Consider the following 72,089-nt stretch of genomic DNA (forward strand, 5'->3'; position numbering starts at 1 on the left):
CAGCCTGGTCTAGGTCCACCCTGCCTCAGCAAGTAGACAAATAATTTGCACAGTAATCCCCAAAATAAAAGGTAGTAATTTTAAAAAACTTCACTAGATGGCGCCAAACTGAAAGAAACCATGTAGAGAGCCTCGCGGGGAAGCCTAGATTAATTTGCCTTCATTAATAGTCTTTTGAGACAAAACCAAACAAACAAAAAACAAGCAAACAAATGAAAACCTGCTATAATTGAGCTAATTTCACAGTTTTAGTTTCAGTGCTGGAGAGCAAACCCAAGTCATTGCACATGCTAGTCACAGGCTCTGCCCCAAAGCTGCATCAATAGCCCCTGAGTTTTTGAACCAGAGTCTCGATGTGCTGCTTAAGCCGGCCGTGAACTCACTATTCTGTCTCAGCCTCCTGAGTGCTGGGACTACAGATTGGACCACCGAGCCCACACACAATTTTTAAATAAAGTGCTGGTTGTGTTTTATTGCTTTGTAGGTATTTGCACTTACTTCCCGTTTGAATCTGTTGCAAAAGGTACCCTGGGATACTGGAAATAAAAAATCTTAAGGTCCCAAGATCAAAGGGAAGGTATTGATGAGTGGTAAGGGCACCACAACTTCTGGATGGAGCGTATATGAGCCTCCTTACTACAGAGCCCTCACCTATGAAACTCATGCCTGGATGGAGTCCCTTCCTGGTGCAAGACACAGCCAATTGGCAAATGTCACCCTGATAGCCCGGTGAGGTAGGTACATATGGTCACTATTCTACAGATGCGAGAGGCTGGGTTTCTCCCAATAACTCCCCTTGTACCTTATGTATCACCATGCCCAGGGGCATGGTCTGTACTCCTCATCCCTTCTGGGAACAGATGTTCTCACAGCCTGGCTGAAGGGTCAAATCTACACAGATGAAGATGTGTTAAAAACTGTTAGATTTTATGTTTTCTAATGGTGTGGCAGCTTCCAAGTGTGTGCTATCACATGCATGTCCTTTTTGATCTGGTCTGCTGGATGAAGGCTTTGTTTGGTTTTTATTTTCTGAGGTCCAGCCTTGCCCTGTAGCCCAAGCCGGTCAGAACTTGTGGCAATTCTCCTGTCTTAGCTTCCCAAATGTTGGAATTACAAGCGTGCCGCCGCCACACCCACTTGAAGGAGATCTTTGTGAGTTCAGTTGTGATTTCTTAATGAGGCAATCTAAGTCATTTAGCAGGACTGACAGTCATTTTTAAAGAAGCAATTATGTTAGGCAGTAATCCTTTTTAATACATAAATAAAGGAGCTCAGGGATTAGTAAATGTTACAGAATGTTCTTTTGCTCTTTGAATCATGCTGGTTTTATTCCAGGGAACACACACACACACACACACACACACACACACACACACACCTAGCGCTTTCCTCTGTTGTTCTCTGAAGTACACTCCCCAGGTCCTAGCCTCCTGCACCTCCACCCAGGGCTCATGGCATTGCTCTCCTCAAATGAAGTGGAGGTCTCAGAGACCAAAGAGGAAGACAGCTCTGAAGCGGGTTCCTTTATCTTCATGAAGAATTAAGCTGAAGCTGTGTAGCTGTCCATTTGGATAGGGACGCAATGGCTGGAGAAAAGCCACACCCTAGGGATGAAAGGGCAGTGAAGGAACCTGGATCTTTCATGACAGGAAAATCTGTATCAACGCCTCCACAACCTATTCCCTGACCTTTTAGAAACATAAGGCAAGCCCGGCTGTGGAGGGCTTTGATCCCAGCACTCCGGAAGTAGAGGTAGGTGGATCTCTGTGAGTTCGAGGCCAGGCTGGGCTACAGAGTGAGTTCCAGGAAAGGCTCTAACAGAGAAACCCTGTCTCAAAAAATGAAAAAATTTAAAAAAAAAAATTAAAAACCTAAAGCAAGAGCCTGATTTTAGAAGCCTTTTATGTACATCTTCTTGACATGCACACATGTCTGTGTGCTTCCCAGTCTAACTAATGCAAATTCCATTATTTACAAAATAAACATAACTTGACAGGTCCGCGATTTCCCCCTCCACTCACTCCCCTGCAACTGCGACAATATATGTGCATATGTATATACATTAAAAATATTATTCTTTTCTCATATATTACAGCCCAACTGCAGCTTCCCCTCCCTCCACTCCTCCCAGTCCCCCTAGCCCCCTCCGGCCCCCCCACTCCTGGCCAGATCCACTCCTCCTCTGTTTCCCTTCAGAAAAGAGCAGCTCTCCCAGGAATATCCACTGAACCCGGCACAGCAAGTTACAGTAAGATTAGGCACAAACCCTCATATCAAGGCTGTCTGCGGCAGCTCAGTGGAGGAAGAGGGTCCCCAAACAGGCAAACAAGTCAGAAACAGTCCCCACTCCCCCTGGTAGGAGTCCTACAAGAAGACTAAGCTACACAACCGCAATATATACATAGAGGGCCTAGCCCAGACCCACTCAGGCTCCACGATTGTTGCTTCAGTCTCTGTGAGTTCCTATGAGCCCTGGTTAGTTGATTCTGTGAGCCATGTTCTCGTGATGTGCTCGACCCTTCTGACTCCTACAATCCTTCCCCTGCTTCTTCCCTGGGGTTCCCCTGGCTCTGCCTAATGTTCGGCTGTGGGTCTCTGCATCTGCTCCCATCAGTTGCTGAATGAAGCCTCTCTGATGATGATTGCATTAGGCTCTGATCTGTGAGGATAGCAGAATATTGTTCGAAGTCATTTCATTGACTTTTTCTTGGGGGGGGGGGGGGGGGCTGGTCATGTTTGGTTCTATCCTAGTCTCTGAGCTATCCAGGCAGTGTCAGGCGCAGACTCCCTCTTGTGGCGTGGGCCTCAAGTTGGACCAGTCACAGCTTGGCCTCTCCCACAAGTCCTGCACCACCCTTTTGATGTTGTTTGTTTGAATGTTTGTTTCCCAAGACAGGATTTCCTCTGTGCAGCCCTGGCTGCTTTCATGGAACTCGCTCTGTAGACCAGGCTGGCCTTGAACTCGGAGATCTGCCTGCCTCTGCCTCCAACGTGCTGGGATTAAAGACCCGTGCCACCACTCCCTGGCAATTAGTAAGATTTAAAAAGGATGGTCAGCCCCAAAACTTAGTGGGCAACATCTTTTTTTATGTAAAGGAAACTCTGAGTCTTCCATGAGCTCCTATAGGAAGGACAGTTGGATTTTTAAGATTTTGTTCTTTGTGTATGGAGGTGTGCAATGACGGTGCGGTCTTGGGCCTCTATGTGTGTGTCGGGGGATCAAAGGACAACTGTGTGGACTCACTTCTCTCTCTCCTTGCACCTGCGTCACCGTCAGTGACACCTTGCATGAGCCGCAGGTGTCGTTACCCATTGAGCCACCTCTCCAGCCCCAGAGCAAGGGTGTCTGAGGAGCAGCTGTGAACTTCCAGCGGGCGTCTTCTGCTGTGCTTTTCAAACATGTCCGGGATCGCGTCTGACATCCTGCGGAAGATGTTGCTGACTCTTCCAATGAGAAGTGTCATCGTTGGCTCCGGTGGCGGGGGAAACACCTCGAGTCCCTTTCCTGGTCAACAGATGTTAAAGGAAGCTTCGGATGACTTCAATACGGGCATGAGGTGTGGGTAAACCATTCAGCTGCCCCTTAAATAGTTGGTGACCTAACTTCTTTCTTTGTAAAACTCAATCCTTGTCTAGAATGTCTGAAAGTGCTTACGGCAATGACACACATTTTATTGCGTTTATCATCACGGTTGGGATGGTTATGTTCATATGTCCGTTTTCTCATTTAAGACATAGCATGAAGGGGCCTCTGTCCAGCAGCTTCTCCCCCCACTAGCAGTTATAAAAGGACAGCTGCCAAGTAAGAAGCCACCTGCATTTCAAGAACTGGGCACATCCTGTCAGCTTTGCAGAGGGGAAAACTGGATGCTTCTTCAACCTTCCAGTTTCGTGAATAACTCCACAGCCGTCGTCCAAAAGCCTTTACCCATTTACAGAGGTGTTTTTTTTTTTTCTTTTTTTAAAAATCCAGACCATAGTCAGTCAGTTCTCTGACTCGCCCGGACAAGAAAGAAGTCCCCATGGAACAGTCCGAGGCACACAGAGGGCTCAGTGTTCTCTCTGCGCTCCCGCTCCTCAGTCTCCTCCAGCACACAAAGATGAATGCGGGATGGCACTTCTGTCTTGGGTGGCGAACAGCGTGGTCAGAAGCCACGGTGGAGGTTTCGATGAACTACTGTGTGGCTTTCTCTCAATTCACGTATTACAGACAAGGAATCCGTCTGTTCCCTGCGGCGTCCAGTCCTCCCAGCTGTGTTTCTGGGGAGTTATTAATTAAGTGTCACAAGCACTCACTGAGCTCAAACTGTCCCTCTGAGAAACAGCTGACCTGAGGAGCTTGGGTCACGTTCCTGAGAGAGGAAAATGGAACCAGCACATGGCACCCCACACCTTTCAAGAGAGGAGAGCACACTGTTTCCCTGGAAATCGACTCTGTTCTTTGAAAGTGTAGAGCCAGGCTGTCCACGAAAACCTGAGCTATAAGCTCACAGCATCTGTATTAAGAAAAAGAAAGAGCCGGGGCGGTGGTGGCACATGCCTTTAATCTCAGCACTTGGGAGGCAGAGGCAGGTGGATCTCTGTGAGTTCGAGACCAGCCTGGGCTACAGAGCAAGTTCCAGGACAGGCTCCAAAGCTACACAGAGAAACCCTGTCTCAAAAAATCAAACCAAAACAAAAACAAAAGAAAGAAAAAAAAAAAAGAAAAAAAGAGAGCAGTCCACTCTAAAACATGATTTAACCCAGTAGATCAGAAACATCATCTCAATGCATGATCAACGTGCATTTCTTCTCCTCTGTCGCTCTTGTTGCGTGTGAGATAAAAACCAGATCAGTGACATGGGTTCTCAATGTGTGTAGCCAACCTTAAGACAACTGGAGTCCAACAGCAGGGCCGGGGCAGAATTCCAGTTGCCAGGGTCCCTCTGACTCACGCGTCTTGGTCTGCTTCTTACTCCTCTGTCCAGGCTTTGGCTGGCCTTGGCTGTTGGAGATCTGTCTGTGATGTAAAGCTACTTGGGATATCATGAAGTTAGAGCCCACCATGATTCTATAATAACCAGATCTCAGATACCTGGCTGGGCTCAAGTTAATGTTAAGTTCAGAATCATTCCACACCCACACCAGGCATGGTGACCCATGCCTGTACAGTTGGGACCTTGAGGCACGAGGATCAGAGTTCTAGGTTGAAGCCAGCCTGGGCTGTCTGAGACTCTCCATTTCCTTTTACTCTCAGTTTAAATCCCGTGCTGTCCCTGTAACTAATCCAAAAGCCTTGTATCAAAACATACACCAGCGACAAGTGACAAATTTGTACCACAGTGAAGACAAAAGCATAGAGAGAATTATGGGACCTCTATCCAGTATTGAGGAGCCTCAAGCCACAGAATGATTCTTCTACACTGCCATCAGGAAAATGGCGGGAAACGCCTGTTTAAAGTACTGCAGCCAGGCATGGGGCACACAGCTCCAATCCCAGCTGGATAGGCAGAGGCAGGAGGGGTTGAAGTTTGAAGTCAACCAGAGCTACAGAGTGGGTTAGAAGCTTGTCTGGGCTACAGAGGGAGACCTAGTCTCAAAAAAGCAGACGAATAAACAAACAATCACATCCTGTTTCTGTGCCCTACAGCAAACCCATCTTTCCTCTCTTGTTCTCTCTTTGCTGGATGCTATTTCTGGGTGGCAAGCCTGGGAATGCACGAAGGTGCTAAATGAGATGCAACCATTTACAGGGACACCAGCACTTCCCTCGTTCCATAGAAAGCTCCCGCTGGCAGCCAGACTCGAAGGTATCGTCCTCCAGCCCTTAGGGCTCCTTCCTCATTAGTTCCTGCAATTCTATCTATTAAAGCACCATTTGAATGTGCTATGAATTCTACCTTAATGCTTGACCGTACTCTTTGTGAGACTGGATTTCATTAGCCTCCTCTCTTCCCATTTTCCTAAACTGTTTAAATCTTTAGTGATCCGGCCGGTTCCTGGAATGTGGCAACTGATACGCTTTCATCACAGCTCCATCTGTAAACGTAGCTTCCTCCCGAGGACACAATGGGCCGATTCTCTCTTTGTGTGAAAGGTGCTAATATGGGACAGAAGAGAGGCACAGAGAGGACACCCGGGCTTCTCTGAGGGGTCGCTATGACCTGAGGGTAGGGGTGGGGCCTGGCCCCGCCCGGCTCTTCCTGGCTCTGGCTACTCTTGGAGTTGTGAGGAGGGAGGGACTTTTCAGATTCATAGATAGTTTTCTCCGAAGTCCAGCCTCTCCCCTGCTGTATATGGGCATCGGCCCTGGCTGGAGTTTCGTTTCTGTTCCCAGTACTAGGAAAGAGGAAGGTTTTCACCGCAGATTGAAATGGGTGGTGATGCAGGGATTCTCTCCCTTCTCCTGTTCTCCGAGCTGTCCATGACCTGTTCTTCCTCAAGGAATTCTCCCGACTTCCATCACAGCTGATTTTGACCTGGCCACATGCTGGCAGTGGCCTGCTGCTGTGGGCTAATGCCTTGTAGATATGAAGGGGGTATTTTTCTGTTTCATCTCATGAGTTATTCAACATCATGGATTCTGCATTTATACATTCCTTTCAAATATTATAAACCCAGCTTCTCATCCAAACCTCTCTTTCTAAGAAAGGCCTCACTGCTTTGCTTTAAGCAGGCCTCCTGCTTCAGCCTCCTGCATAGCTGGGAGCACAGGACGGCCAGCCTTGCTTTTACTGACCATAAATTCATGATTTTCAAAAAGAAATTCAAGCCAGGCATGGTGTCTTACACCTGTAATGCCGGCACTCAAGAGACTGAGGCAGGAGGATCACTGCAAATTCAAGGCCTTCTTGGATTACACAGTGAATTTCAGGCCTTCTTTGGCTACAGAGTGAGACCTGGTTGAAAAAGAAAAAAAAAAGATGTACAATGTTATTTATAGTGTTTATTATGCTACTTCATACATCTTTCTTTCTTTCTTTCTTTTGGGTGGTGGTGGGGGGTGTTGAGACAGAATTTCTCTGTGTAGCCCTGGCAGTCCTAGAACTCTATAGACCAGGCTGGCCTTGAACTCAGAGATCCGACTGCCTCTGCTTCCTGAGTGCTGGGATTAAAGATATGCACCACCGCGGCTGGGCTTCATCGGTCCAACGCCTAAGTTTGTCTGTGTGTCTTATTTTATTCTAAGCCACGTTCTTTGTAAATACTTCTGAAGTATTCACTGGGAGCCGACACAGAAATAAAGCAGGCACACTGAGTCACAAAGCCCAAGTGTTTGGGCTCTGGTCCTAGCCCTCCTATAGGCCCTGGACACCCCCCCCCCCAGTTTTCTTTGGGGGAGAAGAAACCCTCCAGTCTACAGGTCTTGCTTCTAAAAAGTAAACGGTCCTGTCTTGGAGAAGAGAGAAGAAGAATGCTGTAGGCCCCGAGTAAGAAGCTTGGATCCTGTCCTATTAGAAGTCACCGCTGAGCACAGAGAAGTGCGTCCAAGGGGGAGTTAAAGTCCACAGAACCCTGGACCTGTCTTTGACCTCAGGCTCCCCGCCCCCTCCAGCTGAAGTCTGGGTCATGATGATTACCTGCTCAAACGACTCTTGCAAGGATGAAATGAGTCCAGTATGGGAAAGTGATTAGGATGCTTCCGATAGGCAGGGAAAGCTGGTGGTGGGTTTTTCACTGCTTCTGCTAAAGTGTAGAAGTCTGGTTTAATGTTTTTGTTCCTTAAAAAAAATTCACCAAAGGTGCTGGAGAGGTGGCTCAGCAGTTAAGAGCCTTTGCTGCTGCTCTTGCGGAGGATCGGGTTCAGTTCCAAGCACTCACCTGGTGGCTCACGACAGCCTGTCATCCCAGTTCCAGGGATCCAATGCCCTCTTCTGGACTCCATGGGCACTGTACCGTGTGCACATGTGTACATACATTCATACATGCAGTCAAAACCCTCATACATACATACATTCATACATGCAGTCAAAACCCTCATACATAGAAGATAAAAATAAAGTTTCATTAACTTGCTAAATAAACTTTAACGTCTAGAGGCCCTTTTCACTTACTGGAGACACAGTGCCTGTCATCTAGTTAGAAAGGAATCCCAAATCTATTATCGTAGAAGTAATTTAACCATCAGCTTTGCATCAGCCTTTAAATTGTGCAGCTAATAACCAGTCTATTTAAGAAAAGGCAATTAGCTTAGGCTCTTTGGGCCACTGCCGCCCCATTTGGATTGCACTGCTGTCGTCCCCCCCCCCCCCCCCCCCGTCTCTGCTAGTATTAAGAGTCGATCAGAAGCAACCCAGTCATCCTTCCACTCACATCGCCCTTGATTATCTCTTCACGACTCTCCCCGACTACACTACTTTTCAATTATTACGCCACCGCTTTCATCTTATTAAAAGCTTCGAGCGTGCCCATCTAAAACAACTGCTGGTTATTTCCATTATTAGGAATTTTATTAAGCCTACCGTTCTGTTTTCATAATTACCGATTTACACTTTGATGATTTGGAATGAAATTGTAATGAAATAGTATTTCCCCACCTCAGTGTGAACGTGACTCTGACATTGTTTTAACAGTTTGTAAAGCATTGTCTTTTTGTGAACGAGAATTCTGCTTCCCTCATACAATCAAAACACGATCAAACCATGATGCTCATGAAATCACGACGAACCTCCTTGTGTCCCTTATTGTCAAATGCCTGCCTTTTCCATGCACATCCACACCTGCCCGCAACCGCTGGGATTCCCCAGCATTCTGTGACTGCTCAGCAAGCCAGGCTGGGATGCAAATGTAAAAGGTGAAGAAGGTATCAGAACTATAACCCAGGGGCTCAGATCCTCCCGCCTGGGCCTCAGAGACTGTGACTATAGACAGGTATGCTCCACAGCGGTCATCCAGCCGTTAGATTTCTTAAGCACAGTGCTTGTTCTCAAGTTAAACTCAGAATGCATTGTTTAGAAACAGTCATATGCAAAGTGTTACACTTCCTTCCATCTGCTTACAGGGAGTCTCAGGCCAGGGAGGTCTGACTTCAGGGACCCCCCAACAAGCCAAACCTGGCCATTGGCCTCCAAAACCAAATGGCAATAGAGCTGGTGAAGAAAAGGGGAAATTGATTCATTACGGCCCTCTGTGGAAGTCACGGGGTCAACATGCCGGGCTGTCTCTAGGAGGTAACTGCCATGACTTTCAGACGAGGCAGGGAAGAACTGGAGCAGGGAGTGAAAGGCTGAGGTGTGGTGTCTGAGCTCTACCTCAGGCTGGGTCTGCCAGGCTCCGGGAACCCTTACCACTAAACAGGCAGTTCGGTCCCCATCATGAGACGACCTCTCCCTTCTCCGGGCACGCAGCTTGTTTCCTTCATGAGCTAACCTCTCCTGCGCAAGGGGCCAGTCTTATCATGGCTTGATCTGCCTGCAAGGCCCCACTATTCCTGGAACCCAAACTGCCTGCAGGAATGGCGTCATGTGGTGGCCTAGAACAGGATGTTGTAAAAGCCAGGACCATAATTAAGATGTCCCTGCAAGTCTTGAAAGTACCTTGGTTCTTCTTATCTTGGTGCCTCCATCCCTCAAGGTGAGGATTACCAGCTTCAGATGAACACTCCTTAAATGATTGGCGTGATTGGCGTGCCTACGTGCAGAGCTGAGGAACAATCTGACCCAGTTTTAAGGTAGGACAGGAGGCAGAAAACGAAGGCAGAGAAACCAAGCTCTATATTGCTTTAAATTACCCACTGGGCATCTGCAGGCCAAAGTGAAACAGCTTTTACTCTAAAAGGATTGAGAGAAAATTAAGTAACCATTTATCAATTAGCCAGCAAGAAATCTGTAGTGTTTTAAGACGACATCTTGAAGGCCTCCCAGCTCCCTCCTCCCTTAAGCTTGCCTTTCTTACTAGCCTCCCAAGAAGACTGCCTTTCAGGGAGAAGGGATGTTGAGACAGGTGTGGCTGTGTAGCCCTGACAGGCCTACAAATGCTTTGGCAACCACACTGACCTTGAACTTGAACATGCTACAATCCTCCTGCCTCAGCCTCCTGAGGGCTGGCATCACAGGCCAGAGCCTAGCCAAGCATACTTTATGAAAGACATTGTTTCCACTTAGGAATTTTCTGCATACAATATACTTGTGCATTAATGAAAATGATAAATGACTCCAATTATGTAAAATGTCTTAAGAATTGTAACTTTTATCCACCACCTAGTTTCCTTTCCCCTGCATGCTTTAATTAAGCGCAAGTGCTCCCAATTGCCCAACTCATGCATCACGGTGGCACCGTCAGTGGTAACATGCTCCTCCAGTTGGAGAACTGGCTCCGCTCCCAGTTCCTGACTCCCATCCAGCACTTCGGAGAACCTCTAATCCCAAGGTAAATATCCCCGGATTGGAAAGGGGAGAAGGGTGTGCAGCATTTCCTCTGTGGTTAAAGCTGCCCTTCTGTGAGCAGATTCCTCACTTCATCCATGACACATCAGTTCTCACTGCCAGCAGTTAATCAGTCCTGTTAGGCTCTCGGAAGTTCTGAGGAAGTTCTGCCCGAGCCTTGAGCGGTGGCGCTCGGGACTGTTGGAGCATGCTCAGCCGTGGCAGATGGTTGGAGCCGGGGAGCAGTGGGCGGAAAGCTGGAGGAGGGTGGATGAAGGAGGCATTGGGACAGCAGCCAGAGGAGCTCAGACTGGATGCTGTCAACAGGGGGAGGCTGACGCTTTCTGAGCAAGGAGACACCAGAGAAGGAGTTAGAGCAACCCTCTGAACACGCTGTGCTGCTCTGGCTTAGAAAGATATCGGGAGTAGAGCGGCCGATTCACCACTGCCAGAATCGCTGAGTTGGGAGGCAGTGGGGCCCAGGGTCTCAGTGGCAATGTGAAAGTGGCCATTTTGAAGGCAAACCAGACAGACCTTGGTGTCTAAGCTGATATGGAGATTCAAGGGACGGTGAGTCAGTGATGACATCATGGGTTAGGCTTGTCTGAGGGAGTGGGAGCAGCACCAGCAATGTGGAAGTCAGGAAGGGAGTCAGACTGCACAGCACAGCAGGAAGATGCCACATGTGGCTTCGGGCATGCTGCAGTGAGCCCCAAAGCTGAGGTGATCAATTGAAGGTTTAGTCAGGGCACAAGTCAAAGGGTGGGACTGGAAATAGTGTCTAAAAGTGAGCAGCACCCCGGTCTGAAAACGCAAATTCCAAAGTACTCCCAAACTGTAAGTTGACAAGAGGCCACAGATTGAAAATCCTACACCTGACTTCACAAGATGAATCTCCGTCAAAACACAAGCACTCGAAATTGTATAAGGTCACCTTCAAGCTGAGAAAGGCATGCATGAAACATAAGTGAACCGGTATCTCAACTTGGGTCTCACTCTCCAGACAGCATGTATGTGCCAATATTCAAAATCGCAAACTATCTGAACCCCTTCAGGTAAGGGACACCCAAGCAGTATAAAAGTTTCAAAATGTTGAATGCACCCCCAAATCCAATGGCCACACTGAATGCCCCCCAAATCCAACGGCCTCTCTATCTACACCTACCACTGAGCACTAGAGAGGAGTCTTCTTGGTCAACATGTTTCATCTTTATTTTATACTCCAAGAATTCTGAAGTAAGGTTGAGATATGGAATCAGGAAAGGAAGTATGAGCCACAGAAAATGGAGTTCTGAAAAGAAGAACCATAAAGCAAGCCTCATTTTATAGACAAGGAAAGCTAAAGACTGGGATAGTAATTAATTTACATTAATTGAAAAAAATTGACAAAGTTCTATAATTGGAAGCTAAGTATTCACAAGCGGTTTTACCAAGTTTCTTTTTTCTAAGATGCAAAGGGAAAAATAAAGGTAGGCGAAGTTGTCATAAACTCAAAATTCATTTTAAAGGTTGCTTTTGTCTCACGTCTTACTTGTCATCTGGTCCAATAACAGCACAAATACTGCATATTATAAAAGAACTCCTGGCACCAACACCTGAATAAGAGAAGTGTGTTTACTTCATTCTCATTGGCTGGTTTTCACACCGCGGACCTTGGGCCTCCGGGGTCCCTGTAGGTACGGCTGGGAGACAGCAGAAGAGTGCTATCTGTGAGGAGTCAGTTTACCTCAAGCTGCCAGGAAAGTCACCTCGGATGACTTGTCACCTCTGGCAGCATACCTATGCAAACGGAGGAAACTCTGTGCTGCCTGTGGAAAATAGAAAGGAGGGTATAAGGAATGCTAATAGGAATCCAGAGCGGAGCACAACCTGGCAGTCAGTGTTCGCCCACCACCAGAGACAGCAAGGCCTCCTCAGGACACGAGTTAGTAAGTTGAGCTTAATGTATTACATTCCGTTGATAGTGTGGGCTGTAGGTGAAACGTGGCAATGTTTTCTGTAAGATGGCATGAAACCACACATTAGAAACACCCTTTGACTGTCTGAAAAAATTTTGATTATAGAATGCACTTGGTATTAGAAACACCAAAAGAATGACAGGAAAAGTATCTTATAAACTAGCACTTGAGTAATTCAAAGTCTAAAAGCCAGTTATAACTAAGATGTTCGGGTTGGGGATTTAGCTCAGTGATAGAGCGTTTACCTAGCAAGCGCAAGGCCCTGGGTTCGATCCTCAGCTCAAAAAAAAAAAAAAAAAAAACTAAGATGTTTATGATGGAAAAGCTGTTTGCTCCAATTCTGCTGTTAACAACCAAGAAATCAATTCAGCTCCTTTGCCATATAATGACTAGAAAAGAAATGGTATATCTATTAGTTATTTCAGCTAATTCATATTTTGAACGGTGCAATGATTTTTACAAAACTATTAAAATGTTATAATATAGTACTTTCTTGCCACTTCTCAGGAAGATCTGTCTGTGTGTACTTTTCCTTCTTGTTTTGCTTGGCGTGTTCTTTCTTGCATGGAATAATGATAGTAGAGGGTAACTCTAAAAATATCTGCCCTACCCTTCCCTGGCTCCTGACGGATTCTGAAGAAGGGGGAGGAGGTCATCGTCTTCAGCTGCTCCCAATGCTGAGCTCACCAAGCTCCCGTGGGTAGTTTCAAACCCATGATCCCACAGATGGCCTGGTTAAACTCAGAGGGCCACAAAACAAAACTAAAGGGTGAGACTTTAGTGGGAAGGAGACTTGTAGGGAGGAGGGGGTGAGGGTGAGAGTAACCAGAAAGTGGTGTGTGTGTGTGTGTATGTGTGTGTGTGTGTGTGTGTGTGTGTGAAACTGTCACAGAACAGGTTTAACTAAAAACATATCTTCAATAGCAACGCTCTGACCAGTTTCATCTGTAAAGTTTAATGTTCTGGTCTATATGAGGAAGAATCTCAGCACCACCATCCCTCAAGACAATGGAGTAAAAACGGAGTAGGAGATGTGGAAAAATGGGCAGCAGAAGCCAAGACTGAAGAGCTTGAAGGTCTCACGTGAGAAGGACGTGAAGGGCCGTGCACCAACAGTGGGCTCCCTCTCTAGGGGACTCAAGCAGCTGACTGAGTTCTTGTCAAGGGCTGAGTGCTCTTCACACACACACACACACACACACACACACACACACACACACACCCCCGCTGTACACTCACCTACCTCCTGCAAGCCCCACACAGTGAAGTATGCAGCTTAAAGGCTGTCAGCAGAACAGGGTCCGAAGGGGTCAACAGGCAGCTGAAAGGTCATCTGAGTATGCAGCGGGACAGAAGCCAACTGCATTTCAATTACCAGTGAGGCCACATTACTGCTTTGCGGCATTTTTGTTTATTCAAAAATAGTTTTTCATCATTTGCTGTTGTTTGGTTTGGTTTTTGAGAAAGGGTCTTATTTTGTAGGCCACGCTGGCCTCAAACTAGCAGTGATCCCCCTGCCTCAGGCAGCTAAATCCTGGGATTACAGACATGAATGAGCCACTACATTTGACTCTCCTGGAAGGATTGATTCCAGAAGCCATCTTACGTTTTTGGCTACCCCATTTTCACTTATAAACAACAAACAAATAAACAAACGAACAAGCAACACAACTGTCTTGCTGTCCCATCAGCACCTAGTCCACATTCTGTGACAGGGCCTTGAGCTCAGCCTGGCAGTGCATCCTTGCTATAGCACTTGGAACTCTCAGCAGCTGGCTTTCCTGGCTCCCTTGAAATTGTGTGTGTGTGTGTGTGTGTGTGTGTGTGTGTGTGTGTGTATACAGACACAAAGTCCAAGGGATGTACACTGGACCGGGCACTCATTTGTGACAGCTTGGGGAAGATGCTTTAGCTCAGAAGCCATGTGTCAACATCTGTGTCAACATCTGTATGACTACTCCTAAATTTCCCCACACAGTGCTACTGGTTTTTAATGAAAAGAAAGGCAGCGTATAGCTTCCTTTCTGTTTGAATGACAATGGCCCCTGAGGCTCATAAATTTGAATGCTTGGTCTCCAGTTGGTAGAACTGTCTGGGAGGAAATCTGAAAAGCTGCTAAACAGGCCACAGGGAAAACAACTGGGAACAAAACTAGACACTTGGTTCTTCTTTTCAAAGCACTTTGAGCATCTTCCACAGATGCAATGGCTCACTTTCTTCCTAGCCGTCCAGCAACAACTCAAGCGTCTATGTGCTTCTGGTGCTGCTGGGGAAGGGCAGGAGTCCTTGCTGGGGACAGTCCTGGCCCTGACAGCAGTAGCTCTGGGAACCACCCATTGAAACAACAGGAAATGCTGGCCAGAGGAGAAAAACTGTGCTCTTAGCAACTCAACTTCTGATTTTGTTTTTAATATACAAGGAGTGTGAACTGAAATAAATACAACATTTATGTACAAATTTTATTAAATTTTAAAAGATCTTAAAGATTCTTCTGTTCCTTGTACATTTTTTTTTTTTTTTAAAGTTTTAGTTGTTCCCAAGACAGAATTTCTTTATGTAACAATCCTGGCTGTCCAGGAACTCACTTTGTAGACCAGGCTGGCCTCGACCTCACAGAGATCTCTCTACCTCCGACTCCCAAGTGTTAGGATTAAAGGCGTGTGCCACCACTGCCCGGCTCCTTGTACATTTTTATTTACTCAATCATACAGTAGTTATTAGAGATTTTACAGATAATACATAAATAAAAACCACCGGAAGCGGCACACCAGATCATTTTTGTGAATTGCTCTTTTCGTGTTTCCTAATAATGTCCATGAGGTTGGCCCCCGTGACCAGGTTGCTCTGTGTCTGTCTGTCTTTCTGCTGCTCCTTTCTCTTCTGCTCATGAAGGTACGGGGAATTCAGCAGCTGTGGGGGGAGAAGGGAGCCTGTGGGCTTCACTCTTTTGGCAACATCCCAGAAGAGCCGTTTAGAGTTGTTATTGATGAAGGTAATTGCCGTTCCGCTTTGACCCAGTCTCCCCACTCTGCCAACCTGAAACAAAATGCAAAGACATTTTCAAGTCTCACTCGATTCAAGGGAAATGAAGACTATCATTACAGGTATTTATACAGCTTAACACTCCTTCAGACAGGGGACTTGTGTGTGTGTGTGTGTGTGTGTGTGTGTGTGTGTGTGTGTGTGTGTGTGTGTGAATGTGTGTGCATGCTGGGTACTGAACCCAAGGCCTCAGGTGTGCCAAGCACTGAGCACTACCCCTGAGTTACAATCTAAAGGTGTTCTCCGGACTGTGTGTCTTGACATATTTATGAAATCGATTTAGAGGGCTGATGTCAACATAGGTATTTTCTTGCTATCTTAATTTTACTGAAACAGTACAACAACTGTTTGTTTGAACTTTTGTGCCTTGAAATGTTAGATTTAAGCTATTTGATTTTTACACAGTTCTGAGTTTGACAAAATGGACACAAATTTGTGATTCAAACACTGAAATCTATAGCTAACATAAAATCTGCTTTGGCAGGCAGTGGTGGCGCACGCTTTTAATCCCAGCACCAGGAGGCAGAGGCAGGCAGATCTCTGGGAATTGGAGGCCAGCCTGGTCTACAGAGGAGTTCCAGGACAGCCAGAGCTAGAGAGACCCTGTCATAAAAAACTAAAAAACAAAATACTGAAGTGAATTAATTGATGGTTCCTACCAATATATAAGGTAGTTTTTAGGTTGTAAAAACAAAACAAAACAAAAAACCTCTACAAAATTAAAAGGGCTGAAGACCTCTAGGGAAGGAGATAGGCAAAGTGAGGAAGCAATACTGTGGTTTGGTGTCAGCTTTTAGCTTTATCTGATTTGCTTAATTACATTGCTGGATTGTTCAAATAAAATACAAATTGATCTAAAAATAGCTACAACCTACAAAAGAGGAGAAACTATTCACAAATCACATATTTGATGAAAGTCTTCTAGAATATGCAGAAAAATATTTAAGGTTTAATAATAAAGAAATCTAATTTAAAAACTGGACAAAAAGGATGTGACGCTTACCAAAGAAGACATACAAATAGCCAGGAAGTATTGCAAGGATGTTCCTGCAGCTCCATTCACCACTGAGGAAACGCAAACCAAAGCCGTAACAAAATACCATTTCATGCTTACTAAGGGTGGCTATAATCAAGAAGATGGGTTAGAATGCAGCTTAGTTGATAGAGTGCTTGCCTGGCAAGGAGGAGGCCTGGGTTAGATCCCCTGCAGGCATAAAGGAGGTGCAGTAGTGTGTGCCTGTAATTCCAGCAAAAGGATCAGAAGTTCAAGGTTATCCTCAGCTACATTGAGATTTAAGGTCAGCATGGAATGTGAGAATTCATGAAACCTTGACTTCAAAATCAACCAGTCAAGGAATAACAAGAGTTGGCAGATGTAGAGAAACTCACATGTTGCTGAAGAATATGTAAAAGCTACTTTGGAAAACAGTCTGGCAGATCCTGAAAAATGTTAAAAACAAAGTCACCATATAATTGGACAATTCTGTCCTAGGTACTAGCCAACAGGCATAAAAACGTGTGGAAAGGGGAACCTGAACATGACTATTCACAGCAGGGCCGCTGATAGTAATAGTGGCCCAAAAATAAAGAGCAGTATTAGTGAATGGTGCCACAAAGGTGCTATACCATAAATGGAATATTTTCGGCAATAAAAAAATAAAACAAATTTTAAATATACATGCTTTAAAATGGTTAAATGTTGAAAACATGCTAAGCAAGAAAAAAAGTTATAGAAGACCACACATGGCGTGATTTCTTTGACATGAAATGACCACAAGAGTCAAATCTACAGAGGCAGAAAGCAGAGCACAAGTGGTTGCTCAGGGATGGGGGTGTCTGTGTTTGCTCTGGAATGGGGGATGATCGCTGATGATATGGGGCAATTTTTTAGGGTGGTAAACATTTTCTAGAACTGACTGTAGCTATGTGTGCACAACTGTATGAATCTATATCTATACATGTGATTGTCTGGACTCACTTTAAATGAGTTGTACAGTATCTGAACTGTACCCAAGGATAATTTACAATGAGATACGGAGTGTAGCAGGGACTGGGGGTGCATACCTGCAATCCCAGCTGCTTGGGAGGCTGAGGCAGGAGACCCAGAAGTTTGAGGTTAGCCTGATCAACTTGGAAAGACACAATCTCAAAATTTAAAAAAAAAAATGAGGGGTGGGGAGGCAGGGCTGGAGACGTGGCTTAGTGGTTGAGTGTTTACCCAACATTCACGTAGCCCTGGGTTTAAAGCCCAGCATAAAACAAAAACAACCTCTAATATTTTCTAAACTCTAAGGTAGCCGATGCTATCTAATATCAAATTACTTTTCCCAGAAACTTTCTACCATTAAAAATAAAAGCCAGCCACATGGGAATTTCTATTATACTTATCTTTGGCTTAGCAGTTCTACTCATTTTTTTTTCTTTTTTTAAAGATAGGGTCTTGATGCACTGCTCAGTCTATCCACAAATGTCTGGGTTCAAACAATCCTCTGACCCAGCCTCTCCCGTAGCTGTGACATCTGGTTTGACTATTATGTCCATGGCCAGAGGAACTTACTGTGTAGTAACACTCATAAAAAGATAAGTACATGACTGTTACTGCAGCATTCTGGAATAGTAAAACACTGGAAACATAACAATCAATAAAGGGTTTGTTAACTCATAGTACACTCATAAAGTCTATCATCTTGTAGCAGTTAGAACAGGACAAGCCGGTAAGTCATCGAAAACATTTAAAGAGCCTGGCCACAGAGCAAGTGCGCCCTACCTAGTAACATCTAAATGGTACCTATTATGTATGCTGATGAGAAAAGACACCTGAGATATATTTAATAAAGCAAGGGATAGAACAATAGGTATGACGTGGTCCCATTGACATGTACGTGATAAATATGTGCATCTATGTGCATGTATGTATGTTTATAATTTTTTAACTATTATCTGTCAAAACTCAAAGACAGAAAGAAATGGTAAAGAAGGCTTATCGGCAGATGTAATGGTACGCACTTTTAATCCCAGCACTCAGGAGGCAGAGGAAGGCAGATCTCTGTGTGGTCTGTGACAGGCACAGACCTTTTTTTGTGAACAAAAAAGGAAGACTTACTTCTCATTTTCTGCCTTTTGTTAGGTGTAATACTTGGTCCTGTGAATATGTACTTCAAGATCTGAAATAATCTAAGACGGAGACAGAACTGGAAAAGCAGCTAGCTCTGGACTCATCTGAACAGAGTTAAGAAACCTAACACACACAGAAGCCCAGAGGCTAAGACTGTATTGTATAGTGGGGCAATCCTGAAAGCCAGAGTCAGCCTTGGAATGTCACAAAAGGACAAATGACTATAATCAGCAGATTCTAAGAGGCAAAGAAGCATCTCAATATTGTAACATCTTAGAAAAGTTTCCATCTAAAATTATGAAATATTTGAAAGGAAACATTGCACTTGTTCTAACACAGTCTCCTGGAGGGTATTGGATTCCCGATTAAGGCTCAGTAAAGCCCAAAGCTGCAATGCAGTGTGGCATTGGGAGGTGAGTCCAGGAGCAGAGGAAGGCTGTGCAGGAGGGTTGTAAGTGATGCCGCAGAAGGAAGGCAGAGCCCTCGGCGAGATAACAGCACTAAGCGGAGGCTCTGTTTCTGCCAGAAAGAGGGGCCATTGTTACTTTCGGAAGCAAAGGAAACACATGAAACTTTAACAGTGAAAGACTAGGACAGGTAAGGATAGAGAGAAGACAAGGTTCCTAAAACAAGCGTTTTAAAGAATCACTTTTACTCTGGCCAGCACGGCAACTTAGAGCAATCTTTTAAACGGGTTTCTTTTCTAAATATAAATAAAAGCCACCAGTGAACTCACTGAAGAGAAAAACAAACGCAGCAAAAACAAAGCAGTAATTTAATGCCTAAGATGTTTTTAGAAGATTTAACTTATGCACAGGCATGTTCTGCCTCTTGTGTCTCTGTGCACCATGCCAAGGCCTAGTGCCAGCAGAGCCAGAGGAGGGTGCCTAGACCCCGGAACTGCTGGGGACTGAACCCGGTCCCCTGCAAGAGCAACAAGTACTCTTGGGCACAGAGCAATCTCTCCTACCCCCTAACATTAAAAAAAAGACCCAAAAGTTTAGGTTTCTCACTTCTAGTTTTTAACGTAGTTTAGGTATAAAGTTTTTAGAACCAAAATTTTGTTTCTAAGTGCATACACGCATACACACACTCGCATGCACCCATACATTTTTTAATTAATTTTTTTTTTTTTATGTATACAGTGTTCTGTCTGCATGTACACCTGCAGGCCAGAAGAGGGCACAAGATCTCAATACAGATGGTTGTGAGCCACCATGTGGTTGCTGGGAATTGAACTCAGGACCTCTGGAAGAATAGCCAGTGCTCTTAACCACTGGGAAGTGCTCTTAACCACTTCCAGCCCCCAATTTCAAAATTTTTTAAACATTATTTTATGTGTATGAATGAATGTTTTGTCTGCATGTATGTATGTACACTACATGCCTGCCTGGTCCTAAGGAGCTCAGAAGAGGGTGTCAGTTCCCCTGGGACTACAGTTACGGATGGCTGGGAGCCGCTGTGTGGGTTCTGGGAACTGAACCAGGGTCCTCTAGAGGAGCAGACAATGTTCTTAACCGCCGAGTCAATTCTCCAATCCTAAGCACATATAGATTTTGAAGACTAAAAATATGTAAAGTTTTATGTCCAGCTTTTTTTAAAAAAAAAAAAAAGTTTCCTCACCCTGACAATGCCTTATCCAATCACACTCATCCACAAGCCAGCAGGACAGGGAAGCCCCTTACCTGATGAACATACTCATCCATGCTGGAAGGCATATCGAAATTCACAACCAGCTTGACGTTGACCAAGTCCAGGCCTCGGCCCAGGACCCCTGTGCTCACCACCACCTCATAGTCTCCTTCCAGTAATCCCTTTTCAATAAAGCATAAGGTTCATTATTCAGGCCAGGAGTGGTAGCGCATACCTATAATTCCAGCACTCGGGAGACAGAGGCCAGCATGGTCTAGATAGAGTTCTAGGTCAGCTAGGGATACATACTGAAACCCTGTCTAAAAAACAAGAAGCAGTAAAAAATAAATCATTATCTAGAACTTATTTTATATGGCTTCGTATAATTCTGACTTTTTTTTAAATGCTCACCTCAGTATTTTGTTGCCAGAGCTTTTCAATAAAAAGAAGTCTTACACTTGAAAACTGATTGTATCTTAAACTCTCCCTAACCTCTGTGGAATTTATTTTATTAATTTACTCAAGTGAATCTCTTCCTAAGGTGAACTTCTGCTCTGCCCCTGACCAAACTGACCTGATTTCTGAAACGGTAGATTGTGAATTAGCTATCCATTTAGCACACGCCCTCTAGACAACAGGCTTGCTGCTCCCCATACACAGAGGCTTAAGCAAGAGGAATTACAGACTTCACAGTCACTGCTTGCCTTGTGTTCCCTGTCACTGAAAAGGTCTGACTTATAAGCAACTGGTAAGAGGCGGTCTCTTGAAAATGCAGCAGAACAGATCTGGAGGACAGAGAGCACAGAACGCTAGGCTCCGACCTTCAGGGTGTCCCTCCTTTCCACTTGGGACTTCTCCGAGTGGATGGACGTGCTGTTTAAACCTGTGACTTTCTGAACCGCTTCGCTCAACAGATCCGCGCCCAGTTTGCAGTCCACAAACACCAACACTGGAGGCTTGAAGAGCTTTTTATCCTGAGGAAACAAAACAAGAAATTAAATTATTCATAGAGCGAAATTTATGTGGAAAATGTCTCTGAGATCATTAGCATGAGCTATCGAAAGGTTTACAAATATTGCTAAAAGGAAATTATAATTATTTTACAATATAAAATAAAGGCATACTCTTCTAAAACTAATGTTCTCATTTAAGGATGCACAAACTGCTAGCTCACTTTTTTATCATCAATATTACAAATATATTTTAAAAATTTAAGGACCATTACATAGTTCTAAACCCTGCTCACTAGTCAATGCAAGTTGTCTTTAACTTAATACCATACTTGTAAAGTAATTTTTTCATATATCAGCTACAAGTTTGCTTAAATTAGTTCAAAGATTCTCAAAGACAGAACAGACAAGAAACACTTTGAAAAAATATATATAATTTTTGAAAGTTAAAATATTAAGGAATTGTGTGCGTGCGTGCGTGCGTGCGTGCGTGCGTGCGTGCGTGTGTGTGTGTGTGTGTGTGTGTGTGTGTGTGTGTGTTTGAGACAGGGTCATATTCTGTAGTCTAGGCTCACTGGAGCTCAATTTGTAGCCTTAGCTGGTTTCAAATACAAGGCTATTCTTCTGCCTCAGCCTTCCAAATCCTAGGATTATAGGCACGGACAGTCTTCATACTGAGCACCTTTGCACAGTAAGGGAAAGGAAAACGGACTCTGAGTCAGAGGCCAGCATCAACACTACACACTTAGTTTAGCACGTCACGACTGAAGGAGGAGGATGAGTTCAAGCCAGCGTGGCCTACAAAGTGAGACCTGAAACCAAAACAAAGCGAGACCCCAACAAAACCCCAAGTAGGCATCTAGACGACATAGTCTCAGAAATAAAGCTGTGAGTTGGGCATGGTAGCAAACGCCTTTAATCCCAATGCGAGGAGACAGAGGCAGGAGTGTCGTGAGCCTGGGCTATATGGTATCAGGCAAGCCAGGAATACATAGCAAAAGCCTGCCACAAACATTAGAAGCAAAATTCAATTTGATGCTTACAGAATTCTGATGTAAGGGGTTTACTATCAAATATCTGCACCCACATTCCTCCAAAGCTACCCTGCAGCATCGCTCTCTGGAGCTGAGGAGAGGCCAACACAGGCCATAAACATGGCTGACTGCTGGAATACTCACTCACATTTAGGATTTCAAACAGCTTCTTCTTTTTGCCTGGGTCTTCTACCCACAGGACGATCTGCCGCACGCTGGGGCAGGGCAGGTTCTTGTCCCCAGTGACAATCCTCACAGGGTTGTTCAGAAGCTGGTCTGCAAGCTGTTCTATGCTGCCCGGAATCGTGGCCGAAACCAAGATGGTCTGGCAGTCGCCAGGAACGTTCTCCAAAACGTCAAGCACTTGCTGTTGAAAGCCCATCTTTAACATGGTGTCAGCCTACAACGAAGGCATCCTAAGGTCAGGCCTACTCAACACTACAACCCAGAACCACTCAGGATAAGACTGAACAATTAAGAACAGAAAAAAAAAATTAAAAACGCAGAAAAATACATTACAGTGCCAAAAGACCATCAGGGAAATGTTTATGCAAAATTATAAACTATATAACTTAATGATACTGGTTATTATTAATAGCCACAAAAGAGACATGCTATATATTTATCAGTAAGGTACTTGTTAAATTATGGCAACATATAACACTGTGCCATTATGAAAAACAACCAGAACACTGTGCAACACAATACTATTTATATTACAAAACAATATAAATATACATAATCAAGAAATTAATTAAGCTGGGGCAGTGGTTTGCACTCAGGAGACTAAGGCAAGAGAACTACAAGGCCAGACTGAACTATAGAGTGAAACCCTGAAAAACTAAGTTGCTACCACGGAGAAGCCTAGAGAGCCGTTGTGTGTAAGGGGTGTGTGGGGGGGTGTTGCTCACTACACTTTGTTTTTCAGTGCTGAGAATTTAACCCAGGTCTGTGTGCATGCTCGTGTCCCACTATTGAACCACGTCTGTTGGCCCTGGATTTTGGAGACAGAGTCTTGGCACAAAGGCAGGGCTGACCTTGAACTCATGATCTTCCTGCGATAGCTCTCCAAGTGCTGAGTTTATAGGCACAAGCCACCATGGTTGTCAGGGTTCACTTTTTGTTTTTCATAGTTTTATTTCCTTCTAGCCATGGATAGGTGCTATATAATAAAATTATTTTAAATTAAGAAAATCGATGTTGGGACAGCTATGGTTTAAATGTTGGTTATGGTTCTAATGTTGCTTGTCTTCTGTCTCCATCTTTCCTCCAGAAGTATCTTCACTCAAATCTAAGCATACACATCACCTTCCAGAGAGCCTCTGGTTACCAATCTGAGGAAACCCATGGTTCGTCCCTGCCGTATTGCCGTAGATAGGTACACCTGCCACAGCTCCCCGGGGCAGCGCTCATCAGCATCCCTTTCCACTACATCCACTAAACCAACAGTATCTGGCATGTCAAAAGCCACAAAAAGAATATCTTTCATAAATATAGGGACATCCTTAATTTTAAGTACTAAATAAGATCTAATTTTGTAATGGGCTACATATCAGTGTCCAAAGTTTATAAATCCAGGAATTACCTGGGGTGAGTTTTTCAGGATCCCTGGGCTGCTGAATCATACTATCTCCATGAGAAAGCCAGTCTAGACTGCATTCACTGGGCACGTCAGGCAGTTCTATGTTTTCCTTTGTCTGTTTGTTGTTTCCTTTGATTTGGTAGCCCAGGCTGGCTTTGGAGGATTTATTTGTTCTATGTGTTTGAGTATTTTACCAGCATGCATGTCTGTGCTCCATGTGTGTGCCTGGTATTTGCAGCATGCATGTCTGTGCTCCATGTGTGTGCCTGGTATTTGCAGAGGTCAGAAAAGGGTGTTGGATCCCCTGGAACTGGGATTGGGGATGGCTGTGAGCCACCAGGTGAGTGCTGAGAACTGAGCCCAGGTCCTCTGTAAGAGTAGCAAGTGCTCTTAACTACTGAGCCAACCCTCCAGTGCCCTCAGACTGCCTTCTAAGTGCAGGAGTCTCAGGCCAGGACATACTCTCTGGAGCCCGGGGGACTTTTATCCTAGGCCAAGTTGGGCAGACCCGTGCTTGTTTACTACCATGCTTTCTAATAGAAACAAACAGTACAGTTTGTGCACAGTCCAACAGAGTGAAGGAAGAAGGCCTCGACCCTCATCCTGAGGGACAGGGGACAGTGTCAGAGTCCCTCATTCTGAAGCAGTGGGGACGGAGCAGGATGGGGGTGGGGGAGGATTCTGACAAGAGTCACGGTGACTGAGCAGAGGTGTCAACTGAAGGAATGCCCTGCGTCCTGGCCCTCCCTCTTGAGATCCATCACTCAGCTCCTCATCCTCAGCTCCTATCTCGGACTACTCCACCGACTCAGCAGCCAACTCCAACGTCAGGCCTCAGTGCTCTCCCTCGTCCCCTAGCCTTCTTTTGGAGACACCAGACAGTACAGACTCCAATGCACACTTCCTGCATGGAGAAAACCACTTCCCTTACTCTATTGGTCAGAGGAAGGCCCAACTCAGACAGCATTCCCAGGACCCAGCATTTACTCGCTCCCCCTTTCTAAAATTAACAGCCCAACTGTAATTTATGGAGTCACCTCTGCAGCTGCCCTCTTTCCCTGTGTGCAGTCATCAGAAGGCTCACAGATGATTACAGTGACTCAGATTTAACCCTTCGGGCCCAGTGCCTCCACCCTGCCCTTGACCGCGGCACTCCTTGGCTGCTTGCTGGCTGCTTGGTCTCTGAGCCGTCTTCTTTAAATTCTCTTGGACTGAGCAGGGGAATGGCCTCCCTAAACCACCACTTCTACCAAGCTACGCCCAACTCGTAATTTAGAAAGCCTCATTGTCTCCCACATCAAATCCAGAAGCTTCTGCCTCCCCTTCAGGGCCCTCTATAATTTGACTCCACCCTAGCTACCCAACTCTACTTCCTATTATTTCTCAGGAAGGATTCTTCGAGCTGCCTGGTCTCCTTCTTCCCCTCCACAAGACACTTGGGCTTTCTGACTCTGCTTATCTTCATCGGAATATCTGACCTGCTCTCCGGTTTTAATTTCCCCATCTTCTGAGGAGCAGTTCAAATCCCATCACTATTTTTTCACTACTGCCAAAGCATCTTACTCTCTTAATTCTACTCCTGGACAATTAGCACATTACTTACACAATACAGCATTTTATTTTATTTTGTTTTATTTTATTTTATTTTATTTTTTTATTTTATTTTATTTTATTTTTTTATTTTATTTTATAGCCGTTTCCCCAACTAGTTGAGAAACTATGGCTCAAGACAAATTCCAATCTTTCCCTGTTTTGTGGAACCCCATCCCACCCAATCATTTTCCTCTTCTTCTAATACATTTTTTAATGATGCAACAGATTGAATCCAACACCTTACAAATGCTAGGCAAGTACTTTACAATTCAATTATACTCATGATCCTTTTTTAAAAAGATTTGTTTTTAATTTTCGTGTATTGGGTTTGCCTGCTGTATGAATGTGTACCTGCTTGTGCCCGGTGCCCACAGACACCAGAAGGACACTGTGTGTCTGGGTGCTGGGCATCAAACCTGGGTCCTCTATAAGGCAGCAGGCCCTCTTACTCACTAGGCCACATCCTTCCCCCAATCCTTGGTGTTTTGCATTAGAGTATCTCTATTTAACTCAGGCTGCTCTTGAACTTGAGATCCTCCTGCCTCTACTTCTCTGGGTGAGTGCTGGGTTAACAGGCATGTGCCCCCATGCCTGTGTGTTTTTTTATTATTTTCTTTCTTCCTTTTTCTGTGTGTGTGTGTGTGTGTGTGTGTGTGTGTGTGTGTGTGTGTGTGTGGTGTTCATGTAGGTGTACATGTATATGTACAGACATTCACACCTGCGTAAAGGCCAGAGGTCAACCTTGGATGCCATTCTTCAGGTTCCACTCACCTTGTTTTTGGAGACAGGGTCTCCAGTGGCCTGCAGCTTGCCAAGAATGGCTGGCCATGGTTCTGCCTGTCTCCACTTCCCCAGTTCTAGGATGGCATTAGTGTGCCACCACACTCACTTTCATTTGTGTGGCTTCTAGTAACAAACTCAGTCCGCACTGACTATCTCGTCAGCCCCACGTCTGGGTTTTTGTTTATTTCTGTTTTACTGTTTTGGTTTTCTTCAAGCACAGTCTAGCTATGTAGCCTAGACTGGCCTTGAATTTATGATCCTCATGCCTTTGGCACTACAGCAAGTGGATTATAGGTGTGTGCCACCATACCATGCTGGTTATTTTCAATATTGCTATGGTTGTACAGGTTAGTTTCAAAAGATCATACTGGCCCCCAAAGCCTACAATAGTGACCATCTGTTCTTTTATTTAAACTTAAATTTTTTTATTTTATTTATGTGTATGAGTTTTTTGCCTGCATGTATGTCTGTATACCATGTGAGATGCTCACGGAGGCCAGAAGAGGTCATCAGATCCCTTGGAACTGGAGTTACAGGGTGTTGTGAGCAGCCATGTGGGTGCTGGGAATTGAACTTGTGTCCTCTAGGAGAATAGTCAGTGCTCTTAACCACTAAACCATCTCTCCATCTACTGTTCTAAAGAAAGTATTTGCCAATCATTGGCCTATACTGTTATCTAAGTATTTTTTTTAAGGTGAAAATGCTATTTATTTATTTATTTGTGCGTGTATGTTATGTCTGTAGGTTACAGAACAACTTGCTGGAGTTCTCTCCTTCCATCATGTAAGTTCTGGAGACTGAGCTCAGGTCGCCTGGCTTGGCAGCAAGCACCTTCACCTGCTGAGCTTTCCTGCCAGCCCCTATTTGAGTATTTCTATATCTCAACAGAGAGGATGCTTTGGCCTTTATTTCAAGTATATGTCTTTTTTTCTCAAAATTTCAGTATCTTGTAGGTCTGAATCATAATGAAAATGTTTCTGCAGTCCCACCCACACATCCAGGGTTGGTTAGTCTGTACTAGACAGCGCTTCTGTACTAACTTCTGCTGAAACAATCTGTAAGGTTGTTTGCCTGCTCCTTTCCCTTCTGAGCTACAAAGAAACCACACCCTTAAAAGCTGGGCACGTGGGCAGAAGCTTCACATAACAGACACTCCACACACGCTTGCTAAACAGATACCTCTTTTGCATGATGATGTGCCGTGATTTCTTACAGGCCCTAGGAGTCCTTATTTACTGCAAAAAATTAAAATGCTGTGAAACGATAAGAGAATGAGCACAACCTAAGTCCACCAAAGGCCATCCCGGACAACACTGACTTAGCAGACCTTTCAAAGGGCTCAACTGTATTGTTTTCCTTCCTTTGGACATCTCGGTCTATGAGACCTTTCTCAGCATTCCTCATCCTCACTCTACAGGATTACACAGCTTGCCCAAGTTCTCACAGGAACTGGTAAAAACAAGTTCTTGAGGGTTTTGGCTACATCTTTACATACCTGAGGGTATTCCCCTGCTGTTTACTGGGGCAAGGGTGACCAGGATGTCATCACTGGTCAGAGCCTGGAATGGCACCCAACCTCTGCTGTCACTGCTGATGGAAAACATGAAAAACACATGTTCCCTGGGTGCAGGGATGACATGTGTCCAGTTCTCACACTTGTCTGCATGATGTTATAAGATCTAATCAATGTAATAATAATGATAATGATAATAATATAGATATGGCAGAATGGCTCAGTAGGTAAAGGTACTTGCAACACAAGCCTGATGCCCTGGTTCAATCCCCAGAACCCATGATGGGAAGAAGGAACCAACTTCAAAAAGTTGTCACATGACTTCCACACAGATGTCATGGCATGAATGCTCCTATGCACATATTCATGCACATGGGCACACACAATAATAATAACAAATACAAATTAAATAAAATATATAGGGCTGACAAGATGGTTCAGTGGTCAAAGTACTTGCGGTCAACCCTCTAAACCTGAGTTTGATCCCTGGAACCCACATGTGGAGGAAGGAACCAACTTCCAGAAGCTGTCCTCTAACCTTCACACTGACATCACAGCAAGTGCATGTGTACATATACACATTACATATATATATATATATATACACACATATATGTATGTATATATATGCATATATACAATATCATGCACTCCATTTTATACTTCAGAAGTATAAAATGCCTGGTATGTTAACAATAACAAAAATTTCCCAACGATTAGACCAATGTCCATATAGAAAAAGACCCATTATTCAAATAACATCAAATAACCACTATCAGCTACTTCTACAGTTCTTTTTCTTTTTTTTTTTAAAGATTTATTTATTTATTATGTATACAGCATGTATGACTGCAGGCCAGAAGAGGGCACCAGATCTCATTACAGATGGTTGTGAGCCACCATGTGGTTGCTGGGAATTGAACTCAGGACCTCTGGAAGAGCAGTCAGTGCTCTTAACCTCTGAGCCATCTCTCCAGCCTTTTTTTTTTTTTTTTTTTTTTTTTGTCTTTTTGTTTTGTTTTTCGAGACAGGGTTTCTCTGTGTAACTTTGCACCTTTCCTGGAACTCGCTTTGTAGAACAGGCTGGCCTCGAACTCACAGAGATCCGCCTGCCTCTGCCTCCCTACAGTTCTTGTAAATAATTATTGCCCCTGATTTTTTTAAACATTGAGAAGCATAAAATGTTTTTTAAAATCTATCATTGTGAGACTGGAGAGGTAGCTCAGTGATTGAGTGGTTGCTTGGCATGCAGAAGGTCCCAGGGCCAATTCCCAGTACTGCAAAATAAAACACAAAAAAGCCCAAAACCTTATCATGGAGATTATAGTACCCCTGAGTCTGAGAGTTCTGCACTAGGAAATAATAGCTTTGCCTTGGTTTTGCTGCAGTGTACATAAGAGTCAGTGTAAGACCCAGTAGAATAAATTCTTACAAGTTCCTAAATTTTTCATTCAGAAAATGCTCTGAATATACAATGACATTGCATAGCTACAATAAACATTTAAATAAATTATATAAAATCAAGTGATTGTTTTTTAATGTGTATGTGTAGTCTATGTATGCCTGCAGGTGCACACACAAGCATGTCCATATATGCATGTGAAGGCTTAGAGGTCAACAACAACTATCTTTCTCGATCACTTTCTACCTCATTTTATACATGTGCGTGCACACACATGCACACACACACATGCACACATCCATTTATTTTTCTACATATGTGTATATGCATGATTGTGTGACAAAGTGCACATGTGGAGAACAGAGACCAACCTTGGTGCCAGGCCTCACCTTCCACCTTGTTTGAGGCAAGGTCTCTCTTACTGTTCACTGCTGCTAGTGGACCTGGTTTTTACAAGGGTTCCAGAGATCTGAACTCCTATCATCAGGCTGGAAGAGCAAATGCTCTTACCCACTGGGCCATCTTCCCAGACCCTCACCTTATTTTTTGAGAGAGTCTCTAACTGAACCTAGAGCCCACTGACTGGCTCTGTGGGTGGGCCAGTGAGCTCCAGGGATCCTCCTGTCTCTGCTCTCCCAGCAATGCTGTTTCCGACATGCACCTCCACGTCCAGACGTCATGTGAGTGCTGAGGACCTATCTCAGTCCGCACACGGGTGCGGCATACACTTTAATCACCCAGCCGTGAGTGCTGAGGACCAGACTCAGGTCCGCACATGGATGCGGCATACACTTTAATCACCCAGCCATCGCCCCGACCTGACAACAGTTTTTAAACATTACTACTTACTTCGTCTACCACCACAATTTTTATGCCACCGAGGGAAACAGCACTCTGTTTTATTATATCCAGAAGTCGTCCAGGGGTTGCTATGATAACCTGAATAAAACAGCAAAGGCAAATTTAAAATTAGATAATATTCATTTATCCACTCAATCTTTGTTGCTTTCTTTTGGGATAGGGTCTCATTATGTACCCAGGCTTGCCTTGAACTTGTAATCCCCTGCCTCCACTTTCTGAGTTACAGGTGTACACTACCACACCTGGCCTTTCATTCTATGTTTACTGAGTAGCAAGTATATACAAGATACTGTGTAAAGTACCACAATGAATAAGTCATAGACTGTTTCTGCTCCCAGAAAATATGCCATCTACAGGAAGGAACAAATAAAAAATGTTATTGTGATACATATGATACACAATAAATGAGAAGTCTGTCGTGTACATAAAACATAAAGATGGGTCTAAAGGATCAATGGGAGGAAGGTGAGTCGTTCAAACAACAACAACAAAAGTATACCTATGTCATCCCCGGAGTGAGGGTCTACAGAGGGCTCCTTGGAGAAAGGCAGGGCTCCAGCACGGCCAGGGGAAAATAAGGCAGACAGGGATCTCCTTAGGTAGACAGTAAGTATGCAGAGAAAATGGAGATATGACCTAAAGCCACAGAAACCAACTCAAGATACCTCACTGTTCAAATCAGGGTCAAACCAAATCACGATATGAAACTACACCTTTAAATAAAACAGGAAACCCTGATGCCATACTGATGAACATAAGACATCTGTGTATCTCAAAGTACTTCTCCCAAAATAATTACTAAATACAAAAGGAAAGAATAAACTTTACAGTTAAGAGACAAGTTAATATTCTGCAAGGTAGTGGTATAATTGAGTGGTAGAGTGTTTCCCTAGTGTGGTAGTTTGCAAGAAAATGGCTCCCAAAGGGAGTGGCACTATTAGAAGATAAGGCCTTGTTGAAGTAGGCGTGGTCTCATTGGAGGACATAGTGTGTTTCATTGGAGGACATAGTGTGTCACTATGGAGGTGGGCTTTGAGGTCTCATATATGCTCAAGATACCACCCAGTGTCTCAGTTCACTTCCTGCTGCCTGCAAGATATAGGACTCTCAGCTCCTTCTTCAGCACCATGTCTGCCTGCATGCCACCATGTCCCACCATGACGACAATGGACTAAACCTCTGAAAATGTAAACCACCCCATTAAATTCTTTTATAAGTGTTGCTGTGGTCATGGTGTCTCTTCACAGCAACAGAAACCCTAACTAAGACACTTAGGATGCCTGAGACCTGGAGTTCTACCCCAGTACCTCAAGGAAGAAAAAAAGTCAAAGCTGCCCCAAAGGATGCAAGGAAAGAACAAAGTGTACTTCTCTTCAGAGTGGTTTGTAAGCTGGCCATGGCAGAGCACTCCGTAACTGTAGCACTTCTGATGCAGGATTGCCATCAGTGTGAGACCAACAGATAGAGGGAGGGGTGAGGGGCTGGCTCAGCAGACAAGAGCACTCACTGTACAAGCACAAGGCCGTGAGGTGCTGGGGATATCGCTCTGTATAAATAAAATGCTGACTGGCCAGTAGCCAGGCAGGAAGTATAGGCAGGACAAGCAGAGAAGAGAATTCTGGGAACAGGAAGGCTGAGTCGGAGAGACGTGCCAGCTGCCACCATGACAAGCAAGATGTAAGGTACCTGTAAGCCACGAGCCATGTGACAACTTATAGATTAATAGAAATGGGTTAATTTAAGATAGAAGAAGTAGATAATAAGAAGCCTGCCACAGCCATACAGTTTATAAGTAATATAAGCGTCTGTGTGTTTATTTTATAAATGGGCTGTCAGACTGCCAGGGCTTGGCGGGACCTGGGGAGAAAACTCTCCAGCTACAGTGAGGTCAAGGCCTCAGCACCCACAGAGGTTGGCTGTGGCTGCACGTGGCCTGGGATCCCAGCACTACGGAACTCCAGCTTCAGTAAGGGAGCCCGTCTCAAGGGAACAACTCAGAGTGTGATAGAACACAACACCCAGTGTCCTCCTCTGGCCTCTACAAGTGCACAGGAGCACACACCTGTGCACACATGTGCACATCCATTGCACATACACACCATATACATATAAAAATTTAAGAAGAACAGACCGAAAGGACGGCTCAGTGCCTGGAAGCACTCGCTGTCCCCAGCACCCACCTGGTGGCTCACAACCATGTGTAACTCCAGCTCCTCTACACCAAGCACACACGGTTGCAAATACACACATGCAGGCAAAACACTCATACACACACACACACACACACACACACACACACACACACACACATACACACACACAAATCTGAAAGTACAATATGAAAAATCACAACATCACCAAAAAGAAGTGACATGTAAATCCTGGAAGTGTCAAGATCATGGAAAAAAAAACCGTAAAGACTAAAGAACCCCAGCAAACTGACACGGCAGGGAGGCGCTGTCTTGGTTTCTTTCCCGGGGCTGTGATAAAGTATCCTACCAAAACAACTTAAGGGTGAAGGGTTTGCTCTGGTCACAACTCAAGGGGACAGGCAGCTGTGGCAGGGGCGTGCACAGTCGGACAGCAGAGAACAGAAGCTGTGTGGTAACGCTTAGCTTGACTTTCCAATTGTATACCGTCCGGGATCCCTGCCCAGGGAACGCTGAACTACAATCAGGATGGGTCTTCGAACATTAGTTACTGTCATCAAGATAACCCCCCAGGGGCATGCCCATCTCTCAGGTGACCCAAGATTCTGTCAAGTTGACAACACTAGCCATCACACACCATCCAAATACAACATATGATCCTGGTGTACCTATTTGGTTTTTGTTTTGTTTTGTTTTGTTTTGTTTGTCCCTCGGAGCGGAGGACTGAACCCAGGGCCTTCAAGCACTCTACCATTGAGCTAAATCCCCAACCCTCCTATTTGCTTTTTTAATGCTTATTTTTTGAGATGGGCACTCTGTAGCCCAGGCTGGCCTTGAACTTTAAATCATCTTGCCTCTAAAGCCATAGTGCTAGAATTAGAGGTATGACCACTACATCCAGCTTAAACTGGATTCTTATGCTAGGGGAGCAGGTATAGGGTAGGGTAGGGTAGGGTAGGGTAGGGTAGGGTAGGGTAGGGTAGGGTGTGTGTGTGTGTGTGTGTGTGTGTGTGTGTGTGTGTGTGTGTAGGTGGGAGAATTATTAGTAGGCCCCAAAGTGTAGCTGACATACTAATTTCTGATCTATTATGTCAGTGTTAACTTCCTGATCTGGAATTGCATGATGAACATGCAGAGTAATGTCCTTAGTTGTAGGAATCACATCCTGAAATATATGAGAATGACAGAGCATCAAGTCAGACACTTCCTTCCAAGAAACCTGGGAGAAAGAAGTCTTTTATAGTGTACTGGTTTCTTTCTTTCTTTCTTTTCTTTTTTCTTTCTTTTTTTGATGTTTTTGAAACAGGGTTTCATTACGTAGCTTTGGAGGCTGTCCTGGAACTCGCACAGTAGACCAGGCTGGTCTCAAAGTCACAGAGATCCACCTGCCTCTGCCTCCTGAGTGCTGGGATTAAAGGCATTGCCTGGCTTTGTACTGGTTTCTTTGGTTCAAGTTGAAGATTTTGTTTTGTTTTTCAAGGCAGGGTTTCTCTATGTTTGTGCCTTTCCTGGAACTGACTCTATAGCCCAGGCTACCTTGAACTCACAAAGATCCACCTGGCTCTGCCTCCCAAGTGCTGGTATTAAAGGCATGCACCACTACCGCCCGGCCTCAAGTTGAAGATTTTTTTTAAAAAAAAATGTATGAAAACGTTGTATCCAGTCATCTAAATGACTAACTAAATATTGCAAACTGGAGTTTACCCCCAATGTATTAACTATTTTTTTCTAAGACTGAAATGCAGTCAGCGTGATGGAGCAAGCTCAGCACTCAGAAGGCTGGGGTGGATGAACTTCAGCTGGAGGCCATCAAGCATCCAAGAACTGAATCTATTGTGAAAACACCACAAATGAGATGAAGCGGCACTAGGCTGAACGCATTAATATGGATGAGACTCTAGCAAGTTCTACTAAGCCAATTCAGTGTCCATAAAATATTTTAATGGTTTACCTTATAAACATATACTGTTGAACTTAAAATTTTTCCACTAGTAAAATATCATCTCCTCTGTTTTATATAGTGGAGGTCTACAATGAAAATCAATGAACCAATTTCCCACTAATTACCAACCAGCAATGTCTTACAAGTGTATTTGACATGTTTTAAATCTCTCAGACATATCTGATGAGACGTCTGATGAGCAAGATAAGTATTAATACAGCTTTTTAATATTGCAGTAGTTTCATACCTGTTGGTAAGTACCCATTGTCCCTTTTCCACACAGTGCTCTCTGGCATCTCAGTTTCTCCCCTGGGACTTCAGAACCTCACTGCCATCTCAGAAACTAAAAAGGTAACACCCAGAATAGCAGGGGACCCCCAGGACCAACGGCAGCACCTAGGCTACAGTCTACTTTTACTGGTCAGCTTCGATGCCAAACTTCCCTTAAGCTGACTCAACAAGGATGTACAACCATTCTAATTCAAGAAAACTGGAGCCCACTCAAGCGAAGTCAGTTATCTATGATACTGTCACCAAGTTCCAAAGCTACTAGGTCACATTGCTTCCATGTATCAGAGAACACAGCCGACACACAGTAGCACCGTGAAGGGGGTAGCAGAGTCAGATATATTAAGGTTCCAGTTTGGGCAATTATTATTTATTAGCTATGAATATTTGAATGAGTCCCACTTTCTGAGACCTGCCTTCTCAATCATGAAGGATGAGTTGGACAAACCTCCCTCCAGGCAATGGTCACATGTGATGAAGTACATGAAGACACCCAACAGAGTTGAGTCCACAGCAAGCACTCAGGAAGTTGTATTCCATTCCTTTCCTACATAAAATGAACCTTTTGTTTCCTTTGTTTCTTTCTTCCTTCCTTCCTTCCTTCCTTCCTTTTTTTTTTTTTTTTTTTTTTACAAAGTCTCACTCTGTAGCTGTGTACTGGCCTAGAACTCACTATGTAGCTCAGGCTGACCACAAACTCTCAGCAATCCTCCTGCTTCAGCCTCCAATGCTGGGATTCTAGACATGAATCACTACACTTACACTTGGCTATAAAATTAACTTTGGAAAAAAAAGACTTAGTTGGCAAAAACCTAAAAACTACCTAAAATCACATCCTCGAGAGAATCATGCATGGAGAATCATGCATGCATACACACACGCCACACACACACACACACACACACACACACACACTCCTCTATTGCTTACAAAACTTTGAAAGGCCTTCTCCCAAGCAGGTGCTTACCTTCACATGCTGTCGTAAGCGATGGAGCTGTGGGGGTAGAGGTAAGCCCCCCACGAGAAGCACCGTCTTCATGCGCGGCAGACCACTCATTAATTCCTTGGCTTGCTTCTCTATCTGGATGGCTAGTTCTCTCGTTGGGGTAAGAATGAGTGCTGATGGAGTTTTATCCTGCAAAGAGGAGAGAAACAACTCAGAACACCTCAACAATGAACTCCTGCTGACATGAACTACGCCCTCTACAGTGACACCATCAGCCCGAGATAGGAGCCCTTCGTTCACCCCATACAGTTTTCCTCCAAAAAATGATCAGAAATTGAACCCATTTCTTACACAACTTAGATAAACAACTAAAGATCAAAAGTGAATAAGGTGAGAAAGGCCTCCTCTCTCGAGGAGGAATCCCATGGTCGTCAGGAAAACTCACCAAAGCTTCGCACTGTATCTTCATTCTCCACGTTCACACATTTACATCTTTATTATTTTTTCTTTCTTTCTTTTCTTTTCTTTCTTTTGGCCAAAGAACTTGAGTTTATGTATGGATGCGTGAGAGGCACCCACATCCTATCTTCTCCCTTAGCTCTATTAATCACTGCATGTTTGAGCTGTACTCTAGACATCTGGTACTTTTCCCTCACACCATCCTCTATTGCTTTCTTCTCTTTCCTCCCCATCTACCCTTTCTCTCTCTTCTTGCCACGAGCCTGGGCCACATGCCCACCAGGACAGGCTGGGCATCCTCAACCCACCAAAATGCACTTTAAATACCAAGACTTCTGAGCACCAACACCGTGTTCAAAAGTCTCAGATCCTGGGGGCTGTGGGGATGGCTCAGTGGTTAACAGCAGTGGCTTCTCTTGCGGAGGACCCAGGTTTGGTGCCCAGCACTCCCGGGGCAGCTTACTACCTCCTGCAACTCCTGTATGTGAGCTCCAACACCTTCTTCTGGCTTCCAAGGACACAAGGCACATATGTGGTCCACTGATACATGTACAGGAAAGCACCCGAATACTTAAATAAAATTATAATAAAAAAAAAGTTTCAGACTCCGGAGCACTTTGTATTTTGGATTTCTGAATTAGGGATGCTCAACCAGTAAAGACTATGCAAATACTCTAAAATTGGAAAAGCTCCCAAACCTTAAATACCTCTGGTTCCGAACCATTTCAGATGCCACTTGGCACAAACTAGGGAAACAAATATGCCAAGTTCGTGAAATTGTGTGTGAAAATGCTTTATGCACTACAAACTAACAAAGAAGCTAATATTTCTTGTTTTGTTTTGCTTGAGACATGGTCTTACTAGGCAGCCTAGGCTGTCTAGAACCCAGTTCTCCTGCCTCGGTGCCGGGATACAGGCTTGGGCCACTGGGCCCAGCAGTACTATTTAGATGAACCAGGGGTCACACTTAAGAGCATACTTTGAGCCGGGTGGTGGTGATGCACGCCTTTGATCCCAGCATTCAGGCAGGAAGCAGTGGCAGGCGGATCTCTGTGGGTTCGAGGCTAGCCTGGCCTACAGAGTGAGTTCCAGGACAGCCAGGGCTACACAGAGAAAACCCTGTCTTGAAATACCAAAGAGTATACTTTGATATGGTGCAACAGCGTTATTACTTTAATATACAATGTCAGTTTCTCCCAAACCCAAGAGGCTTAGCTGACATAAACTGCAGCTCATCCATCTGGTAAACAGGATTTTTCCTTCCAGAACAAAACTTTGTTCTTTTATTGAAAATCTGCTAAAAATAAAAATGTTTTGTAAGGAAATTAATTTTTAGACCTTCCAGGAAAAGATCTCTGGTTCAATACAATAAAAAGAATATTCTTTGATATTATGTTTCACATACAAAACAGAAGCAAAATCACCAGGCGTCTCAGTGACTTAATATCCAAACGCTGAGCTGAAGCTTGCACATTTATTAGTTATGATGAAACTTGGTAAATAGTGCATCTGTTTCTGAGAAGACTACGTGTCAGATCTGTAAATTACCTCAAATAAAGCTCGGATGATAACAGGAAGGAGAAAGGCAGCTGTTTTTCCTGAGCCGGTGTCTGCACTGGCCAGGATGTCTCTTCCCAGGAGTCCCACAGGAATCATCTGCATCTGGATGGGAGTCGGCACTTCGTAGCCAGATTTCTTCAAGTTCTGGTTTAAGGTCTCAGGGAAGCCACAGTGCTCAAAGTCAATAATGGGTCTGGCAACGTCCTGTCCCTGAACGGAGATCCCTAGCTGCTGCTTAAGGGTTTCAATCTGGTCCTCCCTCAGGGTCACAATAAAGGGGTGCTCTTTGTAGACATAAAAGGCATCCAGTGGGGACTCTGGGTGGGAAGCAGCCCTCTGCGGGCTGCTGGCCTTTAACGACTCTTCCTCTTCCTTGACTTGCAGCAGATGTTTGGCTTTGCACTCCAAGCTACACACATCTTCATCGGTCTTATCACAGATATACTCTCCGTAGCGGCCACAGACAACGCAGACAGGCTCCCCAGGCTCTGGCCACCGCTGGGTTTTGGAAAATGACTTCACAGGCTCTTCGGGAGGAAAGCTGTCCTTCACACCCTGTTCAGGCCCTACCAAACAAGCCTCGGCCAACTGGCCAGAAGGACTGGGTAAGGGGCGTGATGCACTGCCAGGTCTGTCTACCGAGACAGTTTCTTTGGTAACTGAAGCATGGGCTGGAATATCTCCGCCTCTGTCCAGTTGCAGGTCTTCTGCTTCTGGCTTACTCTTCTTACCTACACCGCTTTGGAGGTCATCATTAGAATTCCTCTTGATTTTCAATGATCTCGGAACAAACATCCTTCAATATTCTGTTGAGGAAATTGCACCAAGAGATATATTTTACCCTCAATTAAGCTCACACATTAGTACCACATGGGGTACAGTCAGAGAGTTTTACTCAAAGCCAATAGTGAAGAAAGACATCACGTCACTTTGCATGCCAAACTTTTCTTCCACTTAGCAACTTCCTCTGGGGGAGGGGTTACAGTCCTTTTACACACACACACACACACACACACACACACACACACACACACACACAGTTCCTCGGAACCCTGCTGTGCACACCACACCACCTACTGTTTACACATCATCTGTACTTTCAAGGATCAGACATTATCAAATTCTACAGTCAATCCTTCAACTGCATTTTCACAAAAGAAAAGTGGATATCTCACAATTAGAATCTTAAAAATGAAAACTACAGACCAAACAGGAAAAAAAAAAATGCTATTATGTTTCTATACGTAACAGAGTGCTCATTCTGTGTATTGCTGCCTTTCCTAACCTTTACTACCAGGGAAAGTCAGTCACTGCAACCTTCTATTACATATATCAGCATAACAAATACATGTATGTATGTATGTGTGTATATATATACACGTGTGTGTGTGTGTGTGTGTGTGTGTGTGTGTATACACGATGGAGATGTAGTTCAGTGGAAGAGTGCTTTGCTAGCACATGAGGGCCTGAGTTCTACATTAAAAGAAAAACACTGATATTTACACACACACACACACACACACACACATAACAGACGATGAAGAATCCCAGCCACCTAAGGATTGAGTATATTTATTTAAAATACAATTTCTAAGTGTTAGAAACCAGGTATTCTTGCTCTGAAGAGCATTAAAAATGTTTTCACAAATCAGTGAGTGGGGAAAAGAACGTCTAACCCTTACTTTGGGACTAAGAAATATATTGACAATTCTCTCAAAAAATTAAAAAAAAAATCAACTTAAGAAATCGCTAGATCCCATTTTCTATTAAAAAAAAAAAAAGAGAAACGAAAACCAAAAACATGGCACCGGAACCGCCCGGACGAGAGGCTGCGGCAGGGCCATCAGCAAGGGGTGGGGCCGTTGCCGGGGGCAGCGGAGAGCCCGCCACCCACTCCTCCCGCGCGCGGCAACGCCCGCACCCCGCGCGTTCCCGCCCTCCCCGCCCGCGGGCCCGCACCCCAGGCGCGCGCACGTTCGAGGACCCCCGGCGGGCGGGCGGGCGGCGCGCTTCCGCCGGCTGCCGCCTCGCGCCGCGGTCACGGAGCACAGGAGCGGGAGCCGGAGGCCCGGGCTGCCGGAGGCCAGGGCGGCGCACGCTCACCCGCGCGGACCCGGCCGCGTCCGTTCTCGCTCGGGCCGCTCCTTCCCAGGCGCCGGGCCGAACTTCCGGCCGACGACCCGGCCCCGGGTCTGAAGGCCCCACGCCTGCGCGCGGCGGGAGGCGGGGCTCCGGGTGGCCACGCCCTCGCGGTGACGCAGCTGCGGGTGGGCGGGCGCGCAGGAAGGAGGAGGGGAGGGGTGGGAATCCTTTTGGAAGCGGGTACCGCAGGGAGGAGGCTGGTGAGAAAGCAGAATTGCCAGGAAGGGCGGGGGCCGCCGTGCTCAGAAAGTGGGAAGTTTAAGTGGGCCAGAAAACCCTCTTCTCCCTTCTTCGGCTGCTGAAAATAACTCCAGAATCCGAGCAACTTGGTATGGCGCAGTTGATATGCCAAATATTCACTGCTACAGCACACCGCCCCGCCCTGTGCAAAACAACACCCCCCCCCCAAAAAAAAAAAACCTTTAAGTCTGTTCCTAGTTCCAACCGGTAGCCTTTGCTCTGCCAACTTCTGGAACAGCCTGACAAGTTCCAGGAGGCTTGCACTTCTCTTGGGGTGGGGAGGAAATAGGAGAGGGAAGCAGGGGAATTGAGGAAACGTTTTTGGGTGTCGAAGTCATTTTTTGTTTTTTTTAAATATATTTCGATCTGATATTTGATGCATACAAAAATTAAATTTAGCAGTTACGTTAAGTGTGAACATACTAACAAAACAAAAATCCTGCTTTATGTTGTCATTAGTACATAAATAAATGCAAAAGCGTTTGTTTCTGTATCTGGGATTCTGCTGCTTCTTGCCTGATCTTTGTGTGTGTGTGTGTATGTGTGTTCAGCTTGCCATTTTCGGTAGATACATTTTGGCTGACAATGTTTCGTTTCCCTATTGAGCTTTTTTTTTTTTTTTTTTTTTTTTTTTTTTTTTTTTTTTTTTTTTTGAGACAGGGTTTCTCTGTAGCTTTGGAGCCTGTCCTGAACTAGCTCTGTAGACCAGGCTGGTCTCGAACTCACAGAGATACACCTGCCTCTGCCTCCTGAGTGCTGGGATTACAGGCCTGTGCCACCACTACCCAGCCCCTATTGAGCTTTTAAAAAAATAATATATACCACATTTTTATGTATGTATATAGCCTTCCAGCATTTGCTTTTATTTAATTTATTTATTTATTTTTGGTTTTTCAAGACAGGGTTTCTCTGTGTAACTTTGGTGCCTGTCCTGGATCTTGCTCTGTAGACCAGCCTGGCCTCGAACTCACAAAGTTCTGCCTGGTTCTGCCTTCCCAGTGCTGGGATTAAAGGCATGCGCCACCACCACATGTCCAAGCATCTGCTTTTGTTAACATTTTTCCTATGATTCGCTGAAGTTGCTAAGTGTACTGGTAGAAATTTACTTTACTGACCAGATAAATGCGATATCATTCCTGTCAAGAATGTATTCGGTTCCATAGCAGATGTGAATATAAAATCACTTTACATCCTTTGTCTATAGGAAGCACACTAAGTATATGTATTTTTCTAAGTTTGAGGGTCACAAACTTGCAATAACTCTTACCTGAGTTTGGTGAAATGTAATTTACCTTTCCCCATTATAAATAAACACTCAATTTTGAACTTAATGTTTATTCATAACTTTATTATTTTTTTTTCTTACTTTGGTCTTTTAAGACAGGGTCTCAGCCGGGCAGTGGTGGCGCATGCCTTTAATCCCAGCACTCGGGAGGCAGAGGCAGGCGGATCTCTGTGAGTTCGAGGCCAGCCTGGTCTCCAACGCGAGTTCCAGGAAAGGCGCAAAGCTACACAGAGAAACCCTGTCTTGAAAAACCAAAAAAAAAAAAAAAAAAAAAAAAACAGGGTCTCATGTCTGACGTTAGACTTACTGTGTAGCAGAGGATGGCCCTGAACTCCTGATCCTCCTGCCTCCACCTCCCAAGTGCTGGGCTTACTGGCATGTGCCACTGTTGCCAGCTTGTGTCTTTGTCCTTAAAAGCTTCCTCCTTCTCCAGTCACAGAAACTCGTGTCCCTCTTTGCCCTGGGAATTATAAACAAGGTGCCCAGGAACACTGTTGTTTACCTCCAACAGAGAATCCCATCTGCCCCTCGGAGGTGCATGGTAGGGTCAGAGGACTTAGAGGTGTTTGGCTTTAAATTTTTCTTTTTAATTTTTAAAATTGCATTTGTTACTTGTAGATGGAGGTCAGAGAACAGCTTTAGGAAGCCTGTTCTCTCCACGTTGGGGAGGCAGTGTGTCTTGTTTCTGCCACATTGGGGGGGCCAGGCTAGCTGGCCAGTGAGCATCTGGGCAGATCTCCTATGTCTGGCTCCTACCTTGCTGTAGGAAGCCTGGGATTACAGATGCGTGCCACTGCACCCAGTTTCTTAAGTGCCTTCTGCAGCTCAAACTCAGGAGTCAGGTTTATGGCGCAAGTGATTTTTACCCTCTGAACTTTCTCCCCAACCGGGAGGTGTTCAGTTTCACAATTTCAGTTTCTGAAACATTTCCAAAGTGGTTGGGCCAGTCTCCATTACTCTTACATTCCACATTCTTTCCAATTTCTGCTCTTCTCAGACTTCTTACTTTTTGACAATCACATTATTTTAATATGCATTTCCTAATTACTGATAAGGTTGAACATATATATATATATGTATATATATATACTGATTTTCACTCAAAAATCTTCTCAGCATTTAAAACTTACACATATATTATTTATACCAATCTTTTGTCAACTGTATACACTGCAAATGTTTGCCCTGTTTGTAGCATGTTTTCTATGTTATATGCTAACATCTCATTTGATGTTAAAACTGACTTATATGAGAGCTGGGAGGTGGTGATGCACACCTTTGATCCCAGCACTCGGGGGGCAGAGCCAGGAGGATCTCTGTGAGTTCGAGGCCAGCCTGGTCAACAGAGTGAGATTCAGAACAGGCACCAAAACTACACAGAGAAACCCTGTCTTGAAAAAACAAAAAACAAAAAACAAAAAAACTGGTTTATATAAACATTTAACTATATAACAATACATCTACACGTGTCTGTATAAATTTCTGTAAGATCACCCATCAAAAAAAGGCAACAGTAGTTTCTATTAGTAATGAGTGATTTTGTTTTCATTTTTGCATTTGAGAATTTCTAAGTCTTTTGTCCATTTTGTTATGTGTATTTTGAAATATGTGTGCTGAAGGACTTTTACAAATGCTTTTTAAAATTTAAATTTACTTCAACAGATACATAAAAACAAAAATTCTTCATAGGTATTGTATTCTATGCTTTCATTTTTAAACAACGTAAACATGTATGAAGGAAATCTGAATGGACTCACTGGACAACTAGGTTGACAATGCCTCAACTCGACATCTTTTGCCATCAAGTGAAACCTCCAGTGCCAGGAACGGGCTACATCTAGTTGAGTCATTGGCCAAAGAGGCCCCATGGGCACCCCAAAACACCTCTGGCTGTTTCCAAGGCTGTTAGTAACTCTCCACAAGCTGATGGAAAGATCCTGTTACTGAAGACAACACTAACACACCTCATTGAACACGGAGAAGGCGAGCTGTGCCTAACTAGAGCTTTCAGTCCTCCTGATCAGTGTTTGTGGTACTGGTTCGTGTACTCCGCATGCAACCAGGAGTAGAAAAGTAACCACCAACCCAGCTGCAAAACTTGCAGTTTCACAATGGTGACCCACCTGCACGCTACGCTGGTGCAATAGTTACACAAACGTTGTGGGAGTAACCAACCCCTCTGACTGGATTTAAGACCACTCCATGAGATAGAATTCAGAGCTGACACTGCTCGGGTGGCCAAGAATCTGAGACTGAGTAGGCCATGGGTCTAGGGGAAAACCAAATACTATTGTTCTGCTAAAGGTTCATAGCAATAAAATGACTCCTAGTGACATTCTGCTCTGTCCATAGATAAGTACTCCACTCAGCCATCATCAGAGAAGCTTCCTCTTGCCGTAGAAGGGAATTAACACAGAGATCCACACCGGGCAATGTGAAGAGAGTGAGAGATTTGGGGGCACTCAGTCCTAGATGATAGTATATCCTTTTCAAACCCCTCCTCTGGGGGTTAGGGAGCTGAGGGAGGAGGAGGCAGAAAGACTGTGAGATCCAGAGATGACACGGAGAAAACAGTGTCTTCCAGACACAAGAGGACTCACACACACACACACACACACACACACACACACACACACGAACTCACGAGACTGAGGCAGCATGCTCAGGGCCTGCAAAGGTTCAAGCCAGACGGGGGTCCCAGCACTGAGAGGAGCACATGGACATGAGGTCCCATCCCTAACTAAGAAGTTATCTCCAACTGACATCTGCCTGTGAAGAAAAACCATCTTCTCCAGCAGAGTCTCAGAGGGTATACAAACCACACTCACCGGTACGTCTCATGCCCAGCAGTGGACAGTCAACACGAAAACAAACAAACTCAGTGGTATTTTTGGAGACATTTTACTTCATATTACTTTGTCTCCGCTCGTTTGTTGTTGTTGTTGTTGTTGCTTACTAGTCTTTTGCTTGTGTGTTAGCTTCTGATTTTGTGTTATGGGTTGTGTGTGTGTGTGTGTGTGTGTGTAGTGTTTCTGTGTGTAAGTGTTTTTTGTGTTTTTTTCTTTTTCTTTCTTTTTTCTTTTTTTAAATTCCATTTTGTTTGCTTGCCTGTTTGTTTTTTAGAGAGAGAGAGAAAGGCATGGAGGTGCATGGACAGGGAGCTGGGGAGGATCAGGGAGGAATTGAGAGGGGAAACCATAACCACAATATAGTGTATGAAAAAGTTATTATTAATAAAAATAATAAAAGACTTATTTTATGTTTTGTTTATAGGTGTTTTACTTGTGTATATGTCTGTATACCACATGTGTGCAGTGCCCACAGGGGTCAGAAGAGGGGTTTGGATCCTCTTGTTTAACATTGAAATTATACTATACCTGTTATTCAGTCTTTATTTAAAAATTTCCACTTGAAGTTCAAGGCAGGCTCTCACTTCCTGGCTTAGACTATCAGGAAACTCCAAACACTGGGATTCCAGGCCTGTGCCTCCACACCAGGCTCTCTTCTTACTTAAAAAAAATAATTTATTAATTTTTATTTTATGTGCAGTGGTGTTCTGCCTGTGTGAGGCTGTCAGATCTTGTAGTTACAGACAGTTGCGAGCTGCCATGTGGGTGCTGGGAATTGAACTCATGACCTCTAGAAGAGCAGTCAGTGCTCTTAACCACTGAGCTATCTCTCCAGTCTTCTTGTTTTAGTTTTTTGAGACAGGGTTTCTCTGTGTAGCTTTGCACCTTTCCTGGATCTCGCTCTGTAGACCAGGCTGGACTTGAACTCACAAAGATCCACTTGCCTCTGCCTCCCGAGTGCTGGGATTAAAGGAGTGCGCCACCACCGCCCGGCTATTATGGAGTCTTTTGATGAGTAAAAGTTCTGATGTTTAATGTACTTAAGTTTGCCAGTCTCTTCTACAGCTACCGACTTTGATGTCCAAAAAGGCTTCAGTACCCTAAAGTGAGGGAGTCTTTTTCTTAGTAATTTTGGAAACATTTTAGTTTTCTCTTCTATATTTAAATCATGGATCCATGTTGGAATTAGTTTATGTTTGTTATGAAGTAAGGATCTATTTCTTGGCTTTCTAAATGGCCAACTTGTTGCCTGAGTAGTATTAATTGACTAGTATCCTTTCTCAAATGATTGTCGATGTTATATCTGGACCTTATGATGCTTCAAAACACACAGGTATGTTTCAGGGCCCATTATTCTCCTCTAAGTCATCTCTCCTACTGCCAGTACTATCCTGCCTTATTATTATAGCATTTTTATAGGTTTTGCTAGCTGGTGGAACACGTTCCCCAACTTTAGCATTCTCTAAGAGTGTCTTAATTATCCTTAATTGTTCTTCGGTAAAGATTTTAGAACCGACTTGTGTTTTTTCAGTGTCTTGATGTGATGATGTTTGGAAACACATTGTTTCTACAGCATGATGAGTCTAGAAGGATGGTAGCTAGACATGATGGCACACTCTTATAGTCCTAGCACTTGAGAGAGTAACATGAGGGATCAAGAATTTGAGGCTAATCTGTGGAGGAGGAGGAAGAGGAAGAACTTGATAGGACAAATCTCTTACATCGTTTTGAGTATTCATCTTCAGATCTGTTCATCAGTTTGCCTCAAAGCCCACCAATAGTTAAAAATAAATCAGTCATGCTCCACAAAAAATGGTAGATTCAGGCCTGGAGAGATGGCTCAGCAGTTAAGAGCACTGGCTGCTGGCTGCTCTTCCAGAGGTCCTGAGTTCAATCCCCAGCACCTACACGCACCTACACGGTGGCTCACAACCATCTGTAATGAGATCTGGTGCCCTCTTCTGGTCTCTGAACATACAGGTAGAACACTGTATACATAATAAATAAATAAATCTTTAAAAAAAATTTTTAAAAATGGTAGATTTGTTCTAGCCTTTTAGTTTTATAAACTTGAAGGCCATTTTGTTTTCGATCAATATTTGTAAAGCCATCTAAACATTCATGTATTTTAGGATTTTGGATTCGAATGCATTCACTGGAGTCCATTCACCACCTCATGCCATGCTCCATTCCCAAGCAGGAGAAATGATGCTCTTCTGCATGCTCAACTGACTTTAAAGCAGAAGCCCACCTTCCAGGGCAGTCCAGTTCTTCACTGAAGAGCTCTCTCTACCTAGGCATCATCAAGAAGTTTTACATACATGTTGTGTTTAATTTTCAGTATAATACTATAAAGTAGAAATTTTATCCCCATGGATCCAATAAAGAAACAGGTTAAGGTACTTAGACAACTTTTCCAAGGTCATGTGGGTAGTGACATCACAAGATTTTAATCCCAGGTTTGTGTCCTAAATTCATTAGACCACAGTACTGTGTAGACTAGTTTTTGTTACCTTGTCACCAACTAGAGTCATTAGGGAAGAGGAGCCTCAACTGAGGAACTGCCTACATCAGATTAGCTTGTAGACTGTCTGTGGAGGCATTGTCTTGATTAATGAATGAGTGATGAAGGAGGGCCCAGCCCACTGTGAGTGGTACAAGAAAGGAAACTGAATTTTAGCCTGGAAGCAAGGCAGTGAACAACATTCCTCCATGGTCTGTGCTTCTGTCCCTTCTCCAGGTTCCTGCTTGAGTTCTTCTCTGACTTCCCTCAATGGTGGACTGTGTTGTAGAATGTTTTTAAAGGTGTGTTACTTTTGTTTATGTTGCATATGTTTAACTCTGTGAAGTTGTGTTACTGTGCCTGTCTAAAACACCTGACAGTCTAATAAAGAGCTGAACGGCCAATGGCAAGGCAGGAGAAAGGATGGGCAGGGCTGGCAGGCAGAAAGAATTTATAGAAGAAGAAATCTGGGAGGAGAAAAGAAGCAGCCAGAGAAGGAGGAGGACTTCAGGGGCCAGCCGTCCAGCCACCCAGCTACACAGCAAGCCACAGAGTAAGAAACAAAGAAAGGTACACCAGAATAGAAAAGGAAAAGCCCAAAGGCAAAAGGTAGATGGGATGAGATAAGGAAAGCTGTCAAGAAACAAGCCAAGCTAAGACTGAGCATTTATAATTAAGAATAAGCTTTCGTGTGACTTATTTGGGAGCTGGGTGGCAGGCCCCCTCAAAGGAACAAAAACAACCAACAACAGGACTGTGCATGGAAGTATAAGTCGGACAAACACTTTCCTCCCCAGGTTGGTTTGGTCATGATTTTACCACAGCAACAGAGGGGCAAACTAGGACAACCACCTGCAAGTTCTTGCTGTTAGATCCACAAGCACATCCCTTTAATGTCAATCAAGGGATGTGGTTCTCACCACCCTTTTAGTGCTCCTAGCATATCCCAACCTTTTTGAAACATCCAGACCCAACCTCAGAAACACTCACGCCTACGTGTTCCCCAGCCCTGCCCAACTTCTCTTGGTTTTCCCACGGAAGCTTTTAATCCATGCCCCGAGTGCTCGTATTCTCAGTGTCGTCTCAGAGGCAAGGGTGGGGTGATTTATTCAGAATGTGCTGTCTGGGTGAGATGCAGCTCATTTCTGCATGTGAGCTGGGCAAAGCCAGATGAATAGTTATTATAAAACTTCCTTTTCAGGACTAATGCATCAAACCTGGGGACCACTCCAGTCTTAGACTCCGTCTCCACTCCTTTAAATTCTCTTCATAGGAAGCTCCCGTTGGAATTTCCTCACAGATCTCACCAGAGAGCAGTCTGATTCAGCTAAGCTTCTATTTCTGTTTTCTTCACAAAGGATCTTTACTGAAATGGGTTTATGATGGTCATTTAGTTGTCAGGTTGTGGGGAGCATTGCTTGTAATAGACCGCATGGAAATCACAGGTACATTTCCTAATGCTGTCTTATTATGCACTATGCTTTCTGGCAAGAAGGACAGGAAAATACTCAGGCATGACTCAGTCAGACAAGAGTTATGGAGGGCATGCATCCTCTGTGCCCAGCCTCAGAGTTTGCCTTCAGCTGAATCTTCGAACAGGAAAGGCTATACTAATCTGAGCTGACCCGGGTGTTACTCTCGTCTTCTGTTGAGACATGTACAGAATCAACAATGCCTAGCATTCTTTCATGTCAGGAACCTTCAGTCTCATACCTATTTACCTTACTCTTGTACTATGCAAGCTTGGAAACCCTGGATAAAGTTACAACCTGGCAGGCAGGAAATCATGATTGATAGCATTGGGCTTGTCTGGATTTTTCCCACTTGTATCATCACCATGAATCAGATCAGATGAATTGGCAGTCTCTATGAGTTATAGTCTTTAAGACCTTTTCCCGATACATAGGTTTCAGATTCTAGAAAGTGAATTATGTACTCGTTCAGTAGATTCATGACATCGACCATGAACCAAACCTGGAAATATGATCATGAAAAAGCAAGTCATAATAATCTCTGCCCTCATCAGCCTTGGAGCAGAGGAGAGGAGATACAATTACTTACATATCAAGGGGGATGCTAGGGGAAGTACAGGATGTCATGGGGTATGTAGGATGGCACATATGACAGACATGGGAATCATGGAAAGCTTTCCAGAGAAAATGACATCTAAAGACTGGATGTAAATGTAAACAATTAAAATAGAAAAGAGAAGAGGAGGAGGAGGGTAAGGAGGAGGAGGAGAAGGACAAAATGACAGTATGGCATACCTAAGGAACTAATGAAAGTGGGTTTCAGTCTGTTTAGTTCAAGTTACGCTTCATTAACAAATGACTGGAAATGCCAGTGGCATGTAACAGTAAACATTTATTTCCCATTCTTGCCACAATATGAAGAAAAGGGTATGAAGGATGTTAACATGTAAGAAATTACTGAGGAGTAAATCTGAGGTAGGGGATCCAGGCAAGAAGCCAAGGCAGTCTAGAGAAGATGGATTGAACTGAAGTAGTAGGAGTCAGAACCCAGAGAAGTGGACAGAATCAAGAGATACACAGAAAACAGAATCTCTGTCTGTCCTCATATTTATGAAAACCACAAAGCATAACATGATGATAAAAATTCTCTTTCCTGTTGTTGTTTTTGAAAAAGGATCTCTGTATGTAACTGGCTGTCCTGGAACTCACCATGTCAATCAAGCCAGTCTCAAACTCAGAGCCCCGCTAGGCTCTGCCTCTGGAGTACTAGAATTAAAATTGTACATCACTATGCCCAGCTTGATAAAAAAAAACTCTTACACAGATGAACTTAATACTTACAAGAGCATGACTGGTACTTAAATATAATAACAGAATTCTCTCCATGCTTATCTCAGTAGGCTCACTGGCCAGTATTATTCTTTACTACCTCAACTTTACTCCCACAGGTCTGAGGAGCTAATTCCCCAGCATCCTTCAGGTTACAGGTCTATTCATGTACCTCTTGACAGTGAAACTTCTGAGATGACAAGTCAGGAGATGCCCAATTAAGTTTAGGACTATTTTACAGCTCCACATCCAGCCAACATCGTAAATTCTGCAAAGATGTCATTTGATGGTAGGAAAAAAAATGGACTGGTAATGAGCTCTAAAGTCTACTTTTGTAAACTTTAGCAAAAGGGAGGCCACGTGCAGGATTTACTAGATTTACACAGCAAGGCTATTGAACCTGAAGGTACCATTGCCACCATGACCATCTGCACACTTAGAACCCTACTGCTAAAATACATTGATTTTTCCATAAAGACCCTGTGTTAGATTTTTCCCTTTCAATATTAAGTAAGCATGTGGCTGGGGCACTAAATCCTTTAAAAATTAAAAAAAAAAAAAACATTACATTTAAAAATTAAAAGAAAGAATCTGAGATTCCTATCTATGGTGGCTTTAATTTCCTCGGCAGTAAATAGAGAGAACCAATTCATATTCTCTGTAAAGTGCTCGGAATGCTCAGCCCATGGCCCTGCACATCCCAGGCAAGCACTCCATCGCTGAGCCACACTCCCATCGCTGATCGACACCCCCATCGCGGAGCCACACCCCCAGCACTCAAGTGTTCTTTGTATGGAAACAACTTTTTCATCTAGCCTTACTTGACCAGTTGGCGCATTCTGATGTTTTTCCAGCACATGGGGACTAGCCAGTGACTTTATTTTCTCAACTGTCTTCTGGTTCCTTTTCAACTGCTATTCCACCCTGGGGGCTGAGGTCATCATGTCAGTGACCAGTCTGAGCTGCTTGATGGAAATCAAAAACACCCCAGCCCTGCACAGAAGGCAAGAGATGGAGGAAGAGTGTGTTTTACACCCGTGGATCTGAGGAGCTGTTTCCCAGAGTCCCCAGAAGGGACACACACACACACACACACACACACACACACACACACACACACACACACACACACACACGTACGCACGCACGCACGCACGCACGCACGCACGCACGCGCACACACAAATGCTTTCTTGTGCCAGAAGCCAGCTCTCCCACCCTTCTTACAGATTTTTTGCTCGGACTGGGAATCAGCCATTTCTACCTGAAACTTAGGATTCTGGTGCCCTTTGCCCGAAGACACATATTTTTTAAAAAAAGATTTATTTATTCTTGTATTTTATGTATATGAGTGCTCTGTCTTTATGCACACCAGAAGAAGGAATCTGATCCCACTACTGATGGCTGTGAGCCACCATGTGGTTGCTGGGAATTGAACTCAGAACCTCTGGAAGAGCAGTAGGTGCTCTTAACCACCACAGAGCCATCTCTCCATCCCGGTATAAGTCATGCTAATTGCTTTTAAGTTTGTTAACAATTTGAATCCTTTTTAGTGAACAGAGGTAAGATCTCTCTTTCCTCCTTCCCTCTCCCTCTAAAAACTCTGAGTTCATTCAATTCAAACATAGAAATGCAGGGTTTTTAAGTTTAATTTTATTTTGATATCATTTATGTTACACTGATAGTACTAGTTTCTAAGACCATCAATATACTTCTTTTCTCTAAGTAGAAAAATCAAAATAACAATGCCAAAATTATCAATACCTATACTACTGAAAACAGTTTAAATGCATCTGTTGCTGTTTCCTTAATTCTAGCTGTATCTTAGTGAGGATGTACAGTCAAATTAGTGCATTTTAAAACCAGGCAATACAAACTCCCTTGTGTATGATTGAGTCATTAAGTTAATACATATATATGAGCTCATTTGTTTCCTATAGTTTTTGATATTTTAGGATTACTCTTTTCCATTTTGGTTTAACAAGATTTGAAAAAAATACATACAAAAACAAAGTATATTCTGAAAAGTTGACTTTTTATTCTTGTCCCTTCTACTTTATTCTTTCACTTTCCATAGCTTGCTAAATACCTTTTATTTTATTTTATTTATTTATTTTTTTGCTTTTTCGAGACAGGGTCTCTCTGTATAGCTTCGCACCTTTCCTGGAACTCACTTGGTAGCCCAGGCTGGCCTTGAACTCACAGAGATCCACCTGCTCTGCCTCCCGAGTGTTGGATTAAAGGCGTGCGCCGCCGCCGCCCCGCCGCCGCCGCCGCCGCCGCCGCCACCACCACCACCGCCCGGCTAAATACCTTTTAATACAATTAAACTTTTTGTTTCATTTTCAGTTTGCAAATAAGAATATTTACATGTATACATAAATATGTATATACCCATCTTGCATATAAATAGCCGTATCCAACTGACGTTTTCTCTCCATTCTTTTTCATTTAGCAGTGTGCTCTGGTTATCACAGCAGGGTATAGAATTGCTTTTCATTCTTGTCCTGCATTCCGTTGGATGTTTCCACCACAGCTTCAGTCTTGACTCCAGAAATAGCTGAGCTTTTTGGCTACGGCAGAGCTGCAGTGTAAAGACCCAAAGCAAGCTTTTACAGCATGAGCACATGTTACTAATGTGCACCATCACTCTATGTAACACTAAGAAACAAAGTCACCCCGGCAGTCAATCGGTTGACACTGACTGTAAAGACAAATCCCAATTTCAGGCACTGAAGATGTGTTTCCTTAAGTTAACATTTTATTTTTATTTTTTTTTTTTTTTTTTTTTTTTTTTTTTTCGAGACAGGTTTCTCTATGTAGCTTTGCGCCTTTCTGGAACTCACTTGGTAGCCAGGCTGGCCTCGAACTCACAGAGATCCGCCTGCCTCTGCCTTCCAAGTGCTGGGATTAAAGGCGTGTGCCACCACCGCCCGGCAAGTTAACATTTTAAAATTTAAGACATTAGAATCTCTTCTGAGACCCATCAGAACCCGAGAAAAAGGCACAACCACGAAAGACGGGCTTTTCCTTGTTTTGGCCTCACCGCCAGCCCCTGGCACACACTCGGCACTTAATAAATATTTGCTAAATAAATCCTGAAGTCTGAAGTTTAGCAACCTTGCCTGAGGTTAGACAATCGCTCCTGGCAGAGCCTGGATTTGAACCAGGAAGTCGTGACTCATCGCTCCTGCCCTCCCCACCACACATTCAGAAGCATCTGCTGTAAATTCCCTCAACAATCCCATTGCTGTTCTCAGGACCACTTGGATTTCCTCTTGTCTTAGCTACATTCTCACACAGGCCTCTTCCCCAACTCCCTCATTCCACAGAGAAGCTAAGTCCCATGACCCCAGTGGGACACCGTCACACAAGCACCATCCCAGCTTAGCCACCCACAGCTCTTCCTATTTGTGACACCCGCCCCCCCACCAGCACACACACACTACACACACACACACACACACACACACACACACACACACACACACACACACACCTGGCCACATAGAGATCTTCCTATGTTGTGTCTGTCCACTCCCCCACCCCCATCCCCCTCACCCTCCATCCCCCATCCTACCCCCACCCCACTCAGCCCTGCCACACACACACCTGGCCACACTCAATTCTTCTGCTGCAGGCCACAGGAAATGTCATGGAATCCAGCTACTATGACAAAAGCTACTACTTGGAAAGGTCAAGAACCTTTCCAGAGGTCAAGCCACGGCTTGAGAAGTCTTGGTGAGCCAGGGGGCGGTGGCGCACGCCTTTGATCCCAACACTTGGGAGACAGAGCCAGGCAGATCTCTGTGAGTTTGAGGCCAGCCTGGTCTACAGAGCGAGATCCAGGACAGGCACCAAAGCTACACAGAGAAACCCTGTCTCGAAAAACCAAAGAGAGAGAGAGAGAGAGAAATCTTGGTGATATTTTTAGCTTTTGTATATATATTAGCCAGTTCCTGCAATGATTTTCTTGTTTGCTATGTGTGGTTCCAAGAACTTCTAAGTGTCTTTATCTAAAATACCTATCAAGCATTCAAGGCCAAACGTCTCCAGAACTAAGGTAATATCCTTAAGGAAACAACACCTGTCTCCTAGGTCAGGCGGATAGCTTTATTTCTTGTGCAATTTAAGCTGAGACCCTCCTTTCTTATACAGCCTTAGTGGTATTTATACTAACAGTATAGACCTCTAACGTTTTACCTAACTACTTCTGGGAATGTAGATTGAGCACATAAATCCCCTCCTTGTGTTTTTTTTGGTTTTTTGTTTTTTGTTTTTATATAATAACCGATCATTAGCTCTCTATTGACCTCCTCCTTTACCACTCCCCTTTTGGGTTGTAAAAGAAAGCCTCATGGTCACTGCCTGAAAGAAAATTCTTATCTGCCTTTATGACCCCGTAAGAATTCAAGCCTGGTGACCTCACTCTGCCAGAGGATTGCTATTGCTTGGGTTTATAACTGAATCGGATTTCAGAGAACTGAAACTGATAAGGAGGATTTTGACTACAGAATTTGAGGATGAGGTGGAAGATGAGGAAGAGCCAGATGGGGAAGTACTAGTTGGGTAAGAACGAAATGAGAAGAACCTAGATGGTGTAGAACTAAGATGAGAGAATTAAGATAGAACATAGAGGGGACAGAAGATAAATGTAGAGAGAAATCAGACAAGAAAGGAGCTAAGCAAAAGAGCAGAATAGAAGCCATTTAGAGAGAGAACCGAGAGGAATAAATCATTGGATTAAGAGCTCAGTGTATTTTGGATTCTTTTCCCGAAAATCAATCCTGCCGTTCGTAGCTTCTCTCCTGGGCCCCTGGGAAGAAGATTGTTAAGGCTGGTCCTAATAATTTTCGAGAGTCTTTCTATGTTGTGACACCCCCCACCCACCCACACAACCAGCCCGACCCAACACAGTAATGAAAGACAGGCCCTTCTGCCTTCTACAGCTGATTCCTCCATAGCTCGGGATTCAGTCCCTCCTGCTTTTCCAGAGCCCCCACACTAGTGCCGACCACTTCTGCCCTGTATTCTCACACTGCCCCTCTCTTCAGGTAGAGTTAAGCTTGGCCTCCTCACATAAGAAGAACCCCAAGGCTGGAGAGATGGCTCAGAGGTTAAGAGCACCGACTGCTCTTCCAGAGGTCCTGAGTTCAATTCCCAAGAACCACATGTGGCTCACAGCCATCTGTAATGTCTCTGGTGCCCTCCTATGTATACATAATAAATAAATAAATCTTTAAAAAAAAATTAAAAAAAAAATAAGAAGAACCCCAACCCACTGTGGTCTTTTCTGTCTTGTGTAACTATTTAAATTTTAATTTGTCCTTGTATCAGAATGAAAAGGTGCAGAGCGCCCTCCTTGGCCCTGTCCTCGGCTGCCTTTTCCCCAGGCACTTTTACAAGTTCAGAAGTGGTTTTTAAAAAAGTCTTCAAAAAGATTCTTCACTTACCCATTTGAATAGTATTGGAATTGTTAAGAGGATGGGTATTTATCCGGCTGGAGAGTTGACTCAGCAGGTAAGAGCACTTGCTGCTCTTCCAGAGGATCCCAGGACCCATGCTGGATGGCCCACAACTAACTGTAACTCTAGCTTCCCGGGACCCAGCACCCTTTCTGACCTCTGCAGGGCTGTTTGCAGCGATGACACACACTCACACAGAAGCATATACAGGCGCATTTAAAAATCTTCAAGGACTACAAATCTGCTTGAGAGGGGGCATCCAGGGAGAAGAGGGAACCTGTGGGAACCTGGGGGGCCTCTGCACTCTAGCATTAGAGGCAGAAAACAAGAAGAATTGACAAAGGATTTGAGGACAGGTTTCACAGAACATGAAAAACCCAGAGATTATTTTCCCCATGAACCAAGGGAAGAAAGCACCACAAGAGGAAAAGTGTCCCAGAAAGCGGAGTGAAAATCAGACAGGCCGAAATCCGAGACATGGAAGCTTCCAGGGACTGGGAGCCCAAGAGTCTCAGGGGAACCAGACCAAGGAGAAAACAGGAGGTCAAAGGTGAAGTTAGCTATTATGGACAAGTCAAGAAACTTTGTCAGTGCTCTTAACCACTGTGCCATCTCCCCAGCCCCCGAGATGCAGTCTTGAAGATGCACCATCTGCATCCTATTTTGGTGTCTGCATCAGTCTCTCACACACAGGCAGCGGCACTGACCTTTGAATGACAGCACATTTGATCTACAGAGCTAGGTAGCTCCTAATGGGTGCACGCAAAGGGAGGTTGGAGTTTGGGTGGCCTTTGCTTTTATTTTTCATCCTATGTTCAAAAACTGTAGGCAAGTGTGGAACTATGAATTGGAGCTGGGTGGTATAACCAAAAGGTTTGAAAATACAGAAGACGTGAATGAATTTTCTTTTAAGCACAGGAACAAGACCACTCCGAGAAATCTCCTAAGAGTGCCAAGTGTGCGAGGCCCTCACTTGAGATTTGTTGGGTAAGAGTGGCTGAGCAAGACTGGGCAACTCTAGCTCAGGCCTGAGTAAGCAGAGCAGCCAGGCCTGGAGCCTCGCCCGCCCCGAGAGTGCGGCAGGGAAGCTCGGGGAGAGAGCAGCTGGCTTCCAGTGCTCGCAATGCAAAAGTAACAGACATTTCCCCAGACTTCTAGCTGAGTAAATTGGGGGATGAGGACATCGATCCTGGGTTATAATTAGGAACAACGTCTAGTCTGCGGACAGACATTCTTTTTTCTTTATTTTTGCTCTAAAAGAATGCTTTTCATAATTCATAATTTAGTTTAAGTGTGTGTGTGTGTGTGTGTGTGTGTGTGTGTGTGTACACGTGAGCACATGTGAGTGCCTGTGCCCGAGGAGACTAGAGGGTCAGATACAGGCTGTTGTGAGCCTCTTTCAGTGTATTCTGGGAACCTGCCTCAAGTCCCCTGTAAGAGTAGTACACACTCTCAACGGCTAAACCCTCTCTGCTGTCCTTATTTGTTACTTTATTTTAAATTATGTGTGTGTGTGTGTGTGTGTGTGTGTGTGTGTGTGTGTGTGTGTGTGGTGGGGAGATCGTCTGTATATGTGTGAGGTGTCCTTGGTGGCTGGAAGAGGGCAGTGGATCCCCTGGACCTGGAGTTACAGGCAGTGAACTTCTCCAGTGGGTACTTGGAACCGAACTCCCATCTTGTGGGAGAGCAGCCTGTGCTCTTAACTGCCACCTCTCTAGCGCCCCCCACAGACGTTCTTCATAAAGTCAGGAACTGATGGAGCAGGAGTTTTGGAGAAGGGGCACCAGAGGGTGGGGGCGGTGGTCAGAGCAGGGTTTAGGAGGTCACGTCGGAACGTCAGAGGTGTGCAGTGATGATCGGGACAAAGCCAATGTCCTGATATGAACATGGCCTTGGTAGTGTGACGTGTTAGATTACCATGGGAGGTGGGGCTCTGAGAGGTCAAGATATCAGACAGAACATCTCCATGAATGTGGAAGGAGAAAGGAGGGAGAAAGGAGGGAGGAAGGGTGAGTTAAGAGGAGGAAAGAGTATCAGAGGGCCCGAGGACCACGTGCACTTCTCCTTAAGGCAAGCTTGAGTTTTAGACTCCTCAGTTTCGGAGGGGAGAGTATTTTCAAAAGAGAGGAGATGGCCACAAAGTACAAGAGAAGGGAGAGGCAGGGGGTTTCCATCAGGCCAGTCCTCGACATGGTAGTTTGGTTGTGAACTCTGGGTACGTTCTACTATTAACCCAGGAGCACTCCAGTCTGAGCATTTACCCTCTGGAAGGTAAGAAAAAAATCAAGTGCCCACAAGGGGCAGAGGAGCAGTTCTTAGCCTGTAACAGTCTCCATATGCATGGGAAACCCTTTCCCTGCCAAGAGTGCCTACAGAGTACACCAGAGTCTTAGCTAAGGGTTCTGACCCCCCAAAGTCAAATGCCACTTTAAAAAGTAAGGTTGTGGGACCCAACAAGATGGCTCAGTGGGTAGTGTTGTCTGTACAACCTGAGGACCTGAGTTCCACATCTGGAACCCACAGTGTGGCCGGCCGACATACACACACCTGCACTCGCCCCCACCCCATAAATTCTTTTAAAAGATTATGTTTTTAATAAAGAAGAGATAAGAACTAATAATCACTTAATCCCACAATGCTAATAATAACAATGATGATAAAATAGTAGTAATAATGGCCAACCTTCATTGGGTGCTTCCTAATCATCACATTTCACGACATCATGAAGAACCTGGTGAATAGTCTGTTTAAGTAAGACTGAGAAAATGGATGCTTTTGAACTTTGCTAAACTAGAAGTATAATGGAGTATGTATCAACTGCTGTGGAATAATCCTTCTGTACACTGTGAATATGTATTACTCTCATTGGTTGATAAAGAAGATGACTGGCCAATAGCTGAACAGGATAAAGTCAGGTGGGAGAGCCAAAATGAGAATGATAGGAAGAAGAAGAGCAGAGTCTAGAGTTGGCATCCAGATGCAGTGGGAGCAGGAGATGAACGTGCTATGCTAATAAAGGTACCGCCATGTGACAGAGCATAAATAAGGAATATGGGTTAACTTAAAATGTAAGGGGTAGTTAGTAATAAGCTGAGCTATTGTCTGAGCATTTGTAATTAATGTAAGCCTCAGTGTGTTTATTGAGAGTGGCTGTGGGACAGAAAAACTCTGCCTACAATCAGCTGCTTAAAAGTATGCAGATATGGCCTGGAAATACAGCTCAATAGGAGGGTGCTTTACCTAGCATGTGAGAAAGGGGTTTGGCTTGATCCTTAGCATTATTAAAATATATTGTGAGAAGGACTGAGGACAATCTGTGGGAGTCAGCTCTTTTCGTCTACCATGTAGGTTCCAAGGATGGAACTCAGGTCAACAGGCATGGTGTGGTGCCTTTACATGATGAGCCATCTCGCCAGCCTTGGAGATGATTATTGCCACGAATAGAGGTATTGGAGGGATGTCTATTGCATTATTTGAAAGTAATGTTATTCTGAAACAGCTTAAATATTCCACAATAGGGAATTAAAGTGATCATTATACATCCACACAGAGGAATTCAATGGAAAGCCATAACAATTGGTCATCATGTTAAGTGAAAATAAGTCAGGTCAAGAAGACAAATATTTCATGCTTTCTCTCTTATTGTACCCTAGATCTAAGAAAGAGAAATGACAAGAAAGTAGAAATGGGACTAATTGAGAAGAGATAAGACACCAGTGGAAGGTGGGACAAGAGAGGATAATGGGTGGTAAATAAATATTATACACATATATGAAAATGTCCTAACAGAACTACTCATTTACTTCTGTTTTTTTGACAATTTCACACAAGTGTATAATGCGTGCTGACTATCCTCTCACGCTCTCTTACAAAACTATTTATTTGGCTTTTGGAAACAGAGTCTTAGGCAGTCCAGCCTGGTCTTTAACCCCGATCTTCCTGACTTGCCTTCTAATTACTGGGCTGCACCACTATGCCTGACTCATTATTTAAAAATTTTTTATTTTATTATTTTATTTTATGTGTTTGAGTGCTTGCCTGCATGCACATATGTGCACCACATGCATCCTTGGTGACTGCAGAGAGAGAGCATGAGATTCCCTAGAACTGGAGTCACAGATGGTTGTGAGAGCCACCATGCAGGAGCCATGGACCAAACTCAGGTCCTCTGCAAAAGCAGAAAGTGCTCTTAACCACTGAGCCATCTCTCCAGCCCCCCAGGCAATTATTTTTTGAGAAAGAGTCTCATATCATTGGCTAGTCTCAAACTTGCTATATAAGGAAGGGTGACCTTGAACAACTCCTGCTCCTCCTGGCTCCACCCACTTCCTGATGGTTTTATGGGAATGCATCACCACACCAAGTCTGATGTGATGCTAAAGATCAAACTCAGGGTTTTGTGCATATTATGCAAGCACTGTACCAGCTGAGCTACATCCTCATCCCTTTCAGGCATTGTTAACAGTAGTTACACAGAATAGATGTCCATGAGAAGGACAGAATGGGAAGTCTAGAAATAAACTCATATTTACAGTCTACTGATTTTCCACAAGGGTGCCAAAACAGTTCAGTGGAGTAACTAATGGTCTTTTAAAAACACAGAGTACGGGGGTGACTGGGTATTCACCTGAAAAAGAATGACACAATCCCTAATGTATAATTCAAAATGTGTCGCAAACTGTAAGGTAAGAGCTTAGAATTAGAACACTCCAAGAAGAAGAGAGGAGATTAATCGTCACTGTCTTGGATTAGGCAAAACCTCCTCCAAGACAACATGGAAAGCGTGGAGCAACAGTAAAAATAGACACAGCAGACCGCAGCAAATCAGAGTCCCTTGTGCTGAGAATTCCACCACTGAGAAAGAGAATGATGACTCAGAGTGAGAGAGGGAATTTGCAATTCTTATTTATGGAAAGGGTTTGTACCCATAATATAAAAAACCAACAACAAAAAGAAAATATGACCTAAATTTTAAAAGGGCAAAGCATTTGAATAGACTTTTCTCCCTAGGAGACTTACAGATGGCTAATGAACACAGGGAAAAGCACATTTGAAATGAACACATTTCACTAGTCACAAGTGAAATGCAAATTAAAAAACCAAAATGAGATGCTGCTTCACCCGCATTGGGATGCACTGTCCCCTACACTCCCTCCCCATAGGTAATAACGAGTGTTGACAAGTTATAGACAACTAGAATTGCCATACATTGCTGAGTGCGGCGCAAAACGATGCAGCCATTTTTGTAAAATAATCTGGCAGTTTCTCAAACTAGTACGCAACATTACCATGAGACTCAGAAATCGTAGTCCTGGATTCCAGAAGACAGCTGGGTATGGCAGGACGTACCTATTACGCCAGCACCTGGGAAATGGAGGCTGGAGGACCAGAAGTTCAAGCCTTAGTTATATAGTAAGTTCGAGGCCAGCCTGACATGAGACTGTCAAAAGTCAAACAAAATAACTTGTATGTAAATATTTATAACAGCACTTTTTCATGACTCAGGAAGCAGCCACCAGCCAACATTCACAATAACAGAAAACCAGAATGTGGATAAGTCTTAAAATCAGGAAGCTAAGTTAGAGAAATCTGCTCTTCACAATGAAATATTGTGTTCCTATTTATATGACATGCTTGGAGTAGGAAAATTGATAGAGAAAGAAAGTAGATTAGTGTTTGTTTAGGGCTAGGTAAGAAGGGGATATGTGCAAGGGGAAATGAGAAATGACTACAAATGGGTTTCTTTTGGGGTGAGTAACATGGTCTAAAATCAGATGCAATGGTTATACAACTCAGAAAAAGCATCGAAATATATTGAAACTGCACCTTTTATTTTTATCTATCTATCTATCTATCTATCTATCTATCTATCTATCTATCTATCTATCTATCTATCTATCTATCTAGGTTTTTTTCGAGACAGGGTTTCTCTGTGTAGTTTTGGTGACTGTCCTGGCTCTCACTCTGTAGACCAGGCTGGCCTCTATCCGCCTGGCTCTGCTCCCCAGTGCTGGGATTAAAGGCGTGCGCCACCGCCGCCCAGCTGAAACTGTGCCTTTTAAATACGTAGCTCACATCATGGGTCTCAATGATGTCAATAGTACAAATTTCTGAATAATGGGCTTGTGGTAGGTTTTCTTTTTCTCTTTATCCTTCACTTCTACAATCAAAATGTATCTCTAATTGCAGGAAAAAGAAACAAAGGCATTAATGTCAGTACTTACTCTTCACAAGATAATCTCTTACAGTTCCCTGTAAAGGTTCCTGGGTTTAGGGGCCTCTTTGGTTAAGTGGTCCTCCCTTCAGGAGCCTGCTACTGGGCCTGGAGAGGTGGCTCAGCAGTTGAAAAGCACTGGCTGCTCTTCCAGAGGACTCCAGTTTGAGTCAGGACCCACAGTGTGGAATACAACAATCTGTAACTACAGCTCCGGGGGATCAGACACGGTCTCCTGGCCGTGGGCACTGCACAAATGTGGTGGTGTGCAGACATGCATGCAGGCAAACTAGTCACACACATAAAATTAAATTAATTTTTTTAAAGAAAGAGCACACTGCATTCTCCTTCCCTTTTCCAAGTCGCTTCTCTCTACTGTAAAATCAAGGGAGCTTATTATTTTTTTTTCTTAAAATAATGAACCCGTGGGCGCTCTGTTTCTTCTTTGCTGCGGTGATTCACTCAGCTGAGTCTTTTCCGTTCCTGACTTTTCATTGTTGGCTGCATCATATCCTGCACTTTGCAAGTTTTTACTTGGATGCTAACACACTTAATGTCTTTCTCAAATGGAGTTTACTACTTCAATCCAGTTCAGTGTTTGCGTGCTAGCTCCTTTCCTTACCTTGACAAGTCAATCATCTGGTATAATCCCGAACAGTTATTTTTACAATGAAACAATCAGTTCAGCTTGCAAAAATGTATCTTTAATGTCAATGTGAGAGTATAATATGCTATAAAATCACAATGATTGAATTAAGATAGTTTATATACAGGGGCTGGAGAGATGGCTCAGTGGTTAAGAGCACCAGCTGCTCTTCCAGAGGACCCAGGTTTGATTCCTTGCACTCACATGGTGGCTCACAACCATCTGCAACTTTAGATCCTGTGCCTTCTGGCTTCTGTGGGCACCAGGCAAGCAAATGGCACATAGACATAATGCAAGCAAAATACCCACATATATCTTTTTTTTCGTTTTTTTTGAGACAGGGTTTTTCTGTGTAGCTTTGGAGCCTGTCCTGGAACTCGCTTTGGAGACCAGGCTGACCTTGAACTCACAGAAATCCGCCTGCCTCTGTCTCCCAAGTGCTGGGATTAAAGGCATGCGCCACCACTGCCTGGCCAAAAAAAAAAAAAAAGAAAGAAAAAAAAATTTAAAGAAAAATATGAGATAGATTATATACAGTCAGAAAAAAATTATATAGAGGCATACTAAATTAGAGATTTCTCTTTATTACAGGATACACACACACACACACACACACACACACACACACACACACATATATCTGTGGTGGTTTGAATGAGAATGTTGCCCACAGGCTCATATGTTTGCACACTTGGTCCCAGTTGGTAGAACTGTTTGAGAAGGATTAGGAGGCGTGGCCCCTTGTTGGAGGAAGTGTGCCACTGGGGGTGGACTTTGAGGTTTCAGAAATCCACACCATTACCAGCTGGATTGTATGTTTTCTCCCTCCACCCGCGCCCCCCCCCATGTGTTTCTGTCTCAACATTAAGCTCTCAGTGACTGCCCCAGCACCATGCCAGCCCGCCTGTTGCCATCCTCCCCACCATAACGGTCATGGGATTTAACCCCCTGAAACCACAAGCCCCAAGTAAACTCTTCCTTCTGTAAGTGTCTGAGGTCACAGTGTCTCTTCACAGCGACAGGAAAGTCACCAAGACAGTATGAGTTGATTACTTTGTTGCAGGTGGCTTGTTCAATCACTCTCAGATGACAACTGCTTCTAGATCAGTGGTTCCTATGGTGATATTTTATTTGTATTGAAATGTGATTTGTATGTTAATAAATAAAGTTGCCTGGGGGTCAGAGCTAACAGCAAGCCATAGCAGAAGCTGGGCAGTGGTGGTGCACGCCTTTAATCTCAGCTCTTGGGAGGCAGAGCCAGGAGGATCTATCTCTGTGTGTTCAAGGATACAGCCAGCATGGAGACACATGCCTTTAATCTCAATACCAACCATAGAAGACCTGGAGGTCTGTACAGACAGGCAGTGATGAGGCGGTCATGGGGTTGGTTTTACAACCAATGAGAAGGCAGAATAGAAAGTCTATAAAAAAGACAAACAGACAGGAAGTAGGTCTCTTGCTGAGGAAGATAGCAGTGGCAGTGAAGGGTAAGGTTTTTAGCTCTTAGCTATCGCTCTGATCTCTTGGGCATTCATCTTTGCATTGGCTCTGTGTTTCTTATTTAATAAGACGGTTACATCTACAGTTCCCAATCTTCCTAATCCTGCCATCCTTTAATACAGTTCCTCATGCTGTGGTGACCTCCAACCATCAAATTAGTTTTGTTGCTACTTCATACCTGTCATTTTGCTACTGTTATGATTCATAATGTAAATATCTGATATGCAGGCTATCTGATATGTGCCCCAGAGGGCTCACAACCCACAGGCTGAGAACCGCTGATCTCAGGTAATCACTATGCATTTACACATACTCAGAAGGCAGGAGGACTTAAATGGAGGCGCAGGCAACCCATGCACTTAATACTAAATATCAAAATATCTTAGACGCATACTAAAATTAGAACTGCGGAGGACACAGCCCACTAGAAACTGAGGTAATCGATGGGAAAACACTCCAAAGACATGGAGAGCATTAGAGATGCTCCGTCATCATCCCATAAAAGCAGGAAGGCATGTTCTTAAAGACCATGAGCATAGCTCCCCCCAGAAAGTCTATAACTAAGAGTTTTTGCTTGCTCTTGAAGTCAGTGTGAGTTCTGCAGAAGCCCCTGGGGAACGAGAGAAGGGAGCTGCCTTCAGTTTTACACCACTGGCTGATTTCATCTGAAACATGACCTGGGCTGAGAAAGGAAAGTTTAGAAAAACTAGCCACCTCTTAGGTCCATCTTTAAGTTTTCAACTGTGATCTGCCCCTGAGTTTCAAAGTGAAGAACGGAGGCCTTATATGATGAAGCAGGCAGACCTATATCTGGGCTGTCAGAAGTGCCAGAAGCCGTGTGATTCATCCCCTCCTTATTCACAAGGAATGTGTTTCAAGACCCACAGTGGATGCCCCACACCGCAGAATACTGGACTTGTGTCTACCAGGTTTGCACTATACACACACACCTGCAGTAAGGTATAGACGAAAGTTTCTCAGTCCCGCCCAGCCCCACGGTTCCACAGCTGCTTATAAAATAATCACTCAGAGGCTTATATTAATTACAAACTGTATGGCCTATAGATCCAGCTTATATTAGCTAGCTCTTTCAACTTAATTCAACCCATTCCTATTCATCTGTGTCTTGCCATGTGGCTTCGTGGCTTACCAGTCCTTCTTGGGTGGCTGGATCTTGTCTCCCCTCACTTTGACCTTCTCTGTCTCTCTTGGATTTCCCGCCTGGCTGTAAGCTTTCTTGCCATAGGCCAAATAGCTTTATTTATTAGCCAACGGGAGGCACACATATTCACCACATACAGAAAGACATCCCACAGCAGTAAGGCTTAATTTATAAAGTGAGCTCAGCAAGAGATAACAAGCAATTAAAATAGCATAGAATATTACAAAGGTTATGTAAACATCCTCCCCTCATAATTTGCCCAGTTAAACTCATTGAGTCACCAGGGCAGGAAAAAGACAAGAAAATGAAGGCAACTAGTTGGGAAGAGGAGAGAATGAGAAGGACTAGGAAAGCGAGGAACAAGAAGGTATGGAGGGCCCATATGATCAAAATATGTATTATATATGTATGAAAACATTAGGATGAAACCTGTTATTGTGTACAACTAATATATGCCACTAAATACATATATCAAAAGAAGCAAATAAATTTATTTTGTTCAAAATGAAAATAAGACAAGATGTATTTTGAACATAGAGATAATCTGAAGATGATAGCACTTGTCTGTAATCCCTGCGTGGGAGGTAGAAGCAGAAATATCAGGTGTTCAAGGTCATCCTCAGCTACTTAGGGCATCTGAGACAAGCCCTACCTACCATAAGACCTTGTTTCAATAAACAAAAACAAAAATGTCCCTAGAATCATTTAAATTATGTGTCAGTCTGTGTGAGTATGTGCACATGGGTGCTGACACCCGCATTGGTCAAGGTCTCAGCTCCTTCTGGAGCTGAGAGACGGGCGGGTATGAGCCACCTGACATGGATTCCAGGAACTAAACTCAGGTCCTCTGCAAGAGCAAATGCTTGCTTTTGACCTCTAGGGCACATCTCCATGCCCCAGACAAACATATCTTAATTCTTCACTGTACCATAGTTATATTTTTAGACTGTACCTGACTTCAGGGAACTCCAACCATGAAATCAAACAGGGCATGGCTGAATAATGGCCCATGTTCCCTTCCAGAGCTAAGAATATAACTGTACTTTGTTCTCTTGGAGAATATTTCTAAGCATAAGGCTATATATGTATGGGGGTTACCCTTGTCGGGGTGCTCTTATGCTAAAATACAAGATACACAGTGGTTTTGCCCCTGTGTTAAAACATAATGGTTACTTTGGGAGACCAATGATCCTCTGTGGCTTTATACAGCCCTTTGCAAAGACCTCCTGGCCTTTACCCCCAGTGCCTCACCTATTCTGACAACGTCTTTGAGGGGGAATTTGAATTTAGATTTCTTTCTTTGCTTTTGGGTCATGAGCACCTTGGCAGGAACTGGCTCATTAAACTATTTGAATTACTTACCAGGATTTAACCATCTAGCTATCTACCAACACAAAGATAAAAATCTTTTTTTAAGTCAAGGCAATTGGTGGATCTTGAGGTAAAGAAAGTCACTCTCCGGCATTATTTGTGGATTCTCTTTCAACAGGGACATAACCACAGTGAGTTTCTGGCCCTCATTACTCTCTCTCTCTTAAACAAGCTTGCTCCTACACCCAGAATTAAATACTTTTATGATCTGGGTCATACTCAAGCTGGTACTGCAAGTCTGGCTAGCCTGTTTCTCTAGAAGGTTCTAGATAGGCGTTCCATTTTTATTATTCCTAAAGCAATATCTCAAGGGGGTGGGGTGGGGAAGCATTAAGATGACTTTGGATTTTGATTAGATTTTTATAAATCTTGAGTGTGTTACATTTCCTGAGTCAAAATTTACTCAGACTATGGTTTTTATGACTTCACCTCATTTGCTTTCTTTAATAGGAGAATGTCAAATTTTCTGTCTATATTTTTCTAAACTTATACTTTCTATGTTGCTACTAAAAATGTCCAGCATTTAGTTTACCTTTCTATTACTGTGAAAATCAGTGGTTGACAGTAAGATGTGAAACAGAAACAATTTCTGCTTTCTCTCGGATGCAGAAATTGAATGCCATCAATAATAATATTTGCTTGATCTCACATGTAGGTAGATTCCACAATTACTAGAAAGAGAAGGAGGAGAGGGAAGAGAAAGGAAGGAAGAAAAAGGGGTGTCCATGATTAACTGAGAAAAATGCTAGAAAACTAACTTAACAAGTGGGAACCAAGATACAACTCTCTCTGTCCTGTACAAACTGCTGCAGCTAAAAAGTACCCCAGGCGCGATGGAGTTAGAGCACCACCGTGCTGCTTGCTCTGATGACTTAATGGGTGTGAGCAGAGACCATCAGTAACCGCTAAAAGCCTCAGGTGAAAAGCTGAGTGAGAACTTGGCAGCTTCCCACTCAGCTCAGCAGGGCCTGACTCTGCCCACCCATCCATCACAGAACACAGAAAGAGCCAGCCAGGTAGCTGATGCTTCCAGGAATAGATGAAACAGGGAGCTTTTGTTTTGGTTCATTTTGTCTTTTTCCACGTGTTCTAACATGACTGAGAGTTTAGAGGACCAATGTAACAGGCTTTCTTTTAGGCCACCAACCAGCTCCCAAATCATGACACGGAAACGTCTCACTTTGGGCTAGCTTTTTTTCTTTAACTTAAATTAACCTGTTTCTCTTCATCTACACTTTGCCTGGGGGCTTTTGACCTTCCTTCCTTCTTTCCTTCCTTCCTTCCTTCCTTCCTTCCTTCCTTCCTTCCTTCCTTCCTTCCTTCCTTCCTTCCTTTCTCTCTCTCTCTCTCTCTCTCTCTCTTTCTGTCCTACTTTCCTGCTTCTTGTGTCTGTCTGGTTGGTGGCTGCCTGGCTTCGGGCTCAGGGCATATCCATCTCTTTCTCCCTCATTCTCTTCACATTCTCCTATTTATTCTCTCTGCCTTCCAGTCCTGCCTATTCCTCTTCTGCCTAGCTATTGGCCATTCAGCTTTTTATTAGACCAATCAGGTGCCTTAGGCAGGCAAGGTGAAACAGCAACACATGTTTACATAGTTAAACAAATGCAGCATAAACAAATGTAACACATCTTTACATCATTAACAAAGGCAGTAGAAACAAATGTAACACAACTTTACACAGTTAAAGTAATATTCCACAGCATAAACAAATGTAACATGTCTTTACATAGTTAAATATTCCACAACACATCAATTTAGTGTGTGTGTGTGTGTGTGTGTGTGTGTGTGTGTGTGTGTGTCTACACACCACAGCAAACAGAGGAAACCTGCAGGAATCAGTTTTCTTTCTCTTGTTTTGAGGCAGGGTCTCTCTTATTGTTTCTGCCATGCTGTATACTTTTGGCTAGTTGGCCTGCAAGCTTCTGGGTGATTCTCCTATTTCCATCTCCCATCTCACTTGTATGAGGGCTAGGATTACACATCATGTCCATTTAAAAAAACAACCACTAGGGCTTATGACCGTTCTAGCTGTGGACTTTTGATCATGTTTACAGTGCCTAATATGGATTCCCTCCTGTGGAGCAGGCCTCAATTCCAATCAGAAAATAGTTGTTTAATTCCACAGCAGAGTCGACACTATTTCACCAGTGTGCTCCTCTTACCTGATTAAGCAGCAGTCATGTGGCACACATAGTCCATGGCTGAGTAAGACTTCTGATGACTGTTGCCCCCAAGCACCCTGCATAGCACCTTGTATCATGGTAAGGGCTACTGAGCTTCCAGCTCAGTTCCAGCTTGATTTCTTTATGTCCTAGTCGTGAAAGCATGTGGTTTCTTCAATGATAGGATCTCAGTACTGTTGGGCAGTCAAATGAGGTGAAAAAATTATATAATAAAGTGTTTCCACAAGGTCTAATTTCTTTATATACTTAAGTGAATTTGATATTATTACATAGTAAGGAAAGTACAAAGTATGGTTGCTAGGCTCCACTTTCTGAGGTTGAAGCACTAATAAGATCACAGGCTTCAAAAACTAGTTTGGGAAGTCTTTCAGCTGTTTTTTTTTTTTTTTTTTTGGTTTTTTGAGACAGGGTTTCTCTGTGTAGCTTTGTGCCTGTCCTGGATCTCGCTCTGAAGCCCAGGCTGGCCTCGAACTCACAGAGATCCGCCTGCCTCTGCCTCCCGAGTGCTTGAGTAGTCATTCTCGGGCCAGTGGAACGGCTCAGCAGGTCAAGGCTGCATGGCAACTTGAGTTCAGTTCTTAAAACACATGTAAAATCGGGTGAGAGAACAGGTTTTACAAAGCTGTCCTCTGACCTCCACACATGCTGTGTCACATATGTGCCCCGACATGTTTACATACACACTGCATATGCATACACATGTTTCACATACACTGCTAACAATAATCCATTAAATTTGCAAAGCATTCTTTATCCTGCATATCACTAAGTAACCAGGACTGTCTTCGTTCCCTCTCTGTTGCTGTGATAAAATACTCTGGCCAAAAGCAACTTAGAGGCTTCCAAATCCCGATCACTGTCACTCTTTGGCATCCGGGTGACAATCAGTCTTCGAGGGTCATCAGGGAAGGAACGTTGAGGCGGGAACCTTGAGGGAGCAGTACTTGCTTAGCGTGCTCATTGACTCATCCTCAGCTTGCCTTCTTACACAGCTTGAGCCCACCGTCCTAGGACGGCGCCATCCACAGTGCACGGGGCCCTCCCACACCACTCATCAATCAGGACAGTACTCCACAGAGGTGCCCTCGGACCAATCTGATGGAGATAATTCCTCAGTCGAGGCTCCCTCTTCCCAGGTCTCTCTCTCTCTCTCTCTCTCTCTCTCTCTCTCTCTCACACACACACACACACACACACACACACACACACACACACACACACCCTCACCAGGACAGTGACATCAAACGTTCTGCTGGGGGAGTTGGAGAGATGGCTCAGTGGTGAAGAGGGTTAAGAGCGCTTGAGGCTCTCGCAGAGGACCTAGGTTCAGTTCCCAGCAGCTTGATTGATCTATATGGCGGCTTACAGTCATCTGTAACTCCAGTTCCTGGGAGATCCAATGCCCTTTTCTGGTCTCTGGAGGCATCAGGTGAGCACACAGCACACAGACACACATGCAGGTAAACAGTAATTACACACAAAGTAAAAATAAACAAAACTTCAAAAAAAATTTTTAATAAAGAATTCAACTTGCAGGAAGCAGGTTTACAAACGAGTCTAAACCGGCATCCGTCTATGTGTCTTTCTACTGGCTTCTTTTCTGAGTACAAACTCTCCTGCGCAAACCCTAGATTCTCATCCTGTGGTCCAGAGCACAATAGCACTTTTTCTTACCACTTAGACGAAGTAAATAATTCAGAGTAACATAATCTCCAGTACAACACAGAATGAATTGAACTCCCTCCACATCCCTTTAGAAATAGCTTCCAAAGAATACATCAAGGGGCAATTTTGTTTGTTTGTCTTGTGACAGCATCTTGCTCTGTAGTCTAGACTGGCCAGAGATTCACTATGTAGCCCAGGTTAGCCTTGCACTCAGAGTAAGCTTCATGTCCCACCTTCCCAAGTTCTGGGCTTAGAGGTGTGAGCTACCATGCCCAGTTGACAATGACTTTTTGAAAAAAATGTCCTAGTTTTTCCAATAATGTCAAAATAATAAAAAACAATCATCTGTAGGTGGTGTTTTCTGTTTGGAAAAGTTCCATTTTTTTAGGCAAATGGCACAGTGGCTCTGGTGTTCCAAGATCTCCACAGCTTGGCGTTGTGTAAGAAGCAGAATTCTGTTTTCTCAGGGATGTTGGCACCAGAATGTCCTAGAAACAAGGACTTTCTCTGGTTTTGAAGACCAGCAGAAAAAAGAATTCCATTTCCTTGTGGGAGTAAATTGTAGAGCAAACCAGACTCACAAGAAATTTATCCAGTGTGTCTTCTTCCAGTCTTTGCTCTGAAATGCCTCTGTGTTCAGTGCACATGAAAGTGACCGGTGACTGTCATTTGTGTGACTGTACATTACAGGTTCTGAGACATCCTTCCCTCCTTTGAATGCTCAGTCTGCAGCCAGGCTTTACTCGGTTGCTATTTTTTCCACATTTGTTGGTTTTCTTTCTTTTTCATAAACACACACACACACACACACACACACACACACACACACATCTTGCTCTGTATCCCAGGCTGTCCTCAAATGCTCCATCCTGCTGCCACAGCCTCCCAAGTGCTGGAGTGACATCACAGGACAGTGCTGGGTTGATTTCCAGATTTTGATGTTCTTCAGTCTAAGTGAATTTACATTTCCGTTTGGTCTTCATCACATAAGGTGAGTTATTATTTCCAATAAGCTCCTTCCCCGCCTTCCCCTGCCCCTCTTGCCTACACAGTGCTTCCTTTCCCACCTGACTGGTAAAGCTTTGTGTATGTAAAGCGTGCTGTCGGATTGCTGCCGAGTGGCATATGCCTTGTTTTCTGCGGCCATTCTTTCTCAGTCAGATAGCAGCATCAGTGACTGCTGTTTTCATCAGCTTACACACAAATGCTGTGACTCTGTTTCCTTAAAAAGTAAAGCAATTAGCCAGGCAGCAGCACTCGGGAGGCAGAGGCAAGCAGATCTCTGTGAGTTCCAGGTCAGAGAGAAATCCTCCTTTTAAAAAACAAAAACAAGCCAGGAGGTGGAGGCACACGCCTTGAATCCCAGCACTCAGGAGGCAGAGCCAGGCGGATCTCTGTGAGTTCGAGGCTAGCCTGGTCTACAGAGCTAGTCCGGGACAGGCTCCAAAGCTACAGAGAAACCCTGTCTCGAAAAACCAAAAAACAAGCAAAACAAAACAAAAAAGCAGAACAAAAACCCACAAAGCAATTAAAAGTGTATATGATGTTGTCTTAGTTAAGATTTTTATTGCTGTGATGAAACACCATGATCAAAATGTAAGTTGAGGAGGAAAGGGTTTATTTGCTTTACACTCTCATTGTCCATCACTGAAGGAAGTCAGGACAGGAACTCAAAGAGGGCAGGAACCTGGAGGCAGGAGCTGATGCAGAAGCCATGGAGGGGAGCTACTTACTGGTTTGTTCCCTATGTCTTGCTCAGCCTGCTTTCTTATAGAACCCAGGACCACCAGCCCAGGGGTGACACCACCCACAATGGGCTGGGCCCTCCCCCATCATTCACTAAGAAAATGCCCTACAGGCTGGCCTACAGCCCGATCTTGTAGAGGCATTTCTCAACAGTGCCTCCCTCCTCTGAAGACTCTAGCTTGGGTCAAGTTGACATAAAACTAGCCAGGACAGTTGTTTACAGCAATAAGCAGATTTTCAAGTCCAGCACTTAGTTTGCGTGCAAATGTAATTATAGTCATTGTACGTGAATTATATAATGAGTTTGTGTAGTGTGCTAAAGGCTACTTGGTGTTATTAAAATGCAAATGTTCATGTATTTTATCATGTTAAATAAAATAGTCTTAAAAATAAAGCAGTTTGGGTTGGTGAGCTGGCTTGTCAAGTCTGGATAACCTGAGTTTGATCCACATAACCTACATGGTGGAAGGAGAGACCTGCTTTCTGCAAATTGTCCTCCACATGTGTGCTATGACACACGCACACACATACACATTAAATATATATTCACTTTTAAAATAAAAAAAAAAGTTCTTCTTTATGGTATTTTAACTCTTAACTCGGTGGTTATCAACTAGAGGCAGTTTTACCTCAACAGATCAAATGACATTTGGTAATATCGACAGTGTTTATTTATTTGTTTTCTCATTTACTCATGAGACAGGGTCTTACTATGTGGCCCAGGATGGTTGGTCTTGAACTCAACAGTCCCCTTGCCTCAGCCTTCTGAGAGCTGGGATTAGAGGCATGAGCTCCTGTGCTTGATCTGTAGTCATTTGGGGTTAATACGGCTAGAGAGGAAGCACTATTAGTTTTCCTTTCCAAGCCATAATAAGCATTTGAATTTCCTTTGAGCCACCTTCAAATTTACAGTATCCCATTTAGGCTTGACGCTGTGAATTGTACATGGTCTGACCGTTCCTGAGTCTGAGGGACAGGTCACTTCATAGTCCTCCAGGCTCTGATACTGATTAAGGAATGCTCAAAAGTGGCAGTGCTTGCTGAGGGTTCTAGACACGGAACTCAGGTCACATTCACGTGAGCACATCCTGAGTGCTACACACACGGAATGTCCGGGACCGAGGGCAAAACACGGGCGGGCACTGAGGGCTTAGGCTGGGGAAGG

The 72,089-nt window shown here is 44.1% G+C and overlaps 1 protein-coding gene across 1 annotated transcript; it reads right to left on the reverse strand.

Moving 5' to 3' along the window:
- Positions 1 to 14,906: 14,906 nt before the first annotated feature.
- Positions 14,907 to 39,374, reverse strand: Ddx59 (DEAD-box helicase 59). Its single transcript, XM_028857533.2, has 8 exons — positions 39,257 to 39,374; positions 37,142 to 37,959; positions 35,156 to 35,323; positions 29,797 to 29,886; positions 22,223 to 22,474; positions 20,912 to 21,064; positions 20,144 to 20,272; positions 14,907 to 15,337 (listed from the first exon to the last, which is right to left on the reverse strand). The coding sequence occupies exons 2-8, from the start codon at positions 37,946 to 37,948 to the stop codon at positions 15,074 to 15,076; spliced, it is 1,863 nt and encodes a 620-aa protein (XP_028713366.1). The 5' UTR covers positions 37,949 to 37,959; positions 39,257 to 39,374; the 3' UTR covers positions 14,907 to 15,073.
- Between the last annotated feature and the right edge of the window lie 32,715 nt (positions 39,375 to 72,089).

The sequence above is a fragment of the Peromyscus leucopus genome, chromosome 15 (assembly GCF_004664715.2).
Source record: "Peromyscus leucopus breed LL Stock chromosome 15, UCI_PerLeu_2.1, whole genome shotgun sequence".
Classification (NCBI taxonomy): Eukaryota; Metazoa; Chordata; class Mammalia; order Rodentia; family Cricetidae; genus Peromyscus; species Peromyscus leucopus.

Excerpts from the sequence above, each read along its gene's own strand:
- Ddx59 (XM_028857533.2), bottom strand. The coding sequence starts at position 37,948 with ATGTTTGTTCCGAGATCATTGAAAATCAAGAGGAATTCTAATGATGAC. Across the intron at positions 35,324-37,141 it reads TCATCCGAGCTTTATTTGAG|GATAAAACTCCATCAGCACT; the intron begins GTAATTTACAGA and ends TCCTCTTTGCAG. Across the intron at positions 15,338-20,143 it reads TGGATGAGTATGTTCATCAG|GTTGGCAGAGTGGGGAGACT; the intron begins GTAAGGGGCTTC and ends ATTTTGTTTCAG.